The sequence below is a fragment of the Echeneis naucrates genome, chromosome 18 (assembly GCF_900963305.1).
Source record: "Echeneis naucrates chromosome 18, fEcheNa1.1, whole genome shotgun sequence".
NCBI classification, from domain to species: Eukaryota; Metazoa; Chordata; class Actinopteri; order Carangiformes; family Echeneidae; genus Echeneis; species Echeneis naucrates.
In genome coordinates, this window is record NC_042528.1 from 1,384,302 (window position 1) to 1,456,171 (window position 71,870).

Sequence of the window (71,870 nt, forward strand, 5' to 3'; positions counted from 1 at the left end):
GTGTCTTCTCTCAACTATGACCTCATTAGCCGGATCTTAAAGAGCCTTTTCATGGGAAAAGGCCAATTAGTGCCCTTTTATGCGGCCGCTGCGTTATGATTGGACGTCTGGTAACCGCCCCGTCTCCTCCTCGGGTTATGTCTTTCCTAACACTTAGACTTATGTAGAACCGAAGAGACGCAGTACAATAAAACCAAACAGAGCGAGCACACAGTGACCCTTCAGTGTCCTCTTAAGGCAGATGGACAAATCATTAGAGAGAGTTTTTCAGTGCTGTCTATCAGCCTGCCAAAACTTTCCCTTCAACTAAAGCCAACGGTTCAAACTTTCAAAGGTACCAAAATACTAATATCAGACGTTTATGTTTGTCAATAAGAAAACTAGGTGGCTAATCAAGCTAATATGTAGGTGTAAGTGTGCAGATTTGGGCGGCTGTGACAGACGTCACTCTAAACACAGCGCACCTTCGTATCTCGTGGACTTTACATCCATCTTCTCTCCTGCCAGCAGTTTCATCTAAACTGAAGCCAACGTCCTACAGTGTCTTCTGGATCGTCCCCAGCAGCCTGGTTTCCAACACGGAGCCAAACCAGTCCTAACCAGGGCTTAGCTACTTACCATTTATCCCAAGCTGCTCCCCTCAAAACAGCATTTTTGAGATTCTCTTTGCTCCTGTTTGCCAAGACGATACTCGTCTGCCAGTTTGGCCGGGGCTTTAAAGGACTGATAGTCGAGAATATGCAACATGGTTGGCGCTCTTGCGTTACAGCCTGTGTCTGAATTGTCTGGTAATGATTAGACTGGATTTTATTGGATCACCAAATGGCTCCTCTGATTTTCTAATAATATCAGGCCGATGTTGTTTTCTGCTTGTCGTTTCCCGTGGATGAAAACCAAGATAGACAAAACACGAAAAGGAGCTCATCTGACACAACAGCAACCTTATCTGCAGCGTTTCTGGGAAAACCTGGAACCTCCTTCTGCTCGACCAGAGCGTCTACTGTTCCTCTCTGGTTTGGAGCTGCGTAACTCTTGTAAATAACTGTTTCAAGTTAGTTCGTTGGTAGCGCTGCGTCGTCCGTGTGCAGGCCAGCTGTGATCGACTTGGCGGATGGAGGTCTATCGCCAGCCCGTCTCTATTCCAGAAAGACTCCAAGGCCTTCACACTTCACCAGTGAGTCATCGAAGAAATGTCCTTGTTTGTGCCGCCAAGTGGTTGCTCAATGTGGGAATTGTTGGGTCTCTGTAATCAATATCATTTGAAAAGTTCCTTTACGTAACATTGCTTGTGATTTGGTCCGATATGAAAAAGAATACAAAATTATGATCCCGACTTTGTGCCAACACATAAAGAGTGAACGCTCGCAGGTGTTGGGTATCAACCAATATTCCACCAATGTTCACCCAAAAGCCTCCAAAGCGGGTCCCCTGATGGATTTCCTGCTTGTGAGGCGTTCACAGATTGTCTGTAAATTGCAGTTTGTGCCCATAGAAAGACCCGGTGAAGCTGGCGGTGAGTACACGGTACTCACCAGTCACGTTGCCGTCTGCATCGCTGTCTTGTGTACTTTGTCCTTTCCTAATTGTAGACTCCGTCAGTGACCTCTCCTCTCTCTGTTTATCTTTCCTTTTTTGTAAAGAGACCAAAAAGAAAGTGAGTGAAAAGGAAAGTAACAGCTGAGGAGGCCTTTGGCTGACCTTCCTGTTTCCAGCAGACTCTCACAGCTTAAAGACACTTCTGTCACAGCAAAGAAGCCGTCTCCCTCCTTTTAAACATCCAGCGTCGCACACAAACACACACAATCTGTAAGCAGCGAGCACAGACTGCAGGTGACCTCCTCCGGTCTCCATCTCAGGATTTCCCTCCAGGCCAAACAGGCTTCTTCAGCCAGGCTCATGGAATTTGTGACATTCCCATCTGAAGTCTGCCTTAAGTGTTTTCTCGAAAGAGCTGCGGATGGCCAAGACGCAGACAGACACACAAAAAAAGAAAAATTGTTTTTCAAATTCATCCACGTAGCTCTCAGCACGTCCTCAGTCTGCTACCTTTGGCTCCCACAGCTGGAAAGATTGATAATGTTTTCCAATCGGCGTTTTGGGAGAAAATGATCCATCCATCCTTTTCAGTACGATCATTGTTCCGATTCAAATTAGTCACCGGAGCGTTCTGAAACGTGTTTTGGGCCGCGCTTTCGGCTCGAGAAGCTCTGTGGATGATTCCTTCTGCGACTTTTTATCTACCAGCAGACAGATCTTTACTTTACGCTTGCTCGGCAACAGCATCACGTCAGAAATGCATTTACAGCATCAAAACATTAACTTCACCCAAAATCCAAAGATTTCCATAATTTAAAGAGTGATTTGTGCGACGCTTATGTGCAGAATATGAAGGCTTCACACTGTTTTCTCTCCAGTATGTGAAAAAGCTCCATCATTTCTGTTTCTCAGAGTCCGGTGTAATCCGCTTAGTTTCCATTTAGCTTGGACTTTTTGGAGTCACAACAGGAATCCTTCCAGTCTCGAGCCGCCTCCTGCGACGAAAGTGGGATGAATGACATTATTACGCCGTAAAAATGACTCTGCGGAAGGGCAGCCAAAAGTCAGATGTCTTTGTTTACTTTGTGTTTATACAGGGACGAGTCGCCGCGCCTCGCAGCCAGCCCAGAGCAGACCTGTAATCTGCAGCGCGCCTCGCACACATGCAGAAAAACACGTAGGCGGTGCGCACACACACACAAACACGAGCAACACTGTTCAAGGATGGTCACTTCAGTTGCACAACTGACACACACATGCACGGGCAGAATGTGTGGTTTAACCCCAGATTCAACCTGTTCCCATCCCATAATAGAGATGACAGAGTAACAATTGTGCTGTCATAGTAACAAGGCAAACCTGAGGTCTGGTACCAGGATGTTTAGTTGTGGTTCGAATGACCACAGCATTGCTCACAAGAGTGTGTATATATATGTGTGTATCAGCGGACGTAGTGGACTCGGTGACTAAGCTGAAGTTTGCATGTTCGTGTTTGGAGTCATGGCTTGTTTGTTTCACCGGCAGATTACACATCAAGACGATGAAATAATAAACAAAACCGGATGTCACAACACGCATCTGTCCGAGACGGGCCAAGAAACGTCACAGGGTCAAGGTCGGCCTCGCTTACCCATCAGCTCTGAGTCTCCGCCACTCAGCTGGTCGTAACAGAAAACCGAGGCCAAATTTAATATCTGCACTCAAAAGAATCTTTTTAGAAAGACTCGGTGAAAACAGAAAGTGCAAAGTCGGTGTTTTTGTGCTTAAATGAAACCATAACAGCTCGTAAAACTGTCCAACCTTCGGGAGAGTTCAAGATTCTTCTCTGTGACAAATTTCCGGAGCTGCTCAGAGACTCAGATGTTGTCATTACAGGAGCGTGAGTCTCAGAGTGTGTGGGTCCCAGATCGGATCAGCGGTTACTCAGGAATTTGGGAAAACACGATGGAGTAACACTGATGATGGGACGGTGACAAATTAAAGGAGAAAAAAAAGTGTCGCCCTCTTCCCGACAGAGCAGCTTCCATTCATCCTGGCCGCTTTGCTCCAAATATCTGGACCGCATTGAAGGAATTAACAGAATTTTTCCAAGATATTCCGTCATTTTGTGTTTTAATGGCACCGGCTGGCCAACATTTCAGTCCAGAATCTCCTAAAGGTGACCGCAGCGACTCTCCAGTCACCCCTCATGCATCGCCCCTCCTCACCTTCCAGCACCATGTTTCAAGGTTTTGCTTTTCATTTTTTTGCCGGCCTGTGTATCTACATTTGTCAAATGCGGTCAGCGTTGTTGGAAGCTAAACTGGGAGCAGAAGGAAACATCGAGCCTAGCACCTCCAGCACTGTCCTCCAACAACAAATCAAAGGGACGGATTGTTTTCTATGCCATCAGTCCTCGGTTGCCAGGAAACTTTGGTAGCTAACAAAAACCCAGAGGAGATTAAATTAGTGTAGTAGTAGCCAGCTGGGTAAAGAAATACAACATGTAGATACTGTAAGGCACTTGTGGAGATTTTTGAACTCAGGGAGTTGGATATGTGTGGATTCATTTTATCCCCAAATGAATAACCGTCAGTGCAGAACACTAACTTTTTCTCTGTTGTTGTTTTTGTTGCCGAAAACAGCATTTTTTGCAGATGTTGGAAGTTTTGCTTCTAACAAGAGCGAAGCGGCTCTGCAGACCGTGCGGTGATGTTCATTACAGTTGTTGACATTTATTATTTGTTATTGACTGGCCCCTTTCTAAGCAGTGCACTGTCTTTTATTAGCCTGTATGGAATATTATTCATTTGTCAGGTTGTAAAAGCGCGTAATCGTATTGCCGGGCCGCTGCAGTGCACGAGTGCATGTGCTCGTTTAATAAGTGCAAGCTAGTTTGCTAGGTTTTATTGGTCTGTGTGGAGTTGAACCAATTGTCAGGTTGGTAAAAAGGCAGAAAAACACATCCCAATTTGCGGTTTCATATTATTAATAATGATAGAAGCAGTTGTCATGAATTATATAACAGCACTTCAGATGCCTTCGGGTTTTGGCCGAATTCATGTGTCTGCGGCTGCAGTTTGGACGTAGAGTTGGTGAACCCCACCTCCCTCCTGCTGTCTTTCTTTCCCTCCTTTCCCTCTTTGAGTCTTTCACTCCATCTTTTCTTCCTTTTTCCTTCATTCCGACGGCTCAAAGTTGGGCAAATTGCTCCCCTCTTTGCTTTCATTCCTCTTCCAGTTCCCCTCTCCTCCTCTCCAACACGATACGCCGCGGACGTTATTAGTGACAATCAGAAAATAAGTCGCATGTGACTCCTGCAAAGTCACAGACAATCCTCTGATTTGTGCTCTCTGGAATTCCCTCCGTCGACCCGCCTCACAGGGAATGTTAGGAAGTCGGCCGGCTTCGCGCCGACAGGTTGGAGTGGAGGCCGTCTGTGGTCGTGGCGTCAGAGGACGTGGGCATCGAGTGTCAGCGAGTCACGTAGTCAAAACAGGAGGGGAAATTGATGTGGTTGCTTGGTGGGTCATTGACTCACCGGGGAATGTTTAGGAGTGGCCAAAAACAAAAACATAAAGCTATTTTCTGCGAGTTCAGCTGGCAGCTCAGCGTGAATCCAGCCAGCATTCAGATGATTAGGCCTGTGGGGACAATCTCAGGCCTCTTATTCAGCTTTTAGTACGATTGAAGTTCAATTCTAAAGTCACATTTGGATTCATCTGTAAATTACGGCTCAAGCTTTAAGTTATGAAAAAGCCAAATATTAGGAAAAATAATAAGATCCAGTTAAAGTATAAATCCTGACCAGAAGTTTTTTCAGTTTTATTCTCATTATTGGAATGAAAAGCTAAGCACTTGACTTTTTACCGTCTGCTTTTGGGGGATCTGGTTGAAATGATGCAAAAAAGATTTTAAATCTTTTTGTTTATATTCGAAAACTTTGACAGAAAATTAAAAAACACATCTTCACCTTCCTTCTCCGCACGCTTATTTGGTCTTTGTAAAATCTGAGATCGGTCCCGCTGGTATGTGCTGGTAGCTGACAAACGCACACAAAGAATAATAAGTGGCCAACCCTCTGATTCATCACCCCTCCCTTCCTGCTGCCTTAGCCACCGTCACTCATCCTCAGCCCCGCAGAGCTGAAGCTCATCCAGAACAAGCAAAAGTCGGCCCAGTCCGTCTTCTGCCCGCCGGAGAAAATAGCTGTTTACTTCCTCTCTGGTTTCGTTGACCACCTGCTCTCGGAGAAGGAGCGGAGGTGAAGATCACGACAATGGTTTGTTTTCCTGTTTCCACCATCCTCAAAAAACAGCTCCTTCAGCCTTCAAATCTCTGATGTGTGTGTTTGGCAGCAGCTCTGTGAGAAATTCAGCTTTTAACAAACGAACGTCAGATTTCTTTTGGCGGACGATCAGGTAGATCTCATAATAAAATGTTATGGATGAAACACGTTATTCAGCCAAACTAACGAGTGAACATCCTGCTGGGAGTGGATCTGAATCCCATCCAGCTTCCTGTCATTACTCCCCACGTCGTCATGTGCTGACACATTATCACTGGTGATCATTGTGTATCGCATACACACACAAGCAGCGACTCACAAACACAAAGTATATACAGGATGGAAACATCATCTAAACCACCACATTCCTGATTCTGGGTCAGGGCTGCCTTTTGGTGAGAACACACAAGGACGTTGGTCCAAAGTCTTTCAGGACGTGTGTTTGTGTGTGCGGTGCGTCTGTCCCCAAACTGTATATTTGAAGTAGAAACCGCTGCATAGCCCGAGGACGACATCATCTGTATCTGAGAGAGGCAGACCCACGCTTTCAACTTAAGTCGAGTTCAAATGACCACCAGTCTGAGACGCATGAGCACAATAACACAGAACATAATACAGCTCCGAACGCACAGTGTGTGTGTGTGTGTGTGTGTGTGTGTGTGCGTGCGCGCACCAGATTTAAATGACAAAATTATACAGTGAACTCAATTCATTGCTGTGTTTGTTGGATTCGGCAGCTGGAGCCCAGAAAATCTGCACAATCTTTTTTTTTTTTTTTTTTTTTTTTTTAAATTCATTTTTACTTTTCCATCAAATTCAACTTTGGTGAACTTTGAGGGAACGGAAAGCCTCAAACTCACGAAATGGTAGAAGCTCATCAGAGCAGCATCCAGCTTTTTGTGTTTTTAACCCTCTTCCACCTGAAGAGGAGAAACTGAGCTCGTTCACTGATGAGCGTTGGTGCTCTGAATGTGAAACTTCCCGGTGAAGCTCTCGACTGCAGCTACGTGGTCTGTGCTGAACCTTTCTTTGGTTATTTCTAGTTTACTGTGTTTTGGTCTTTCCCTTTTTTTATTTTATTTTCTGAATTATAAAAAGAGACTGGATAGTTAGCTTGTGTTGATCCTGCGTATGTGGAGCGCTTCAGTTTAAGACTGCTGAATCAGCTGCAGTGACCAAAGATGACGAAGATAAATCCAGATTCAAAATTAAGCTTTTCACTGAAGGAAATGATGAATGTTACCTCTCCGTCCGTCTGGACGCTGTTTTAGAGAATTTCTCCGCCCGGTTTGAAGAAGCTGGAGGAGCCTCAGTGTTTGAAAGGTTCCATACGGATAGCTTTTTCCTCTCAGCGCTAAACAAACGTGTATTTAGCGTCGAGGCTGCAGATTCCGGCGTACGTTATCACGGCGCTCAGACGTTCTACAAAGACAGATTATACACCGAACACGTCCAAGAGGGAAAGTGCAGCGCAGTCGAGGCTGGGTGGGTGAATCAGTCATCTGGACGCACACACACACACACACACACACACACACAGCCTTCTGATTGATGAGCAAAGTTAAACGTTCGACTCGCCTGCCTCCCTCCGACTCCGCCATTGTAATATTAAGATCTTTAACAAAGAAATAGCTGTTCCTTAAGTTTTCTTTTCTCCCCCCCCATTTAATTTTGGATAGCAAGAGCAGTGTCAGCACCACACACAGACACACACACACATTTCACACAGCTGTATAAACGAGGTCGAGGTGTGTCGGAGTGTGTGTGTGTGTGTATCAGTGTGTCAGTGAGCAGAAAGGTTAAGAAAACCACCCAGATATGGAACTGAACTGAACAGAAACTGAATCAGCTGTTTGACAAATAGACAATTTTCCAAGGAGGTCAAATTGTATTGAACTCTATGGGAAAACGCCTGGGGAGGTCCTTAAATGCACCATAAAATCTGATTCACAATCTGTACTTCTAGTCATTTTTACTTTCTCTCTCCCACACACACACACACACATACACGCACAGACACACACACACGCACACACACACACACACACACACACACACACACACACACACACACACACACACACACACACACACACACAAAAACCACCCACGTCGATTTGTTGTGAAGTAAAAATCAACAAAAGGAGAAATTCTTCCAGTTAAAAATTTATGGACAACTCCCAGTCGCACATATCACTGTGTGTGTGTGTGTGTGTGTGTGTGTGTGTGTGTGTGTGTGTTCGTTTGGTGTTATATAGACAGAGAGGAAGTTGATATTGTGTGTGTGTGTGTGTGTTGGGGGTCATTGAAAAGAATGACCCTGAAAAGTGCTGAACTATAAATGTTACACGGTGTTTATCGCTCCTTTCCCTCCCCACCAACCACATTTTCATGTTTGTCGTCTGTGTTCGGCCTGTTGTGTACTTTTCTTTCTTTCCTCCTGTCCTCTGTTTCCCTCATTCAGCTGCTTCTGTCTTTCTTCTTTCATCGCTGTTTATTCTCCATGTAACCATGTTCAGAGCCCGGTTTCACGTGTGTGTGTGTGTGTGTCCAAACAAATAACATTTTACCTCTGTGACCTCTCACTCTTTCACACAGACACACACACGCTGACTGTAAACCCAGATAGAGGCACTTGGATCTTCAAACAGGCCTCACACGCTGTTTTGTTGTGCGCCCCCATCTTGTGTCGTGTTGCTCAGATCTTGTCTTGTTGTGTTACAGTTAACGTGCAGATACGATCTGTGCCTCACCGCTTCCTCTCTGCCCGCGTCGTCCCTCCTCTAAGCGTCTTCTGCTTCGGATTTGTCTGCACACGTGCTGCAGCTGTAGGTTGTGTTTGCGTTGTGTCAGTGCGACTTTAAAAAAACAAGAACAAACAAACAAGATGGCTGACGGACAAAAGTTTGTTTCGCTGTTTAAACAGGTCTTATTGTCCTCGTTACGATCAGTCGTGGTGAAAGCTGCTCAGGCAGAAAGAGACGATGACGGGAAACAGACTTTCAGGCCTTGTTAGACAGTTTCAGGCTTCACTCGGTGGTTTTACAGTCTAACAGCTTCTTATCTGAGTCCACGAAGATGAATCAGGACCTTCCTATACGATCAAAAGACGGCCGTTTAAAATAACGGATTACATTCCCTGAAAATAACACGGCCGCATCGGCTCTTTATTACATTTGCGGTTTCGGAGAAAGAATTGTAAGATGCCATGTCGGTGTTTTTATGTGTTTGGGCCTGCTTCTGTTCAGGGCCGTGGAAACAGAGAACAGAGATCTCAGCCTCCGATACACAGACGACCAGGACAACAGATAGAAAACACATGTTGGTGATACAGGTCGGACTCTGCTGCTGCACGAAGCAAAGTGGCTCTGATATCTTTATCTCTTCCTCATGGCGACCTTCTGCTCTCTCTGGTTGAATTTGTGGACCAACACTTCTTTGAGTTTCGCCACCCACAGCTGTGATTTTATATTTTCATTTCCTCGTATTTCTCTTCGCCGAAACGGTGCGTGGAGCTGATTATGGTTTACGACGAGGCATTGGCGAACACATTTTATTATCGTTAGATCATGTTTTTTTTTTTTCCATCGCCTAAAATGCCATTTCCGTTACCCTTTTTTTTTTTTCCTTGCCAAATACTTGAACATTTGCAGAAGATGTTGGCCCCCATAGCACAAATGTGGATGTTAAATATTGTGTTAAATATTGGCTGTTGGCGGCTCGAGGCTTATAACATCAGCATCGGCCTTCAAAATCCCACAAGAGATCTGCTGAGACAGAGAGAGTAACTGATACGCGTCCCTTTCCAGGTATTAGCCGTGCCTGGGGCCGTGGGGAATCCTCGGCCAGCTGCTGTGGTTTTGGATCGGGCTACATCCTGGAATAGAATACACAGATACTGGCTGTGACAAAGCCCAGACAGATTTACATTGAGGGCAGAAAACTATTCTTGTCTTCAAGCTGCCCGCATGCAGCCACCGTTTCAGCCGACAGTTCAACCAGCACTTTTCTTTTGTTTAGTTTCAGCATCACGTTTAGGTGGCTGCTGGTAATTTCCTGCCGCTTTCTGACTCCGACCTGCAATCAGACGTCTTTTGTGCACTTTGTCTTCTTTGGATCAAAATAAGGACGGACAAAAAAAAGTAAAGAAGAAAGAGAGAGAGAGAGAGAGAGAGAGAGAGAGACAAGCCAGAGGGAATCCTCCGCCAGCTGCTGTGGTTTTTGGATCAGGCTATATCCTGGAATACAGCGCAGTAATATTAGCCATTACAAAGCCCAGAGAGCTTTATGTTGAGGGCAGGAAAACAAACCTTTATGCCTTTGGGCCAAACTGGTGGCTGCTTCCCAAAACGTAACAGCAACTTTGATTTTTTTTTTTTTTTTTCTTTTGGAGAAAAAATGGAAATAATTATCAATTGAAATGAGAAATCAAGAATTTACAACTGTAATTTGAGCAACAGCTCCTTTCTTATTAAACAGCAGCCGCTGTTTTTAAACAATCTGCGTTTTCTATTCCAGGCAGGAGTTAGTCACCTCCAAACACCCAGTTCAGTGAATCAGTTTATTTCCTGGAGGACATGTTGTGTGCGTCCGAGCTTCCTTTCCATCCAATCAGTCAATAAATAGATAATGAAGAGGAGGGACTTCTTCTGCACTGTTGAGTAACTCATTAAAACTTCTGGGTTTGTGAAAACGTGTAGTCGGCTCTTTTTGTTTTTTCACCCGACGACATTTAGAGCTGCCTTAACAGGAGATGGATCCCTTTACAACCGGTTAACTAAGCACATAATAAACGGCTGCCATTCTTCTGCCAAATCTGCCATTAGAATCATGAATAGAAAATCTTTTCAAGAACCTCAGAGTATCTGAGCATTTAAATGTTGGAGGGCCGGCTCGGAAAATACATTTTTAAGTTACTTTTTGGCCATTTCATGTGTCTATTATTCGATAGGACGGCGTGGGGAGCGGGGCAGAGAGGAGGAATCATCCTGACCACCCAGATATCAGGTTGCCCTGGAAAATGCATTTTTATCCTTTATTCTCGTCGATCCCTTCATTTGCGGATTATATGAAATATGTTTGTCTTGTCTCGTCTTGTTTTGGGGCCACGCTGGAAATGAAATCGACAGAAATCCTGAATCATTGTAATAACAAGCAGAAGCAAAGAGATGATCACATAGCGAGTTAGCCTTTTTCTGTTTTGGGTTTAAGAGAAGCAGGAATAATGTGCGGCGCTTCTCTCCGCGCCCGTCAAACACCAAGACAGATTAGTGCGGCGGTTCCACATCTCCCTCCGGTCAGCGCGCCGCGTCCAGCTGAGTTACAGATGTGCGTTCGATTCCAGCTATTAGCCCGAGCAGACACCTGAGGGATTGCTCAGTCAGCCTCTGTGGTTTTGGATCGGGTTAAATCCTGCAACACAATACATCAATATTTGCCGCCACGAGGGCCTGAAAAAAAGCTGCACAGCTGAAATGTGAGATAATTCGATTTGAGCGCTGGCGCGGAGCTCAGATAGCTGAGCTTCTGTCTCCTGTTTCTGATCCGCAGGGTGATGAAAACGCTGCGAGGTAGAGCACAAACTGGAAGTCTCCAGAGTTAATATTTTATAGGTTAGAGGTTTTGTCTTTTCATATATCTACCTCCATAGTGTTTATCATTTATGTCTCCATCATCTCTTCTCGTCCTGTGTTGCTGTTTTTGGTGCGATGAGCAGCTTAAAGAGCCAGAAGAACCAAAATCACCCAAAAAGTCACCGAGTCCAGCGGCCTCATCCACTTGTTGTGCGTTCTGATTAATGAGTTGTGTTGTCACTGCGAGCTCCTGAATATCTACACACAACTGTTAATGAAATGTGTGTTTTTGTGGGCGTCAGCTGTTTGTGTGTTAACATGGAGAAGAAGTTCCTTTTTCTATAGAATGACATCAGTTTGTTTGGGCTGCTGTTGTGTCTCTGCACTCAGTGACCGTTGCTAAGTTCATCTGCGTTGTGTGTCTGTGTGTGTTAAAATAGAGCCACATCATGGGTTTGTTAGATTGTGCTTCTTTGTGGGCACAGCGATGCTGAACGGTGGCTTGATATTTATTTGTGGGGAAGGAAATCGCATTAGCAGCTGAGCTGTGAGGAATAAACACCCTAAACTTTACGTTTACGCCTCCGTCGGACACTTTTAACCAAAAACATTCACTTTTCTCTCCAGTTTCTGTTTCTGCTTGCCAAAAACACAACATATGTTCATTTTGCCAATTTACAGCGACTGTACACTGAGTTTGGGAAACACAGAAGAACTTTATCATCTTAAAAAACATCAGCTAAAGAAGGAGGTTCCTGCTCCTGGCCGGAGCTTTAGCCCTGATTTCCTCTGAAGGTCGGAGCGTGAACGTGTCACTCGTGGTGCGAACAACCCTTTTTTTATCCCCTAAAGTTGATTGTGTTCATTCTCTGGGTCACTTCCTGCTTGTTGATATTTGATTGTGGATTTTAGTCTGTGTGTGTGTGTGTGTAGAGTGTTGTGTAAGTTTTTCTTTCCCGTGTGCGTGTGTGCGTATGGGATATGGATTGTCTTCGCTAAATGTCGTGGTTGAGTGTAACTGTGATAAAACATCTCTTAGCACAGCAATGACACTTATAACACGTAGTCAACATCACTAATCCATCTGTATCGCACACACACAGACACACACACAGGCAATTTGTCATATTTTTCACACATACACACATTTTACACACAGAGCAGTTACACAATGACACAAATGTATTCACACATAGGCCCAAACTCTCTCTCTCTCACAGAGCGAACCCTTGTCACTTAAATGCAGATTGTATTTTGCAGAATGCGTACGCACATTTAAACACTCACATGTGGACACACACCCACTTGCAGACCACAGAATGATAATTTGAAAAATGCAAAACCAGAAAAATCTTCTCTGCAAGAGACAGATATTTTTTTTTTGATTTATTTTTTTCTTTAATCCTCTTTCTGTCATTTTGCTTTTTCGTTGCCGTTTTCTCAGCGGCTCTAATTAAAAGCACCTGGATCGTCTTCGCTCTCTATCGCTCTTCCTCCTCCTGTCCTCGTTCCCATGTCATCCCCTTCTCCAAAACCTTCTCGGCTGAAACATGACTGCGGTCCCTAAAAATCCTGCAGCCGCTCCAGACTCTGAACTCCATTAGGTTTTATATCCGAACCATAGACCGTCTATAAAAGTGGGTTTCGGCTCCAGGGCTGGAAACTAAAGCTGAAGAGCCTTAAATGTGACTATCAGTGGGGGGGGGCAGCTCCACTGGTTAGAAAAGAAGTCAGATTGTATTGAAGTCTATGGGAAGATGGCCCTGGGTTTAAGGTCTTTAGTTTCAACGTGATGATGACACAGCTGTGTGTTTAATTCCTCATCAACTGCGGATAAAATGATTTCCTGATATTCTCGAATACGTCTGCAGACCGGAGCTGAATCCGCCAACCAGCTCGCCGTGAGGACGTTTTTTATTGGTCATAAGCAGCGGTGATGATGACGCTCTAGTTGGCCTCTTGGCGTTTTGTCACAGACGTTGGTCACGGCTTGATGAAAGCGGTTCATCTCCCCGTAACGAATTCCAGTTCGTGTTCGGGCTCCCAGGAGGTTAACTCAGATCTGGTCAGGATGGCTCCTTCTAGACTACCTCAACATGTCAGCACCTAATGACTAACTGGATGACAGTTTGGTCTGCGTTGTTGGAGATTCTTGAAGCCCCAGCTTGAAATACTGTGTTTGTGCTGCAGCACAAGTAGCTCCACTGTAATTCAATCACAGTCACTTAAGGTCAGAGTTTCACTTTGGACTTCAGTTCGCAAGAAAATGACTCACTTTTGGGTTTCAAAACCTAAAACTGCATCACTCGGTGGAGATGGTGGATCGAACTAAACCCCCCAAAGAGTCTGTGACTTCTGCACAAAGCAGAATCTGATGCAAGATGTCAATAATGAGTTGCAGGGCGCTCTTTGTGCCATGAGTGCACGGATAAACTTTGCGGAGTTCGAATACAAATTTGCATGATGTTAATGTGCACTGACTCATATCTGGTAAACTGTTATATAACTTTGCATTGTGTTATTTAGCATCTGGTAACCTTTGGCTGTCCTTCTGAGTCAAGAAGAGAATCCAAGTCACCGGAGGCAGAGATGGAAAGTGTTTTATACATCACAAATACAACAGGAACAACCCTGTTTATTTCTGAGCTCGCATTAAAACGTGACCTTTTAGCTTCGTGACAAAAGGTTTTCTCAGGACACACAGAGAGTCCACGGCTTGTTTTTGCAATGTGTCAGAGAACAGGATGCTCCCATTCCTGCTGTGTGTTTTCTAGACAGTGATAAATGAGCTTTTGATTTAATTCATCAACAACATGGCATCTGGATGAAAGATGATGAGATGGACGGAGGGGGGTCGAAGCGAAGGAGGACGTTGAGTAAACAGAGATACAGAAGAAGGAGAACGTTGGTGAGTCAATTGTTCTCACCACTTGATCTCGTTAACTTTACGTCCAGATTTGAGTCCCCAATGTTTCATCCCCTTCATTCATCACCGACTGCTATCATCAAACAAGCGGATCGACATTAGTGCAGCTTTTTGTTTCCAAATGTTTGCAGGGTACGAAAAGCTCCAGTTTTCTCTGCAGCAACTTCGGAGTTGGGTTGAAGAGAATCTTTGTCTCGACCGTTCTGCGTCTTTCAACATGATTTAAAGGCAATTTGGAGTTTTGTTTGATTAAATTCTGATTAGCTTTTGAGTCCCTGGAGAAACTGGGTGAGAAGGCAGACAGTTCAAAGAGCGACAAGCGAGGGCCATAAATCGACTTATAATTAATAGCCCAGATGGAAATTCCAGCGAGAGACGTTCCAGAATCTGTTCGGCCTCCTGAGTCACAACATGCCGGAGATTCTCTTCTATGTTTCCCCGTTTTGTTTTAGCGTGTTAGCATGCTAACTGAGAAACGCCTTCTTACATCGAGTTTTACTTTGCGTGTGTACGCCGGCTGAGGGCGCAGCCGGCATGCGGAGTAAAAACAATCGTCGATCAAAACACAAACCTGATTAGTCGCTCGCCGCCGATTCACAGACGGGCCTTCGCCATGTGAAACATCCTCAGGCCAAATCTGGACCAAACCCATGGGGCGAGTCGCTCATGGGAAATGTAGTCATGTTCATGAACGTCATGACGCTGTCGTTTAACACAAACTCATTCTGGACTTTGTCTCACACACACACACGTAGGGCGTAACAGTTGAGTCTGCGCCTAACAGTTCGGCTTTTGTTGCTCTAAATGAATTTATCTTGAACTTCTATGTTTTTTCTCACGGTGACCTGCTCTGTGTCCAACCTTAGCCAGAGATAAACATGTCTGCCTTCCCTTTCCACATAATTCAGGCCGTTTCCATCACCTGCCCGACACAAATAAATAGCACGGAAACCCTCTTAAAGTTGGGAGCGTGCACGCTGGCCAGATTTCCCACTTTCATCTGAACATGAAAGTGAAGAAACTGGGGTTTTACACATCGGGGAGGTTGTATCTTCTCAGGCTGATCATGTGAAGACCACAAATGGATTTTATCTCTATTAAGGGTAGAATTTCTGCCCGACACGGCTCTGAATAAGATGTCCAGCATGTTTATCCCCGTCAGAGCGCTCCATCACCAGACGTACTGTTTGTTTGGGAAGACATTTTACTTATTTCAAGATGTTTGCGTTTCATTGATATAACTCTGTCCTCTAATTTAATCTCCTTCAAGAGACTTTCCATATAAATCAGACAGCAAAACTTTTATGTCAACTTTTTTTTTCTCTTTTAATTATAAAAATTACTTTTTCCTAATTGGATCCAATGACATTTCCATGGAAATGCCTGCATCAAAGCAGATCCTCTTTATTTTTAACTCATCTGAAGCACATTTCCATGTGTTTTGTTTGATTTTTCACTTTTAGAATCTGTCTCATCTTTCTCACAGGGAGTTTCTCTGCTTCATCACTTCACTTTTATCTTCTCTTAAAAGGTTCAATATTAAAATGAAAAAGTTAGCTTGTTCCAAACATTCAGTTCCTTTTAGTGTTTGACTTCTGATCTGTGCGCTGTATTCTTGTCGGCTCGGAGAAGAAGAGCTTCTCTGGTGGATGGCGACTCTTCAAATAACAGGAAGACCTCGGTGGCCCGTAGATTCATCCGCCAGTGCGAGCTGCTGACGTTGTCATGTTTCTCTGCAGACAGTTTTTATTTTTTCCCACGTCTTCTTTCCTTCCATCGCTCTCCCGCTCTGATTCATGAAAGGCTCCATTGTGAATATTTGTTGACGTTTTAATCGTATCACTTATGTTCATTTGCTGCTGGACACAAACCGAATGTCCACCCGAGCTCCAGCCCGGCCTGCGAGACGCTTCCAGCAGTGTGCGCTTACGTGTGTGTGTGTGTAGGTTTGTGTTCCTGGAGTTGTGTGTCTGTTTGCCTACATGTGTTTGCTTCCACTGTGTGTTTTGTGGCATAGTTAGGATAATTGGGAATGTAGGAAAATAGCCGGGAACGTCTCGGCCCTTGTGTGTGTGTGTGAGGGTCAGTTTTCCGGATGAGGAGCTGGAAGCCGTCAGGTGGAGGGGATCGGGTGTCTTAATGCTGATTGGAAGTCGGTGTGTGTGTGTAATTTGTGGAGACAGAGGATAATTAACTTAATGGTGAACTGGCGACGCTAAATCCCTTTAGTCTCCCTGCGAAAACACACAAAAAACGCACACTGTATCAGTGTGTGCGTTTTTTTTTTTTTTTTTTACTGCCACCGTTAGTCTCTTTGGTCCGATTGGATGATTTCCTGTGAAAATAGAGTCCCTCGTGATCCTCGGAGAATGAATCCCAGCCCTCGGACTCTGCTGGATGTTCTTTTCCCAGCGTGTATAATAATACTTGCAAGTTCAAGTCTGACTTTTCTGAATTGAGCCTGACGTGCTCAGTGTGAGATGTCCCTAAAATGGCCGCCACACCGAGGATGAACCTTTTTGATCGGGCCTTGGTTCTGGCGCCGCCACAATAAAAGTGAAAAAGGATGTGGGGATATTAAAAAATCTGCCAAAAGCCTCGATTTGATGATCTGCAAGTTTAAATAACTGGCTGAAAAGTGAAGCCTTTCTTAACAAACGAACAGAGCTGATCGTTCAAATCCCATTTCAGAAAAGTAAAACAATAACTTTTAACTTCGCACAGCTGAGTCAAGTCCCAGATCTCTTCGTGATACTCGAGATGTTTGTTGACTCAGTTTACGTTTCCTCTCGTTCAGTCTTTCTCTTCTCACTCTTTTATTTTGTTGTAGTTTATTAAATGGGCCTCTGTTCTGACAAATGTGTCATCAGCCCCCTTAAACATTTAACACACTTCCCCTCTGTCACACAAACACACACACACACGCACACAAACACACCTCCCAGCTCTGTGTTTTGAACGCCCACCTCTCTTCTCTCTCTCTCATCTTGTAATAATTAGCGTAAATTGGAAACTTGCGGCGTCAGGGTTTGTTCTAGCGAACGGCTTCCAACTTTCAGGTCGTAACCTCGTTGACACGTTCCCTTTTCTCCGTCTCTGTCATTTAATTCACTTTCATTTCCACTGTGTTTTATTGGCGTGAAATACAATAGCATCCAGAGCGAATTCTGCTGCGTCTACAAATTGTAAACAGATTCAGCTTGAAGCTGTGACAGAGTGATATTACCAACAACCAGTTGTGAGTCAGTAACATCACGTTGAGGAATCACTGAGACAACAGATAGCGCTTGTCGAGCTACTTATCAGTCACAAAGTTTTGGCCGATGAAAACAGAAACTGAGGCGTCGCCATATTTTAAACTTTTTTCTTTTTTTGTATCCATAAGAAGCTTCGCAAAGGTCGGATGGTGGGTCCAGGTGGGCGGGGCTTCGCTGTGACATCACAAGTCCTGACTGCTGGTTTTAAGGTCTAGGTTGTGTGAGCATTTCTTTAAAAAGAGCCCAGACCACATGGAGACCGGTCTTTAAACCGTAGAGGACATATTGCGTAGTAATCAATGCACAAAGCAGCATCTCAGGGACGAACATCCACACCTACTGCATCATTTTTCCCTCAGCAGGTCTCTCCACAGACATTTACTGCATAATTTCTGCTATCGGCAAGTGAGCATGAAAACCTTTAAGTGTGTGTCATGATGCTTGTGCTGAAATTTTCTGGAGATGCCCTGAGACGTGACCGGACTTGTCCCCGCACAGCTGCTGTTTGCTAAGCAGACATCCAAATCTCCATAGATACGAGGCGCAGTGGGACGATGTACTCCGACCGCGCCGCCGCTGTTGTAATGATCTGTGAGAGAAAGTGAGACTTGAGCTCCGACGAGTTGGGGTATAAATAAAATCTGAGACGGTTGAGGTTGTGTAGCACCAAAAAGAAAATACATATATCACATTTGTTTTGGAACTCCTTAAGACTGGAGACCCACAGCAGCTAGGTGCTGGACACCAAACGTGTCTCAGAGCATCACCGATTCGTTCACTGGTTCCACATTAAGTCACATCACTCACTGAGATGTATAGTGGTTGGAAAGGAAACTGGAAACCGGCCACTGGATCTGGTCGGCAGCAAGTTGGCGCCTGTTGAAAGCGTCTTGTCTGAAGGCACCTTAAGAGAGACGGATCACACTGGCAGTTGGTCCGCGGAGCTCTGCTGCTCATCTCTGGAGCAACATTTGGCCGGTCGGCAGCTGGAGCTGGAGCTGCGATCCCCACCCAGTATGACATGACGACGTTACCTTTTGACCCAGCCGTCGAGCTCGGCTGTATCATCTAAAGGCCAGCTGATCCTAAATCAGGTTCTTTATCAAAGGTCTCTCAGCCATCCGTCAGTGATGTGACAAAGCAGCCACTGCCCTCATCCAACCTCGCAGGATTTGGTTTGTCGTTTGTGTTTGCTTTTGACTTCTGAAACATCAACGCTCGCTGCGAAAAGCAGAATCATCTGACAGAAATGGAATTAAAGGAACAAAGTGTCCGTACATGGAAGATGAATTTGAATGATTGAAACTCAAATCTCTTCTCTCTGTCTTTGCCTCTCATTCCATCTTTGATTGCATCTTTGATTATTGTGGAAAACATTGAGATGTCTCTCACACTCACACACACAGACTCATTGGTCTCTGGGGACGGGACCACAGTCTTGTTTGTCTCTGAAGGGACGAGGGAACGAACTGGAACGTGCATTGTTTTCAAACCAGGCGTTCCCCGCAAATATCTCCCCCTCCGAGCTCGATGGGAGGGAGAGGATGGGCGGGGGGGGGGGGGGGGGGGGGGGGGGGGGGGTTGGGAGGAGGAGCACTTTTTGGTCAAGTCAGTATGTTTGCAACAGCAGAAAACCAAAAGAGACTTTTTCTCTCCTCTTTCATTGCTCGTTTTAGGAGGTCTGCGCTGTCACAACAGCCAGAAATAACACACACAGTGTAGGTTCCACCAAAGCAGTCCTGCTGACGTTACCTGGACTTGGTCTGAACCAGGCCTGATAGACCCCGCCCACTGACCGGTCCCCATGGTAACCGCACAGTCAGTGCTCGTAATGTTCTCTCTGTCCCTCTGTATGTGTGGTTTAAAGTATAAAGCCATCTTGTGACTTTCCCTGCATTTACATATAGATGTGGATGTGTGTGTGTGTCGTCATCCACCAGATCTCCAGCATCTTAACCCCCCCCCCCCCCCCCCCCCCAAGTCTCTCGTGGCATCAGTTGAACTTGAGCAGAGGTCTGGGACACAAACCAAGATCCCGTTAGCTTCACTCGGGAGTGTCGTGCCCGCTCTGCTTCCCGGCCAACAATATGACAGCAACAATATTTTACTCCATCGCTTTCCAATCCTACAACACGTAGAGCTCGTGGATTTTTATACTTTTGAGGGGAGAGGGGGCTTAGTGACAGTGGGAATGAGAATCCCTGAGATTTAGAAGCTTGGCAGAGATTTTGCTGAAGCCGACTTTTTGCGTGGCATTTTGAACAGAGCTCCTCTTCAGTTTTTCTGCTCCCCTTTCTAAACATTCGTGCTCATTTTGTTTGTCGTATTTATTTGTTTGCCAACGCGGCTGTCCAGAGCGGTTGACGAAGAGCAGAGTTTGGAGCTGATGTGAAAAACTTGGACAGCCGCAGCACAACGTGAGACCACAACAGTCGTGTTTGTGACAGAAGAGTGTTTATCTGAGTTTGTTTGAAGCTGGAAAAGCACATTTTTACACCACAGACACACAACGTTGGTCTGCAGCTCACCTGCAATAAGAGAGAGAGCACTCGGCTCATTTTTTTAGAGTTCACACCAGGTCTGTCCTGATAAATGCAGGACTTCCATGATGTCGTCACGGCCTCGCCGTTAAAGTCAAACACAAAAGCTCTCACCTTCTCCTGCTGACAGGACTTTTATACGCTGCCAAACAAGCTGACAGCGATTGAAATGGAAACATTACAACCTTATACAATACCACAAACTCACTCAAGTGTGGTATGACAAGGTTTAGCTTGTTTTAGGCAGCCTGAGTAATGATTGACTGCTCCACTCCAGGCTGGCCGTAGCTGTGCACCCGTGGACTTGCGCCAACGTGCTGTTTTCTGCTGGCTTCATAGTCAATGAAACTTCAGGCATTCGTTAAATTTTGTCCTTTCGACTGCAACATTCCTCGCACTTATCCTCCATCTGTAACGTTGTTTTAAGTTCTTCCACATTCTTCTATCTGGCTTTAAAAGTTCGTATTCTTCTCTGTGATCAAAGCCGAACTGATGAATTAACCTGCTTGAAATGGTCGCTGAGATGAATCTGAATCAGTCAACGCCCCGGGGAAACGCCCCGGACGACCTTCAGCGTTCAGGACCCTGGACAGCGACTGAATATCGGTTTTGGCCAATCACAACTCACCGTCCTTTAACCACGGTACCCAAAAGGTGGACGAACACCTTAAAGCCTCCTGAAACTTAGAGATTTGATCAACTCGTTGGTCCAACTAGCAAAACCCTTGATGGGATGTTGAAATCTGTCTGGGAAATGTGAATATTTCCAATTCTGTCACACCTCTTAACATCATCTTCACAGTAATATCGAGATAACAACAACAAGTTGCTTCATTGTTTGGAGATAGGACATCTGAGTTGAGTCCGTTTGTGTTTATTTCAGAGCACTTTCCAAAGCTTCCTCTGCAGAAAGTATCGGCCTTCTCATGAAAGCTGCTTTTCTTCGTCCCCTTTTCGGTCTTATCATGTGAAGAAACAGGGGAGTAAACATTTTCAGCCGGACTATAATGGTACTATTAGCCAATGGAAGTGCAACCACATGAGCTAACTACTTCCTTTTCATTACTGAGGCTGCGATTCAACGTGTGCCTCCGTTCAGTTTGTTTTGGCCCAGTCGCTCCGAGCAGCGCAGTAAATTATGAGCATGTCGCTCAATGACGAGCTTTCAGAACTTGGCAGCGTGAAGATGTCCGCTGTATGAAATCCACGTGGATGAGAATCACCTGGTTCGCGCTACAATGAGCCCGAAATGATTTTATTTTTTCTTTAAGATATATACTTGGCCTCGGTCGATTTACCTGGGCGGAGCGCCTGAATATTCACTCTTCAAATGTCAGCGCACAACAAACTCACACGTGTGCGGACGGGATTCGATTTGTTTCAAGATCAGATAAAGTTAATTCCTTTCTCCAAACCTCGGCCGCTGTATGAATACACAATACATATTTTTTTGTCCAATATTTCTTCTTTGTATAAAGGCAGAGGCCAACTATCAGACATCATACTCTGATCACTTGTTTAAATGTGCGCCTTGTTTAAAAAAAAAAAAAGAAAAAACTTCAAAACATTTATCCGTGGCAGATGTTGCTTTTTTAATCATTCAGTTATGTTCCTAAGAGGAAAATGGCAGCAGCAGTTCTTCAACAGCTTAAAACGCACATTTATTTTTAGTAACTGCCAAAGCAGCGAGAGTAAATGACGACAACAACAACAACAACAACAACAACGACAACCGAAACAATGAGAGCTTTGTTCGCAGGATTTCCAGTGCAAATTTAATATCATTTAAAAAGTGAATTGTGTGTCAGTTGTGCACCTCGTGTGTGTGTGTGTGACTGTAGCTGACCGTGTCGAGGCCGCGTCCTTTCGAGGGTTTGTCAAAAGCATACATAATCGTGCCTTTTTTTGAAATCCATCTGATGATGTGGAAGATTAGAGCAGAGGAGAAGGCCCTGAAGAAGAAGCAGCGTTTGTTCGTTGTTGCTTTTCCTTTCTTGGCTACAGGAGCCTTCTCGCTGGGTCAGATCAAGATTAGATCGCGTTCCCATCGCAAAAACACAGAAAAACACCCAGAATGTGTCTGCAACTGCACGAAAACCACATCCTTTAAAGGGTCTTGGTGTGGTGGTTTTCATCAACACCCGCTGTGTTCAGAAAAACCCCAAATCATCCCATAACTTTTACCGAGTCGTTTTGGTTTATTGCGGCGGCTCGGCGGTGAGGAGTAATTCCTGGTGTCCGTGCTTTTTCATTTCAAAAACAGGCCCGAGTCAGGTGGATCGCAGTCCAAGGTCTTTCCCTACCTTTCCCCTCGGCATGCTGGGATACGCCCGAGCCCTTGCAGGCCATGGGAACTTTGGGAAATGAACTCCTCGCTCCTTCTCTGTTTGTCTCTTTGTTTTTACTCTGCTAATGAACAACAGCGCTGCTCTTCTCTTTCTCTCCCTGCAGACTCTATCTCCTTTCCCTCCCTCCCCCTGCGTCTTGTTCTCTTTTCCATAATAATTAGCTCCCCTCCAGCCTGACTTCAAACCCTGTGGTCGGAAATCTGCATTCCGAGGATGAAGAGAGGCTGAGGAAGACGAAGGGGAAGAAGGAGAGAGAGAGAGTTGGACGAAGAGGGAGGGCAGACAGGCTGAAAGAAGCCATTGTTCCTTTATGAAAACAGATAAGAGCCCAAGAACTGGAGGGCAAGTGAAGTCAAAAAAGTTAGTGTGTGTGTGTGTGATGGCACTGATAAAAAAAAAAAAAAAAACAATTTAGATGTTAATGGGTTGATAGGAGGATTGTCTGGCAGGGCCAAGACACAAATCTGATACACACCTCCTCCTGCTTTTTCCTGTTTTCAAAATCTTTCCCTTTTCTTCTTCTCCTTGTGTTTTTTTTGTTTTTCATCTCTTCTTCATCGTTCTTTCTGTTCACCTTTCTGTTCACCTTTCTTCTCAGGTCTTGAGACTCATTCCTGTTTCCTGCTCCCGAGGTCATCTTTAATGGATTTATTTCCTTTATCTGTATCCCGTCTTCGTCCGCTGTCTCTCACCTTCTAACACAATCCAGATCTTCTCCTTCAGACTGGAGACCAAAAAAAATCTGATGGAATTACAGAAATTCTCAATCCTCGACAAATAATTTAGAAAATTTGCTGCGCGATCGTCGTTCGCCCGCCCTTCATCGTGGTCGTGATCTCTGTGGAGCGACCAAAAGGGTGAGATATCAGAGATATTAGAGGTGAAATGAAAAGCTCCAGTGGCCGACCAGGTGAGGTGGTTCAGTCGTCGAATAAGCCGTCTTTACTGAGCGTGTCCAACAAGGAGACTCCGGGGGAGACCCAGAACTGGCAGGAGCGATATTCCGTCTGAGGACCTGGAAAGACTTGCTGGAGAAATGGAAGTTTGGAATTCCCTTCTTAGCCCAAAGAAAATGGATGGATGGTTACACAGCAGCAGGACCCCACAATTTTTTTTTTTTTTTTTGGTTAAAGTCCAATCAAAAGAATTGAAGGTAATGTTTGGAACATGTATTATGCTGATGTTGAGGCAGAAGTCTGTACTGTTTATCCACACAGGACGGTTGGAGCTGATCCTGTTAAACTCCTGAAGGTTTCAGGAACACTCTGCTGCACATGATGCACAACTGTGTCACGGTGCAAGTGTGTTTGTGATTTGCAATCTGATCCTGATTAAAACCTGAAATGTGAACATTTGAACCCTGATGGCGAGCCAAATGGCCACCTTTCCCTCTCACAGTGGCAGGACTCCACGGAGATTACTGGCGTGCTCCGAAGCTCTGAATATTTAACCACGTTGAGATCGATCGCAGTCGTTACCAGAGAGAGGCCAGAAATCCTTCATACTCCAATCTTTTCCTTATTTCTGTTCTCCTCCTTCACTTCAGCTTGATCTCCTTTTCTCGTCCTCTTTGTCCTTCCATTTTCTTTTACTTCGCTCCGACCACAGTTTGCGTTCTCTGTGAAACTTTTAGCCTGATATGCAGAATGTAACTTTAAATCAAACCAAATATTCATGTTGTATCACTTTCACGGCATTAGGCTCATCTTTCCCTGATCGATGGGATTATTGATTTGACTCTCCTCTAATGGTTTGGGATTACCGTGGGATTATATGGATCATGTTTTCTTTCAGCAGCATCAGACCCTTTTTGGCTCCATTAGCTGACGTAACCGCTCTGGTGTCTCCTTTTCAGGGTGGGGGGGGTCGGAGCTGGATCTGGATGCAGACCAGGATAGTTATGCATCTTCCTATATATTGACTTCATAGAATTATGACACAACGTAGCATCTAGGAATTTGTTATTTCATGGGTTGTGTGTGCGTTTATAATTTATACAGGCGCTACAGTTTGTTGCTAATTATTTACAAATTCACGCTCTGTAGAGTTCAAGTCTCCTACTGAGGCGGCATGAAGAGGCAGCTGTTCCAAATTATGAACTCAATATTTCTCATCAGTATCAAAAACAAGTCACCTAAAAGTACGAATGTCATTTATTTTCACATTTCATGAAGATAGTTGGAAGCAGACTCTGAATCTGTGAATGCCGGATACACGACGACGTGAGATGGACATCCGAGCAGCGATCAATGGAGTGACGTCAGACTGACACTGATCTGGTTTCCAGTGTGGTCAATAATTCATAATCAGCATCTTTTAGGGATAAACACTGAAACAACACAACAACACTTAATACAGTCCAACAAAAACATACAAAACATTTGATTGAATGAGATCAAAATGCGAAAATGTTGCAGTTTGCAGTTTTTGTATTTAGGTGGCGCTCTTGTGTTCACTAACGGGTTCCTGTCTGGGTTCATGTCGGGTCATGTAGGATGAGCACGGCTTGGATTTACTTCACACAAACACACAATTAGTGTGCATTGTTTGCATTGTTTGCCTGTGTGTGTTCTTGTGCTCCCATCGCTGTGGGGACTGATGCGAATGAACTTTTACTTTTCCGGGAGGTGACGATGACGCCTGGTTTTAAAGTCTGAGGTCGCTGCAGCTTGTTCGTTGAACTCTGTCTGACTCTGTCACCTGTTCACCTGAAGTTCATGACACACAAACAGACACTCCTTCGGTAAATCCCTGCACTTTAGCTTCACTTACGTCTCTTTCAACATTATTTTGCTGGTTCATTTAAAGTTGCTTCCTTCTCAGACAGGTTTTGTTTTTCCTTATTATTCCAAAGAGTCGAGCAAAGCAACAGTTTCTTTCTGTTTTTTTTATTTTCTCAGGAGGTCACGCCCGAGACACTAACTAAACAAGACAGTCATGCTGGATCACAATTTCTGTTTGTTCTGTAGTGCCGCCTAAAAACAAAAGTAACTCTTCTTTCTCTTCACATATTGTTTCCATTAAAACCTGAAGAATCATCATTAATGTAAATAATTAAGACCTTCAGCCATCAGCCTTAGATAAGTTAAATATTGTTCTCGAGCTCCTTCCTTTGTGGGTTTTTGGATTCTTTCTTCTGAATCATGCACAAACTGTTATCACATCAAGTAAATCTCAACCTAACATTAAAAAAAAAAAAAAAAAAAAAAAAGCTGGAAAAAAATCTGGATTTTATGGAGCAGAATTTATTTTTAAATCCTGAACAAACACCAGAACAAGACTGGGCTTCATTCAGTGTATCTGGCCGTGCGTGGACTGCAGAGTGATGAATGCACAGATGGATGGATGGACGCAGGGTGCAACCTTTCTGGAGCAAAACACTGAATCAACTTCAAAGTCCTCCATGTAGAAAGAAAAAAACTAAAGTGGATCTGCTTGTGTTGTTTGATAGAAGTGAGAATGCAAACCTCCCAACCACCGTTTGTAGCTCATTTCCTGATATTGATTGCACAAAGTACCAACATTGGGAAGTCGTAAAAGGTTCCCTCTGAATGTTTTACATCTGCAAACTGCAGCAGATCGCCGTCGTCGCCAGCCAAAGCTGCTGGCTCGCAGCAGAGAGTCTTAAAAAGAAATGACACACAGGTCTGACGGGCCACTGTGCAGGAAAGCCCCACATAACTGCAACGAGGAAATTCACACCTTAGATGTCATAAAGCCGTGGCAGCTTACCAACAGATGTTTCTGCCCGCCTGGAATTACCAACAATTGTGCAACAACGCGCCCTTAAGCAAAGTCACATGCAGACAATGAAATGAACAAATATAGTCTCCGTGCACCTGGAAGACTTTAAGGAAACTTGAAACTTATAGTTTGGCGCTTCCTCGGAAATCTTTTTCTTGGTGGAAGACGGAGTTGTTGTCCTCTTCTTGTCTCCAAACGCTCATTCTTCGTCGTCTTTGGTGATCCTGACACTTCCTCCTGCTGTTGGCAGCTCACTTTCAGGGACTTCTGTTACTTCCGGCTGCAGCCTCACTTTCTTAATGATGGAAAAACAAACCAGACGCTCTTACGGGAAACTGTGTGTGCTCTGAGATGAAAAATGAAACTGGATGACATCCAAAACCAGATTTTCTCTGATCTTCATAGATTTTAAACAGAAGTTTTTCCCCAGGGCCAGACAATTAAAACTTCTGACACCCTCTTAAACCTCCATGTAGTGGTTCTTTCCTGCACTTTATGAAAAACAAATGCTGAACTCACACATTTGAAGGCTACAACCAAGTTCTGCAAGTCCACATTTTAGTCTGCTGAAATGGGTTGGAAAAGCTAAATGAAGTCTTATCTAGTTTAAAAATAATGATAATCTGAACTTGGATATAGAGAAAGTAAAACAGCACTTTTGTGATAGTGAAAACGTTTTGTTTTTCTCTCTGGTGACGGGCTGGATGAGGCATTTGTCCGACACATCCAGCCAACAATCATAAAATCAGCTCCATAAAATCCAGGAAGCTCCATCCGTGACCCTTAAAAGTCCCCAAACTCTTAATAGTCAACTGACACACGTGATGAAATCACTTTCACTTTCATTTATCTCTGGTTGCATTTGGAAGAAAACCTGCCAATGACCCATCAAGGGCGTTGGAAGAAAATTCATATAATCCCAAAATTTCACAAGAACAAGAACTTCCTTTGGTGGAAAATGGAGCTTTCCCATTCCAGGAGGGACACAATGAAAATAAGCCTGATTGTAAAACTAAAGGGATATTAAATGAAAGAACAGGCCTAAATGGATTGTTGCCACACATTTAACAATGGACTCTTTACTGATTTGGACTAAAGTCCGCAGAGCCAATCAGACGTTTGTGATAATTATTCACTTCCATTTATCTTCCCCTCATCATCCCATCCTCAGATGGACTGTCACACTCCGGCTCCTCGGCCTGTCGCCTCAGTTTCTGTTCTCAGGATGTGCTCCAGTCCTAAAACCTGCAGCCGAGGGTTGGACTGTGTGCCTCTGCATCCAGCCGGCTGGATAATAACTGAGCTCTAATCCTTCAGAAGAGAAGACAGTCACAGCTGGGAGGACTCAGACTGTCTGCTCGTCCCCCTCCCCCAGCCCGCTGCCTCTCCCTCGTGGCTTTCATGTGTTTTCCTTCTTCCACCGGCCCTTCTCAGTTATGTGAAATAATTGTCACAATGCAGAGACCAAGTAACGACACTGTTAAAGTAACACAACAAGTCGGAGGGAGGATGATTTGGCTTCGGACAGGACAGGATGTGCGTCCATCGTGACTCAAGGTGGCTTTTGCCTTTATCATAAAAATGATCTTTCCCTGAATAGAACCAAACCAGAACTGAGGACGTGATTTATCAGTCAGTCTCCAGTTTCAGTTTCTTCTTTTGTAGTCCCATTTAGAGGAAAACAAACCAGAAAGTGTTGTGCTGTTGTGTGTGTGTGTGTGTGTGTGTGTGTGTGCGCTCCTTTGTCAGGAATGTCCTTTTTCCTGCAGCAGGTAACAGTAATTTCACTGAATCGAATCTTCATGGATATAAATTTGCAACTTCTTTTCGTCCTCTTTAATTTCACGAAGGCCGTGTGGTTCAGTTGGGCTCCAGAACAAGAAGGATTTGCTCCTGATTCCCAATCTGGAAAACGTTGTCCAACGAGGTCTCCGCTTGTGTAACTCTGACGCTACATTTTATATGACATGAAAATACAGACTAATTGCGCTGAAATGGTTACAAATGTCAACAGAGGTCAGTCGCTTTATGATCACAGAGCTTCCCTCCATTCATGAAAACCATCAAACCATGTCTACACACACCACAACCAGCAGGGCAAGGGAGAAACCAACACACATGCACACACATGCTCCCTTGAAGTGATTCATCTTGGAGTGTTTAGTGCGGCAATAAGTCTCTCCTGGCGGCAAAACTACAAACAAACAGAACTGAACTCCTTGTTCTTCCCACAAGCTGTGTGATTTTTTTTTTTTTTTTTTTTTTTCCCCCCGTGTGTGTAATTGTGAGTATTGTGTGTTTCCAAACTGTTAATGCAGTGACTCTTCCAATCTTGTCTTATGTCAGCCCGACTCTTTGAAGTGTGTCATTGTGTCACTGCGCTCTGTCTTCCATCAAGCTGAAGAAAAACTCCCAGCAAACATCACAGCGACGGTTTTTGTCTTGATGTTCGCAAAAAACCGCTGTGATGTGTCGGCTGGGAAATAAAAACAAATATGTCGACATTGAGACATCAGTCAGTCGGAGCTCTGAGAGGCCAGACCAGTCGCATTGTTGCACACTTTGAAGACAGCATGAGCGTTTCTCAGGAATATTTAAGTGATTAAATCAAGTCTGTCTTTTTAATGTCAGGCTACATTTATTTAAATAAGCACAGTCTCATAAATTAGCCTTCTTGTTTGTTGACCCTTCGCTTCGATACGATACGAAACATTTTTCTCCATCGTATTTCAGTCCGATACGCTTCCATCGAAACGCTGACTGCAACATATAATTACACACTTGGATCTGAACGAGCAGACTCAGTAGTGTCAGGGTTGAATGGCGACGCTTTGCTCTTTGGATGAACGTGGTTGGACGTAACTCGTCGTTTTTAAAGCCTCCAGTTTGTACCGTTAAAAAAAAAACAAAAAACAACTAAACCTTTTCTTGCTTTAGTCGTTTAATATCAAACTTCCTGTAAGGTGAATGTTTTGATCTTCTAGCCTTGGCCGGAGACATTCTTACATTTTATGAGACCCTTCTTTCTTTCCCAAACTTGTATTTTTATGTCTTTACCCTCTTCCCTTATTTTTATGTGCAGTAATAGTAAAAATATGGTCGAGCATTCTGGAAATTGTGCCACAGTTATGCAGTACTTGATGTGATGCTGCATCTTACTGCTATTAACGTGTTGTTGTTGTTGTTGTTGTTGTATGTAACTGTCAGCAGGCTGTAGTTGTTCATCAAAACGCACAAATTCACATTCAACTCTACCAAACAAATCGCTGATGCAGGTAACTTTTCCACTTTATAGTTTATTACAGGAGTACATTTAACAATCACTGTAACAAAAAAAGGAAAGGAAGAAGGGCGAACAAGACATTCATATTCAAACTAAATGAACATATTTTCCTGTAAAAAGAAATACAAATATTATGTACAGAATGAAACCAACAGGTGACAGGAAGGGGAAGTGTAGTCGCTTGGCACTTAAAAAATAGACATACCTCGCAAGTGCTTTCTGTTTTCCATAATTAATATCAAATAAAATGCAGTGATAATAAGTCTGAATAACAAAAACAAATAATTATTACAGTAATCAAATCAACAATATTAACATTTTAAACATTGTTTACAATATAACTGAAATACATAACATTCGAAATACATCCAATATTTACCAAAGACCTTCTCATTTAGGCTAAAAACTCTAACTCTGTAATAGAATAAAAAATAGCATTTCAAATATCTTATAACAACAATATTAATCATACAATAACATTAATATTAGGTTATTAGTAGACGTAAATAGCTGATTTTCCCCATGGCTTGCTAAAGAAAAGAATCTTGTACAAATTAATATACACTATTATCTAGAAACGCTCTTTTTGTTTTCAAAAAAGGCAAATATTTCAACCAGCTAATTCATATATATGGATATATATACATAAATACATATCCATATATATGAATGTGAAGGGAAAGAAATAGCAAATCTCAATTGATACAAACTATTGCAATCTAGAACTCTCAATTAGAAAATATACACAAGAAAGCAGCAAAAAAAAAAAAAAAAAAATCTATTTTCAGATTTTTATATATATATATATATTCATATCATGAAGACATCAGTGGTGTGGTTGGTAGAAAGAGTGAACAACGTCTGGCACAGGCTCCAACAAGAAAAGCCCTGTGAGCACGACCCTGCGCTCCCCTGAAACCTCATTGGTCCTTCTCTCTGCAGCTTCCGGTCGAGGATTCAAGAATGTCCCAGAGTTCAGCTAACTCGTCCCAGAGAGAAGTTTTGTTTTTCTTCTTCTTCTTTTCTTTCCATAATTGGGAACACAAAGCTCTGAGAGACCTGATTGTGCAATCACCTCGAACGATAAATCTCTTTTAGCTAATAAAGTTGCTTAAACCATGGAAGTTGTTTTTGTTTTGCATTCTTAGCGTTGATTGGAGGAGCAGCAAGACGCAACGTCACCTTCTCCGCAGAACTCAAAACGACTGCCCCGAGCAGACAGGAAAACAAAAACAGTACACAAAAAAACAAACACACAATGACAAAGCAACACTCAAGCAGCATGTATGTAGGTCATCTCCTCTCCACCTCTGCCTCATCCCTCCCTTCTTTCCTCCTCCAGCTCAGGAAGTTGTGCCGATTCGTTTCTGTATCCTCGTGGTGGGATAAAGTCGCCGTCCGAGAGAGTGAAATCTCAATGCAACTTAGAATTGTACTTCCAAAATCAAAGCACAGGTTGAGAGAGGTTACAAAGCAGGTCTGGACCTTATTACAGTTTGACCTGGATTTCAGACACTTTTGTCTCATGTGATGCCAAATTGGGGATTCTCGATTTTGCACGCACGACCAAAACGATCTGAAACACGAACGGAAGCCCCTGATAATCCTTCGTTTCTGCAAACAGAAAGCAAAGGCACTGTTTTTCAAGATTTTCAAAAAGTAATTGGTCCAGCTCTGAAACGACATCAGTGATAGTCTTTTTTTATTTTTTATTTTTTTGTATGTGCAGTCAGTCAGAGTTAAATATCAAAAAGCTAAGTCTTACTCTTTATTCGCCTCTACGTCTACTCAGCACCTGAGTTCACACATGCTCTATAATTGGGCAACAGTTTGAGGCAATGCAGTTGGCCAACCTGCCAGCCACAGAGGAAGAAGGGTGATGTTGGAAAATTTAGGATTGCAGGAAAATAAACGTTGAAGCCGAAAAGAGCCTTTAAATGAATGTTTCTACGTGACGGTGGTCGTTTGACAAGCTGATTTCACGGTGCGGTTCTTCGATGGAAGCAACGCTGAGGCGGCTGTAGGAAACTGAAAGAATTGCCCATTTATATTAAATGTTCTGCCGCTTAAAATATACAGCCAGTTCATCTCCCACATCAGAATGACATCCCTCACATTTCTGAGCAGAGCTCTTCTCCTTCGCTGCCTGAATTGATACTTGACCCGAATTATCTCTACGCAACTGTGATCGTGTTACGGCGAGCAGAGCCGATCTGACGAGCTCGGTGCCCGCTGTGCTACGACCCCTTTCGCTGCATCTGTTAGCTGGCAAACTGTCTGAATTTTGATAGAAAACACCTGAAAGGGGGGGAAAAAAAAAAAAAAAAAAAGTCACCGCTGATTCTTTCATTCTTTTCGAAAACGAGTTGCATCTCAGCGGCGTCCTGTCTGATCACAAATTTACCAATTTTCCAGTCTACACATCGGACTCTTTTACCCTGAAACGGTTCACTGATTTCGATTCAGCACAAGCAAAATGCTAAAATCATCTTTCCTCCTTTACCCTGTTTCATCCATCTCTCCCTCCTTCCACAACCATCTCTATACTTTTCTTCATTTCACCAGAAGTACCACCATACCGCTCTTTCTCCCGTTGTGCACTACCCACATTCTTTCTAATTATATTACATAGCTTTTTTTTTTTCTTTTTTTTGTCTACATACATTTTGTTTGTATATTTCTTAAAAAAAAAAAAAAAAAATACACAGAAGAGAGCGTAATTAGGAACTTTTTTTTTTTTTTTTTGGCAGCTTCTTCCTATCAGGGAGGAAAGTCTCAATCATCATCGGTTGTAACAAGAGACAAAGAGCTCTGCTTTTCTTTTAGTCTGAAAAACAACCTCCAACTTGGCAGAACAAAGGTGGAGAAGAAAAGATAACTGATATTCCTTCTTTCCTTCCTTCAGTCTTCTCCCTAAAGACCTCTTCGATCGCTCACCCCTACCCCTACTCGTCAGCTCTGCCCTTTTCAAACCGTCGCTCCCAGCAGCTCTTCTGACTTGGCCATGATTTCGTTCTGGTTGGAGTCCAGGCCGTAGAACTTGACCTTTAGCCCGTCGACGGGGTGGACCACGGGTACCGTGACCACGCGGGGGAACTGCCGGGTTGCCAGCTCGAAGCGGCTGGTGCTGGCCAGCTCGATGGCGAGGATGCGGAGGAAGAGGGTGGCGAGTTGCTTGCCCAGACAGGACCGGACGCCGCCGCCAAAGGGCAGGTAGTGGAAGCGCCCCTCTTTGTCTTCTCCCCGCTCCTGACTGAAGCGGTCGGGGTCGAAGGCGTCCACGTCCTTGAAGACCGCAGAAGTGTCGTGGGTGTCCCGAATGCTGTACATCACACTCCAGCCTTTGGGAATCTGGACTCCCTGGAGACAAGGAGACAGAGAAAGGAAGTTGAGCGGGTTGGTGGCGTTTTTATACCTTCAGACTTTGACCTCTGCAGAAACTCTCAACGTCAAAGTGAAATAAAGATGCATAAGTTGTTACGACTGCTGGGCTACTCACGTCAAGTTCGAAGGTCTGCATGGCGGTTCGGTAGGCCCCTGAGACGGGCGTGAAGAGTCTCAGCACCTCCTTGATGACGCAGTCCAGGTACTTGAGGCTCACGATGGTGTCCAGCCTCAGTTCGGCTTCGGGGCAGAGGCAGCCATTGTGGAGGAGGCCCCTGGCTCTCAGCTCCTCCCTGAGTCGCTCCAGGACCGGAGGGTGACGCAGGAGCTGCATGATGAGGGAGGTGCTGGCGCTGGCGGTGGTGGCAAAGGCTGCGAAGATCAGCTCGATGGTCGACTCCTGAAGGCGGGAGATGGTGCGTCAGTTCGTTTTCCTTCGTTATCAACGATCTTTCAGCCGGTCGAATTCCAGATTCTAGCCCTCACTTTTACTGTTCAGATTCTCTCTCCTCGGACAAAGAGTCCGGACAGTGGAAACATAGACTTTATATTACCTTCTGAATGGTGACAATTGTCTAATTGTGATTTGCTCACCCTGAAATTTCAATTCTTTTCAAAATGTGACTTTTTTTTTTTTTTAATTCATCTATTATGAAGCCAAACTGTGAGCAAACCCGGGACCTCAACTTTTACTTTGGGCGCAAATCCAACACCCCACACCTCAGGCCTGCCATTTTGTTTGGTAACAACATCGAGCCAAAAAAAATGTCAAAAGCCAATACGTAATGAAAGTATGTTATTTTTAATTCCTGAAAAGTAAAGTGTTTGGAAATATGACGTTTGCATCCAGGAACAACATTTAGCAGCACGCCTCGCGGAGCCCTTTATTAAGGTGGTGGAATAAATAACATCGAGGCCGGGCAGCACGACTCTCATTATAAACCTCTCATCTGCCATCATCTGTGTCAAAACACGTCCCAGGCTCAGCCCACATGTGTCTGTTTGGGCGAGGGCCTTGGCGACAGGGCCTCCCCAGTACGTTGTGTGTGTATTTAGATATATATAAATGTGTGTGTGTGTACAGGAGGCCTCTTTCAGACCCCTAGCAGGGGGAGTGTTGACTTATTTTTGGCCCTGGACTGAACCCAGAAACCACAGCGAGCAGAGAGAGTTGAGTTTCCACAGAATTCCTCAGAATTGCTTTAATAGGTAAATAGAGGGTGTGCCTGCCTGCCTGCCTGTGTGTGTGTGTGTGTGTGTGTGTGTGTCTGTGTGTGTCTGTGTGTTTTGGTCTTAGTCTATCGGCATCTGTGCTGTCAAACTGTATTTTACTTAAAGATGCCACACGAGTTACTCCTGATCTGACTTGTTGGAAAAAAATATGACAACAGTGTGTGTCTGTCTGTCTGTCTGTGTGTGTGTGTGTGTGTGTGTGTGTGTGTGTGTGTGTGTTCACGAGGCCCAGACAGGTCCTCTCGGGCACCACTTTCCTAGGTAAACAGAGAGTGTGTTCTTCTGTATGTGTTACATACATGTGTGTGTGCTTTACAGCGTCTGCGCTGACACATTTGTTCTTCTGTATGTGCGACTGTGTGCGTGTTTGCACACACACAGACTGCTTGTGTTGTGTTGCTCCCACGCGCGATGGAGTGACCTCTTGTGCGTCTGGCTTCCCTCCAGCATGTGTTTGCCCAACACTTCCTCCCACTCAGGTTTTTTACCTTCAGCTCCTGCATGGTGAGCTCGGTGCCGTTCTCCTTGGCGCTCTCCATCAGGACGTCCAGCGCGTCGCTGTAATCCTTCCCCTGGGAACACAGTGGCTTCTCCCTGATGGCCTTCTCTATGCTTTTCTGGAGAGTGTCGCGTGCACGGATGCCCTGCAGACGCACACAAAGACACAACTGTTAAGACAAAGGACCGTGTGGAGATTTGAAGAAGAGCAGGTGAAGCTCTCGTACCTTCCGGTAGCCGCTGAACGGCAGGTCTATGGGCAGACTGAACAGGTTGTCAACAAAGTCCTGAAAGGTGTTGAACAGATGGCGCATCTCCTCCTCCGACACCCTGAAGCCCAGCAGCACCCTCACCGCCATGGTGAACGACAACCTCTGGCTCTCCCTGTGGAAACCCCAAACGGACTCAGAGTTATGTCCTCTGCTGTCTAAAACTTGTGTAATTAGCTTTGGTTACACAAATAATTGGGACAGTCTGTACCTGTAGACGTTGATGGGCTCGGGGTTGGAGCTCCACACCCGGAGGCTCTCCTGGATCACCTGCTGGATCTTGGGGAGGTAGGACTCCAAGGCCTCGTGGCTGAACACTTTGGCAAACACCTGGAGGAGACACGTGCCATTTAAAATACAGAATGACTGATAAGCATCGGCCGCCATTTTCATTAAAAGGTCGTAAATTCCGTGACTTGGCACAGACGGCAGCCGGGGACGGCTTCAAACCAGCGCAAGTCAAAACAGGACAAAACATTCAACACACACACGGCTGCAATTTTCTCCGTCCTCTCAGTCACCCCAGCAGAAGGAAACCTCAAATACAGTGAATCCTGACTCACTGGGCGTGCGAGCAGATGGCGGCTTATTCTACGTTCACGTTTACATTTGTGACCTCCCGTCAAATTTAGTGGAAGGACGCCAACTCGTAAAATGTGAAATCAGGTCCAACATGTCTTTATCCAAGAGATAAGTTGATCAACTGAAGGGAATGATGAAACTCCCATAGTTGTAGCTTCTCCAGTGTGATCCTTTGCTTGTTTTCCTTCTTTTAGTTTATTATAAGTTCAATATTTTTGGCTTTTGAAGTGTTGCTCAAGCAAAATAAGCAGCTTGATTACGCCCACTTGGGATCTATTTAATTGTGAGCGGGATCATTTTCTGCACTTTGGCACAATCCTCCCAAATCTGGAGGATTTTCATTTTGGTTTTCTGCCCTTTATCAAAACACACTGCTGTAATTTTTTTTTTTTTTCCTATCAAATCTGCGATGCTCAATCTCGCTCCTTGACATCTTCTATCAATTCGAGCGACACGTCATCCAAACTTTGCATCGCCTGTTCATTCTTTTTATTTTCTCTGATGCCCGTTTCCTTATTCTCACTCTGCTTCTCCTTCCTCTTTACAGAGACTTATACATTGTGGAGGTTTTCCCCTGTAGTCAGCGAAACTAGAATGACAAGCAGAAACAGAGAGAGAGAGAACGGAGGGGGGGAGTCTTTCCTGGCTGCTCGTAGTATTTCTTCGTATGAATCAGTCACCAGTCGTCAGTGATGTTTGGACAAATAACATTCCATCTGATTTAACTTCCAAAACTGTCCTTAAAACAGTCTTGGAAGTGATTTAGACACGGAGAACATTGGAGAGGAGAGAGAGGCCGAACAAAAATAGGCCTTTTATATTAATATGAATCAGTCACTGACACTTTGCTTTATTTGGATGAATAACATTCGTGGGCCTTTAACCTTTGGAGCTTTTCTGCAGAACAGTTGCAGATTATTTGACCACATAGATGCTTAAATGTCAACTTTTAAATTATTTTTTTGAGCAACGCGATGTGAAATCGGCTTCCCACGCACGTCCTTCAGTTCAAAATCACGATAATGACAGTAATGATAATAATAATAAGTCCTATGTTTTAGTTCATCTGAATGTTGTCTCCCCGCATTGTCGAGAAAGTTCAGCGACTGGTACACATGGTTTGTATTTTCTGCTCGATGAAACGAGACTGGAACATTTGAACAAGCAAATTTTATATTAGCAAGAAATACTGTCTAATGATAAGTCAGCCAGTCAATCACCCGTTCAATTCACTTTAAGAGCCGTTCGAGTCGTCTTGGAAACGCCGGTCAGGATGTGGGCTGAACATTTGCGTGTCAATTTGGTTTCGCTGTATTACTTTCTTTCCTTATTTGTTTATTCTGAATGAACTTTTATGCCTCTTTTTTTTAATGAACTTCTTCATTATCAAACCTACACAAACTCAGAACTGCATCTCCTCTGTGGTTTTCTCCCACTCGTTTTATCCCTGCGGGTTCTTTTTACGACTTTCCTTCTACTTTATCACCGTTGCAGATGAACCAAACTACATTTGAAGCAGCGTAGACGTTATTGTTAGTGAACATTTGACGAGGACGTTGCAAAATATCATCCTGAAAGTCCTTCTGTGATTGTGGCGTCCGACAGGATTGACGCTTTTGAAGCGCAGCTTGTGCAGAGAGGAATGGCTTTGTTGTGTATTTGGAATATATTTTCCATATGTTAACACACTCGGAAGAACATGGACACGAAGACAAAGTGTTCCTGCTTCTCTTCACCGAGACATAATAGAGGCTGAGAGGGAAGAAAGGAGCTTCTAGTGGGATTTGGGTCCAGGCCAGCGAGGGTCCATGTGGTTCTTGAGGTTGATGTTTCAGCCACCAAACCATCAGTCGGGCGCTCGTCCTCTTTTTTTGTCCTCTACCTCATTTTCCTCTCTTCTTTCTCCTCCGTTTCCCTCTTCACTCTCTCCTTCTCTCTCTCTGTGCTCTTTCCTCCAAACGCCCCCTCCCTCCCTCCGTTGCCCCCAGATGAATGAACAATAGCCCACTGAGCTGCTGCTGTGTGCACCGAAGTGTGTGAGTTACGTGTATGCGCTCTTATGAGTGTGTAGATATTTATATATATATATTATAAATGTGTGTGTGTGTGAGGGAGTTGCTAGCGCAGATCACAGGGCGCTCTAAGACGTTAGCAGCGCTACATTTCCTCTGCCGCCGCGCCCTGAGGCCGCTGGTCACAGATCAGCTTACATGACCCGCTCGCCAACCCTGACCACAGGGGATTACACACAGCATCTGACCTCAAGCACACGAGGCCGCCCCTTTTGTTACCCGCCGCTCGGTTAGTTAGTTCGCTTCGTTTCAGCAGAATTGAACCTCAGGACCAGGGCCAGGGTTTGGGTTTCTGAAAGCCACCGTCCAGATCCTCCAGTATTTAAAAAATCATACTGATTGTCAATCAATTATCTTTTTAATTTGACGTTTAGCTCTCGGTCAGTCAATCGGATGATAATTAGTCGGTTTAATTCGTTTCCACTCTGTCATCGAGAACAGAGCTGAAAAACTGGACAAAAAAATAAAACCGCTTATAAAAATGAATGAATGACATTCAGAGACTGAGAGCTGATTGGTTGAAAACATTCGTTAAGCTAACGGAGGTTGTGTAACGCTGTGAATTTAGCCATTTAACCCGTCTGTGCTGGATTATGAATAATTGGTCAATTTGGGGAGTGCTTTGCCTTTTCTAACACACACACACAGCAGCAGGGTTGAGCTACTGTAAGAATTGTGAGTCATTCAGTGCGTATGTGTGTGTGTGCAGGCGGACAGGAGGCCAAGACTGAAAGGTAACTATAGGTCAGATTAACACACACACACACACACACAAACACGCAGTATCTCCCTACACACTCTGGCTGCCAATCAAACTAACACTTTTTTATGCAATGTCACTCTGGGACCTTCCAAGTGTGTGTGTGTGTGTGTGTGTCTGTGTGTGTGGGGATTGTTCAGTAAAACAGTCATTTTTGCTGCACCACAAAAACGTGACTGTCTTCTGTAGCCTGCAGCGCAAAGACACAGGCTTAAAGACACACACACACTCAGTGTCGCACACACAGACACAACCGTCGTAATAACGTCCATATGTCTTAAATTATGTGAAAGTGCTGCGAGCTGCTGGTTCCACAGACATGTAAAGACTCCTTTATTCTTCTCTCTCTCTCTCTCTCTCTCTCTTTACTCCCACCTCTTCCCGTCTCTCCCTGCCCCTTCATCCTTCCTTAAAAAAAAAAAAAAAAAAAACGCACTCTTTATTCCTTTTCCTCTTTTGCTGCCTCGCTGCGGAGCACAAACCGCCAGGTGAAGGTGAAGTCACATCATTTCCACGTTACAGTTTTCACACCGTCGTCACTCCCTTTTTTTATCCACATCCATCTTCTCTCTGAGCTGGAAGAACATGGATTTTCTTCTTTTGTTTATTTAATAAATTTCCATTCTTTTTTATTTTTTTTTGCTGCTTTGGCACTTAGCCCTGAGCTTCTCCTCCTTTTTTTATTAGTCCGCTGGTTTTACTTGAAGGGGAAATAAAGCACTTTTTACTTCATTGAAGAAACCTGCAGTTGCTGGCGGTTCTGCAGAGTCAGCATTCAGACTACTGTAACATGCAAAAATCTAAAATATCATAAATCGCTGTGGTTCTCAAATGCAGACTTAATACACAACTGATGTTTAATAACTTTTAATGAACAAAGTTAAACTGTATGAAGTCAGCAGATAAGCATGTGTTTGGATTTTTACCTCGCCCTGAAAAACGACTAGATCCTGCTCTGTTAGTGAAAATTTCACCTTTGGCACGGATTAAAATAAATCAGAGTGGGCTTCTTCTGAGTCAGAATTGGCAGTGCCCTCTACTGGTGATGGGCAGAAGCACAGCAGACACCATCACACACACAAAGCTCCATCCGGAGCAGCATCCCCTCTCCAAAAACGCCTCCGCTGCGTGAAATGAACCGACAATTCCTCTGACCGACAAACAATGAAGTGGGGGCGTCGGTGGTCTCTTTAATTCCCTTTCTGTCTCTCTGTTTCTGCCTTTTCCTAAATTTGGGGGTCCAAAAGAAAGAAAAACAGGGAGGAAGGAAAATGTAGCGCTGGCGGCGAAGGGCGAACGGGGAAGGAAAGAGGGTGAGAAGGGGGGAGGAGGTATGTGAGAGGGGGTGAAAATAAAGACCGGGCTGCCACTGTCAACACAAAGTCTGGATTCTCCTGCTGTTATTTCTGCACGGAGGTGGGGGGGGGGGGGGCGTTTTTCCACTGCGGGTCAGGTGGAGCTTTCTTCGGCCTTCTCTGCATGTTTATTACGACACAAGACAAACACGCGGTTTATCTATTTATACCAAGTGCAGTTGTCCTGGAGCTGTTTTTGTTGCCCCAAACTGACCGAGCAAACGCACAAACACAACCCCTTTACCTGCAAACACTGACAGATAAATACGGCCGGTTCCACCTCTCCCAGGAGTCACTGTGTTTGCAGGAGAAAAGGGTATGTTTGATATTGTTTTCAGTGGAAGGTGGTGTGTAAATCCTGGCTGGCTCCCGTTGGCCCCGGTTGGCCTGTAGTGGAAAACCAGGCCGCTGCGGCTCCGAGAAAGAGTTAGTTTCCCCGCTTAACACGAGGTTATATGGAAACTGGCTGGCTCTGTTGATCCACCAAAGGCTAATGTGCTGTGTGAAGATTGTTTTTCCGTACGAAAACCACAAGGAGGGTTGACACACACACAGACACACACAGGAGCAGTTCTGGTCCAGTGGGTCAGACAGTCAGCCTGTCTCAGTTGATGCTGTTTCGCTTCTGTCTGTTGATTTAGTTTTATTACCCAGAAAACAGGAGGGAGTGCACTGCCAACCCACACACACACACAGACACACACAGACACACACACGCCTACATAATCCTTGAAAGCCGCCCCGTTGACCTCTCTGCCCTTTCTCGGTTTCAATCTCCGTCTATTTACCCTCGTGTCATCACGATGACGTCGCACCTAAGTTCGCACACACAGAGCTACACAAATGACCGTCAGGTGATTTATTGTGTGCACCTGTCAATCAGCATGTGTTGTCGTCTTCTGTTTTCCGAGATGAGATGTTTTCTCATTTCCTGTTCTCCCAACAACAGGAAATGAGAAAACTTAAAATATTTGTTGCTTCCTCGTCAAGAAAACGTCCCACTTCGGCCTGATAAACAACTCTTGATAAACAATCGGTATTTGACTTATTTGTAGTGTTACTTGGCTCCGCTTCTGTGTTTATGACGTGTCTTTTAAAGTTACGCAGCCCTAAAAGTGTTTCATTAACTATTAACTATTTTGGTGGCGCGGAGGAAATGATTTCATGATGCGAGCCCAGAGCTGCAGGAATAGACGTTGGCCTTCATAATTCTTAGAATCATGATTTTTATTCTGTTTCACTTCTGGTGGGAAAACCAAAGTCACAATGGTTTCGATCTATTGTTGACGGCTTCGTTGCTTCATCTCCTGCAGAGACTGTAGAAGTTTGCTTGTTTTGCTCAGTATATTCCTATAGGCAGCGTCCCCGACTGTCCGTTTGTCTCTGTATTTGGTTTAAAGTGGGGAATGTTCAGGTGTGCACACATGTGCTTTAGTATACTGCTGTGTGTGTGTGTGTGTGTGTGTGTGTGTGTGTGTGTGTGTGTGTCGGGCCCCCACAGAAAGCCCCTCTTTGTGCCGTGTCGGAGGCAGCCTTCCTAATCAGGGGTCATTACATGAGGTTAGTGCGGGGGGTCTCCAGGGAGAGGAGAGGGGATCAGAGCCCAGATTAGACCCAGCCAACCCCTCACCATCCCCAGGCACCGGGGCAACGAAACCTGACCCCCCCCCCGCCTCCCCCATCCTTCTTCCATGGTGGATCCAGAGAGAGAGATTTACCAGAAAATACCCCCGGCTCTGCTTCTAGTCCTTTCTCTGTGTGTCTGTGTGTGTTTATCAGTGTGTTGTTGATGTTTTTGTGTGTGTGAGAGAGGGAAGGAGGAAGGTATGTGTCCGGGGGAGAAGGGGATAATAGGAGGGGGAGGTAAGTGGCTGATTACCTGAAATGGTCCTGGCACAGAAAGAGAGAGAGGATGGAGGAAGAATCAGAGAAATGAAGAAGATATGAGAAAAAAAAGGTAAAAAGGTATTGACTGGGAATGTCTCTCTCTCTCTCTCTCTCTGTTTGTGTGTCCGTGTGGACTGGGGGGTGGGGGGTGATGTTGGGGGGAGGACAGCGAGGTCGTTCTCACGCTTCAGTAGCCAGAACGCTGCTGATAAGCCTCAGAGAGCAGGATAGTTTTACACTGATGCTCTCTCTCTATCGCTGTTGTGTTGTGTTTCCTTGAGAGTGTGCGTTTGCCCACTCCTCTCTGGTACATGTGTAGAGAAAAGTTCTAAACGTGGCGTCTCTTTTCCTGGAAACAGATTCTCGGTTCTGTCTTTCAGTCGAAGCGTGTAAACTGTATTTAAAGTATTTAAAGTTAAAACCTCCATCTGAAGGAACATTCCACCCAAACTGTGAAGTGAACGCGGGTCGAGTCGTGTGTTGTGTTAGCGTCCTGACCTTCCTCCGCTTGCGGTGGATGTCTCCGATGCTGTTGGCCAGCGAGTTGGGCCCGAGCAGCGTGGAGGTGCTCTGAGGCCAGTCCACCGTCACCAGCGTGTGCTCGCCCATCAGCACCTTACGCACGTTCTCGGCGCCCGTCACCCGGATCAGCGGGCGGCCCAGGAGGTGAGTCTTGAACACGTTGCCGTATTTCTGCCTCCGTGATGCGTGGAAGCCCGAACCCTGGACAAAGAGACAGAGAGGAGTCAGTCTGAGAGCTCTGCAGGGTGTGGTCGGGCTATTATTGATTACAGCCTGTGATGGAAAAGCCCATATTGACATTAATCATCCTGTTTTTTTTGTGTATATATAGAGATTGATGTTTTCTAAAGACCTGGACTGCTTTTGAAGTTCGCTGGACAACAATGATGAGCGTTTGGCTGCACTGTGGAATTTCCCTTTTAGTGGCAGAGACATACAGAAGAAGGTGTGAGGAGACATTATGTCGAGGAAATCCCCGAACACTCCACCCTTCAGAGAACCGCTTTTCCTGCCTTTTTTTTCTGTTGTTGGATGGAGATCCCCCCGCTCACTCATTCTTTTTTGTTCAGATTGATGTTGCCCGTGAGGAAACCAAAATGAACCTGGCAGAAATTTGACAACAAACACTTGAAGTAGGATGGTACGTTTCTAAAACTGGCTCTATTCTCTGTGCACATCATCATCGTCGTCCCCCTCCTCTTCCTCACCATCACCCGCCCGTTAGCAAATCTGATATTTCCACAAGGAACCACATGATGGTGTTTTTTCCAGCGCGGCAGAAAGCGCTCCTTCTCTCCCGATAGCGAATCTTACGACTGATTTTTATGCCTCCCGTTAATTTGAGCCTCTGGGATCTGACCTTCAGTCCAGCTTTGATCTTCAAACCTAAAAGAGAGTCAGCTCAAAGTCTTTTTTTTTCCTCCTCTCTGTGGTCTGGGGCCCAAACAGACCATTTCTGCCCCCCTTACATGCATAAAGTTACTGATGTTTCAATCATCTGGGCTCTCTGGGATAAAGTAAACTTCTCTGCTGAAGGCAGCAGAGTGCAGATGTTTAAGGAGCCCACATACATCAGGTTAATTCAATGAAAGCTGATTTAAGTTGCCTTCAGGACGCGATGCCTTTAGGGAGTTCAGCATCCATGTCTACCTCCGAATAGTGGAGGTTAAAGGTTGTCCAAACATTTACAGCTCAGGCTCCGAGTACAGCAAATGAAATTTCTCATCCGTGGGGACCAGAACGGAGGATTTAGTCATTTTCTGCCTGCCACCACTCCCTGTAATCTGCTTCCAGTTCTCTAAACCTCGTACATCTGAAATAGCAGCTGATGTATTGTACTCAATTATACATATAAGATGCGTATTTGATTGTTAAGAGACATTTATATCCTTCCTCTGCCTCAGAAGTTCCCTTGGTCTTGGACTTGTGACCCTTACAAATTAAAACATGACCACTTTGGGGGCCCCAGGCCTCAAGTTGGTAACAATTAGACTCCTTCAAGACTTCACAGCTTTAAAATGAGCTGCGAATATCGCAGCAATGGTCTGTATTTATTGAGCTATTGAAATATTCATCGAGTGTGTCGGTTTCAAGTCTGTAGTAAACATAAGAAAGAGGAAAAAGTCGTGAGCAGTGATATCCAAAGAGAAAAAGCTGTCAGATTTGACAGATGATCTGGAGGAACCGGAGCCCAGAAGCACCGCAGGAATTCGCATCGACAGACAAAGATGCTAAAGATCGATTGTGCTGCTTCGAAATTTGCTCCAAACCTTTTTGCCGCTGAGGATTCAGATTAAATCTTTGCTACTTTCTCTTTTTTTGTTGTTGTTGTTTCTTTACACTGCTACCCAGCAGAGCAGGCTGGGCCCCCCTCCCCTCAGTTTGAATAGCGTGGCTGTCAGTAAACCCCCAGAGGACCAGAGCTGGAGTCAGTTAGCGAGCTGACCTGAGTTCAGCTTTGACGCTGACCTCTTAACGGTCCGGGTCACGGCAGAGCGAGAGGGAGCCGACCCCAGAACTGTAAATGGGCTGTTTGAGTGAAAAGAATATATATCAGCCGGAGGGCAGCTTACTGTGTTACACACACACACAGCGACACACCAGGTCCTGCACACAAACGCAGCATTCACACACACACACACACATACAGTAAAAGCACACAAGCATGTACATGTAAAGGCACTTCGATGCAGTCATGCATGTTCTCACAAACACACACACCAAATTTCGCCCAAAGAAATGTGCAAAGCAAACAAACACAAAGAGGCCTAAACTGAAAATTGCCGTGACAACACTAACTGGTTTGACCCCGGTTTACTCCTGGGGAAAGAGATATGTACAACTGTGAGGCGCAGACACACACACACACACACATGTGCACACTTTCTTAGCTAACTGTGTGTGTACAGACTAAAGAAGTAGTTTGTGAGTCTGTCTTCTTTTACTTTGGCGATCATCTTTTGCGTTTGCATGTTTAGTTACATACAGTGTGTGTGTGTCTGTTTGCATAATGCAGAGCTTTTAGCAGGCAGCTAATTTTAGCAGGTAGTTTGTTTCCTGTTTGAGACACACCTCTCTCGCTGCAGTGGTGCTTACTGTTTGTGTGTCTGTGTGTGAGCTTCACCTCTTGCTGCTCCACTAATTTATCTTCACAGTGCTTCTGGTTTACGGTGTAATTTGTGGCGCAGAGTCCTGCAGCGAAGCCTTGATACGTTTAATACAATCAAATCAAAAAGTTGCTTCGGTCGCCAAGAACCGTTAAAATGAGGGAAGTGTTTAAACTGAGTATTAAACTCTCAACCTGCTCGATTCACCGCGAGGATCAACTTCGGAGAAAACGCCGGCTCATCTAATCACCTTTTATTACCAACAGCTCCTAAATACACAGGAACGGAAACCAAACCCGCCGGCGACATAAACGGAGCTCACAGAGTTTAACGCACACTCCGCTGTGGTCACAATCCAAAAACAAAGGATTTACACTTCCCATCATGCACCTCTTCTGTTCTGCCCCAGTGAGAAGACGTGATATTTGGGAGGAACCTTGAATATTAAAAAAGATTCCTTGGTTATGAAGTTGTATGGTGTTAAAACAGCGAACGTTTTAGTTTCTGAGCCGCAGCTTGACCTTAACCAGGACCTCAGAACGGACCGTCCTTGTTGTTATAGCAACGATCAACCAACGCCAACAGTCTGAATCACTTATTAGACTAATTCTTCGTCTTGGCAAACAGAAGAGCTGTGAGAGCACCTGATCGATCGCCGCCGCTGCGCTCATCTCTCCCTTCTCCTGCTCGCGATGAACCTCACATGTCAACGTGTCTTAGCGTGAACTCAACCTAAATTGAGCACAGATGCCTCGGCCTCCTCGGCCTCCTCGTCGCTCTGTTAGCTGTTTCACGTTGCTTTGAAAACTGCGATTGCCAGACGGCTTTTATAGATGAAAAACGCGGCTAATTAGCATTCGGGCCCGACACTTCCCGGCTTTGTAGCCGTGCCTTTAAGCTGCTTAAGACCTTTTCACGAGGTGTTGACGTTATTTCGTCTGCACCATTTATTTCTATAAAACGCTCCCCGTTATTGCTGCATTGCATTCTGGTCCGTCACCTCTTCTGTCAGCCGCATGTTTCGGATTTTCTACCTTCATATTTGAGCCGAGCTAGCGGACAGGGGCCGATTTCACTTTCTTTCTCACTCTGCTGCTCTGTCTGGGTACAAACTGTTGACCCGAACTGTTTTCACAGCTCCTGTACACTTCCTCTTTTTACTGTGGCATGCACGCACACACACAGACGCACACATTAACACACACGCCAGGTCGCCGGCTGGCCTCTGGAGCCCTCAGGGTGTGTGTGTGTGTGTGTGTGTGTGTTTGAGTGGGGTTGTTTTCCAAGCTACATTTTGCTGCCACATGGATGTAGAGTGGTTTAGTATGTCTGCCTGGCAGGCCTGCACACACACACGCACACAGACACACACATTAGCAGGGAGTTCCTCAGTCAGCCAGACAAGGCTCCCTTTCACACTCCAAGATACAGCATCAGATTGGGTCGATTGTGTAATTTCTTTGGTGTGTGCATGATGTGTGTATCTCCTCTTTCCATTTCTCTGTTTTCTTTTCACACACACACTTTGGCAGAAAATGCACAACTTTCATTTGTCATGTTCCCTGCAAGAAAAAAAATTGTGCGTGCAACAAAATGTTATATACTGTGTGTGTGTGTGTGTGTGTGCCAGGGGTGTGGTCTGGATGACATTTAGCTTAAAAGGTGAGAAGTGTACGCTCCCCTCCCCATCAAACCTGGCAAAACACACACACACAGTAAGCAAGCATGGAAAAGTTGTGATGTAATGACGCCACACTTCTCTTGCAGGAGAACACGTACATGACCGCACACACATACGAAGAGTCGTAGATGTCGCAGGCGTCACTCCTTAACACTGATTGCACAGGCAGAAACACACACAAACAAACACACACAGAGAGAGAGAGAGACAAGAAAACCCGCAAAAACCAAAATTGCTGCCACAACATTACGTCTGATTTGAGCTGAAAACCATAAAGAGTCTGTGTGCGTGTGTGTGTGCGTGTGTGAAAGGGGAACACCAGTCCTGTCCAGCCAGCCAATCAGAGCTCAGACTCACACTCGTTCTGCATTTGATTTTTATGCAGGTGGTGTAGTTCACATACAGTCTGTAAATCTGACTTTCCTGACTCCAAATGAAGTTTAAAAATCTTTTTTTTTTTTTTTGTGTGTCAAACACACAAATCTGACTTTGCAGTGTGTTTTTAAGGTGCAGATGAAACACTAGGTGTCAGATTTACTGTAGGATCCGAGCCACGGGTCAAATGTAAGGTCAGAATAAGGTAATGTCGGGGTCAAAGGTTATGTAGACACAGCTGAGGGTCAGCAGCAGAGTTTAATAACACTCTTCTCCCTCTGAACTCTGTGTGTCTCTTTTATGGATAATTTTTTTTGGGCAGACATTTATCAGATATTTTACAAGAAACTCAATAAAGGGGCAAGAGCGGGAGAGAGAGGTGGGTGAGGGGGGCAGTTCTGGGAGAATTTTCCAAACACCAAGTGTTTCCCTTACACATTCCCACGCCGAACATTTCTGACACGAGAAGAAAATCTGACACAATGATCGCCGTCTCTCTTGTTCTGCAAACTCACACACACACACACACTGTCCGAGCAGGGGCACCGGCCGTGCTAAAAATACCCCCGTCTGTTCTGTTGGGGTTGGCCTGGGGGCGAACCTGGGCCCGGGCTTATAAATGTCCTCTTTGTAACGCAGTGGAAATGTCCAACAAATGACTCTTTTATTAGGGCAAGACAAAAAAACACAGCTAATTATGTTTACTCAGATCAATGCCGCGGCTCGACAAGCACACACACACACACACACACCAGCTAGCTGGGGGGGGGGGGCAGCAAGAGTGTGTGTGTGTGTGTGTGTGTGTGTGTGTGTGTGTCTGTAGGGAGAGAAAATCTACATTCAGAATAAAGACTGATGGGAAATCCATTTTTCGATTCACGCGGGCGCATGAAAACTGATTTCTGGATTTAAAGTGTAAAAAGTGTTAAATTCTCGCTCTGCGTTAATTTGACGGACACTGAAGCGACTACTGATGATATCACGTCGACACCTGTTCGAACAGGAAACACAAGCTTAACACAAATTTGTCTTAAAATTCTAGTTGCGTTGCGGCTCGTCTTTCCTTTTCTGTTTCTTACTTTCTATCGCTCAACAAAATCTTTTTACTGATTCAGATTTAACAAATGAAAAATGAGAGACATAAATTGGTGACTGGTTGTTTCTTGTCTTTGCAGCTTTTGGTTGGTGTGTTGGTGGGAAGATGACGGCGGCAGATAAGGTAAGTCTTTGCTTTTGTTATTCTGGAGAAAGAGCAGGTGAATCAGAAAGCAGACAGGAGCGTCAACTTGGAGTTATTTTTTAAAAAATAGAATAATTCGTGAGCAAGTTTTCTGTCCAAAAAAGTAAATAAAGTAAAATAAAAGTGAAAAAGCAGCGAGGGAAGAAGCAGAGAGAGGAAACGAGGTCAAAGGCTGTGAGGGAATTCCTTCTTTCCTTTCAGCTGTCAATCATTCAGCCGGTGCCAGAGATACCGAGGGACCAGTGTGTGAGTCTTTATGTCTTGTGTGTGTGTGCGTTTGCGTTTGAATGCTGCGATAGGTCCTCGACTCCACAATGGGCCCCGTCCCTTTGCGGTCACGCCACCACATCAGCGAGACAGCGAGGGAACAAGAGTAAGGCGAGGAGGAAAGGAAGGAAAGGGAGAGAAGGGGAAGAAGAGTGGAAACGCACACAAAAAAAGGAAAAGACGGAGAGCGTGGCGGAGAGGTGGGAAGGGTGCTGGTTTTCAGAAAGGACGGATTAACGAAGAAGGGCTGCGGATAGTTCAGCCAAAAAACCAGGAGAATGGAGGGAGAGAGAGGGCTGGCCCCTGACCCGGGGACATTATAGAAAGGGAGATTATGGTTGTTGAAAACTCTCTAAGCACTCACCCCGGGACCCCAGCTAATACACCGACACACACACACACACACACACACTTCAGCCTCAGACACATGTAGATCTGACTGTTAAAAACTAGCAGCCACGCCTCTTTAAGGATGAACTGTGGCTTCATAGCTTCACCTAAATATTAATAATCTGCAGCTGAAAACAGCCCCCCCCCCCTCCCCCCACAGTTTTAAGTCCTGGATTTGGATGCAACAATTTTTTTTATTTTTATTTTTTTCCTCGGGCGAAGAAGACAAATTGGTGAAAGTCTAATTGTAGACCTTCAGTGAAGCGTTTATAAAAGAAGAAGAAGAAGAAGAAGAAGGGGGGAAAAAAAAAAACTCGACTTGTCTGTGACACACAAATTCACACTCATTGAGAAGGAGCTTAACGCTGGACTCCACTCGGCCCGGGACAAGAGTGCTGGACCGGGAGCAGCCTGTTCTCGGGGTGAAAGAAGGGGCAAGGAGGCCGCTGCCAGCACCTCCTGCTAATCTGAACAAGAGGAGGAGGATGGATGGATGGATGGATGTGAAGAGAGGGAATTAAGAAAAGGCGGCCAAGGAGAGATGCTGTTATCGAAAAGATTCATTTAAGAAAAGCAATATTTGCGGTTTCGACTTTGACTTCGGATCCTTTTTTCTTTTTTTGCATTGCAGCTCCAGTCGAGGCAGCTAAACTTTGATTTTGCGCGTAGTGCGTAAAAGATAAAGAAGATGGCTTTCCTTTTTTAAAAGGAAGAGAAACTGTCAGGCGAAAGTCATTTAAGAGCAGGAAACAGAAAGGCTTTTGATTCTGAATCAAAAACAAACTAATAAGATGGAGGGGCAAAAAAAAAACAAAAAACAAACAAACAAAAAAAGGTTCGCGGGATGTGAGAAGAAGAGTCCTCGGAGGTTCAAGGGTCCTGCCTTGAATGTTAACGCTGTTACACCACACACATATAAAGGGCTGCCCCTTTTCCCCTCCAATCAACTATGTATCAAAGAAAAAACACACACACACTTTCCAGCTCCCTTTAATTTGGGAACGAAAGAAAAACGAGGACAGGCAGAAGAAAGAGTTAATCAATCGGTACTGAAATGTGATCCGTGCGAGCGTGTCACGCGTGGTGCAGTTTGTTTTGTTGCTCTATATGTGCGTCTGCTGCGTGTTACACGTCTTTATGTGCATGCACTCAAAGTCTTTCCATTTACTGTGTGTGTGTGTGTGTGTGTGTGAGGGCTGTGTAACCGCAGCTATGCAGCACACAGCGAGCTGGACCACAGTAATGGAACCTACTATAGATGAAGCCACCAGGCTTCACAATCCCTGCTCTGTCTGAGTCGGTTAAAGGAGCAATCCACCTTAAAAAACAACAAAGCTCCCACGTGGGCCGTAAACCGGACCCCCCCCCCCACAAATCCAGATGTTCAGCCCGTCTTCGATCCAGGACGGACGGACTCGAACCACAACGCTGTCAGGATGAGAGGGGGTTTATTAGAACCAGAGCTGGTCACTGGAAACAACAAATTTACATCGAATCAAGCGTTTGTTTTGTCCTGCAGTTGAAAAAAAAAAACAAAAAAACTTTTTAAACCAAAAAGTCTGCCACAAACAACAAAGAGGGCCGTTCAGATGGATGCCGCTCAGAAATACGACTGCACTTGAAGGCACCATGAGACAGGGGGGCGGTTAAAGGACGATTTCACCTCAGAATAGAAATAATTACCCGAGGTCAGTCGGCGGCTGTCTGAGTATTTGAGTCTGTTCATGTGCGTCTACAAAGAGCAGGAGGACAGGAGGACAGGTGAGGGGGAGAGAGAGACAGCGAGACATAGAGAGACAGAGAGAGAGACAGAGAGAGAGAGAGAGAGAGAGAGAGAGAGAGAGAGAGAGAGAGAGAGAGCTGTCATCACTGTGTGTGATGAGAGAGGGTTTGGTCTGCAGGACTGTTATTACTCTGCCCACCATCATTTGCACTTCATCACTTCAAAACAGACAGAGAGAAGACGACAGGCTGGCAGACAGAAGGACATCGCATTAGTGTGTGTGTGTGTGTGTGTGTGTTTGTCTGTCTGTGTGTGTTGATGCTAAAGCTTGTCCAACAGCTAAAAGCTAAATGAGATTAATTATAAAAGCAACTAACTGTCACTGATAACACTCTGCATAGACATCCTCTGTGTGTGTGTGTGTGTGTGTGTGTGTGTTGTTCAAACACACTGTGCCTTCTACAGTCTCTGTGCCGTCTTCTTTTCCTCTGGTCTGACCCAGATTCAGTTCAGCCTGTCTGCACTGCATGTGTGTATATTTGTGTGTCTTACATGACTCTGTCTCTCTGTGTGTGTGTGTGTGTGTGTGTGTGTGTGTGTGTGTATCTGTGTGTGTGTCCCCTCGATGATCAAGCGTAGCATCACTGGATGACAGCGTGAATTTCCTCCAAATCGAAAGAGTAACTTCAACACCCAGAATTCTCAGCGCACAGCTTCGTGTTTGTCGTCTCAAAACTTTAACGATTTTTTAAAAATATTTATAGAAACTTCAGGTAGATAAACGCTGCGCTTTGGTGACCCCCGGTGGTCGTCGGAGGCTTAACGTTGGAAAGGTGATCGAGTTCATTACCCAGAATTCCTGTGGCATTACCTCTGTGTCCTTTTTTTTTGCAAACTTCGGCTCATCCGACAAATTTTAAGCTTGCGTTAACTTTCAGGATAAACATGTTGCAGGAAACGTAGAAATTTGGTGCCGTTTTTTAACCGTGTCCGAAAAAACGCAAATACTACGAAGCAGCGCAGTTTAAAATGTTGTGAACTTTCAGTTGTAATGTGAATTAGCAGAAAGGTAATATAAAAAAAAACTAGCACGTTTCAATTTTAGAGGAACTCCAGGAAGTATCTTGTAGTTTTTACTTAAAAATCAAATCTGTCTGAAGCGTACGGAGCCAATAAAAACTGCGTTCATTCATCTCTTTGTGGATGAATCACGTTTTTTATATAATAAAGGCGTCGACACAAAAGTCGCACTGATACTGATGAGGCACGTGTGCGTCCATATTGCGTTGACACAAGTGTGCACCTGTGTGCTAAAGCATGTTGGTGTATCTGCAGGTGTAGCTGGATAACTGGTAGAAGAAAATCTGCAGCATGTAGTTACTGACTCAGTGCACGTGTGTGTGCGTGTGTGTGCGCTCGGTAGCGCTCCTGCTTGGCACCGTCCCTCCTGAAGGTTTCGGTTCCTAATGGGAGCAGACAGCTCTTTGGCAGAGTGACCGTAAAACTATTCCGAACTGCAGATCGTTTTTAAAATGGATCCGTCAGAAAAAAATGAAAATGTGCTTCAGCTGCTGTGTGTGTGTGTGTGTGTTGAGGTAAAAATACACTGCATGTGTATTTATGCACACCTCAAGGCCCGAAGTGTGCGTCTGTGTGTGTTTGTGGGGAAATCTTTTGGCAGATATTGGCTGCAGCTACAGTTTTGTCAGATTTACAACAACGCACCGAAAAAGCTGCTTGTCGTGATTAACCCGAATGTGACATCACTTCCTGAAACCAGCGGGCGAACAAAGCGGAGCGTTTAGCAGCTAGAGAGCTAGGCGTGTTCCCCGGTGGATGGTTGAGACCAAAAATAGAGCAAAAACACCGAATCAGGACTCCAGCTGATGATGATGATGATGATGAGGGCGGCTCCCTATGTAGTCCTGAAACTTGATTATAAAAGGAAGAAACTACCAAATATTTTTCCCCTCAGTGTAAATATCTGCTGCGTCGTCACCGATGAATGAGGACTGTGGAGGAAAGTCATCGTTTTCCTGACCCACACTGAAGGGAGCAGCAGGCTGCTTTGTTTGTGCTGAGTGCAGCTACGTTCCTTTGTTCTGACTCTTAATCAGGACCAGTCCGGTTTAAAAAGCCCACATCTGTAGCTTAATTTCTTAATTTCTTGAATTTAATCAGATGCTGTGTGCACTCCCCCCCTTCTCTGGCTGACTTTCTCACGGAGACGACTCGTCCCCGGACCCGTCTGACATCAAACAGCGGACGGTGCAGCCGAGACAGAAAGCAGCATCTGGACAGGAAGGTCCAACCGCAACCGCTGCAGCCCAGCTTCTCTGTCTCACTCCATTTCTCTGCCGTGCTGCTTCCTGACCTGAACTCCAGGACCGGGTCAAGGACCGGGTCCAGGTCCAGGCTGCAGGATGGGGGGGGGACACTTTGGTCCTCATTCCTCTGTCTGCCTGACATGAAGTTGGCTTTGATCCCTGGTTTCATTCTGGGAACGCGTCTCACTCGGTGTCAGATGTAAGGGAGAGGAGCATCGCAAGTTCAAGTCCCGCACGCGGCCAACGTGCCTCTGCTGTCTGAGCCCCCCCCCCCCCCCTCCCTCTCTCTCTCTCTCTCTCTCCCTCCTCTCTTTTTCCTTCCTCTCTCTCTCCTCCTTCCCTTTCTCTTGGGAGCCATCATAGCTGGCGCTGACAGCCGCTGCTCAGTAGCGGGACTTGCGTGCAGCCTGGTGGGGTCAAGCCAGGAGTCTGAAGCCCCCAACCCCCCCCCCCCCCCCCTAACCCCCCACCCCACCCCACCCACAAAACTGAAGCACTGGCTCAAACACATGCACAAACTTGTCCCAACAAGGTTCGATTCCTCCTGTTTGCTCACGTTCTCTGGACAAAAGCTCCTGTGGAGGTTTCCCTTTACCCATCAGCCACTGCACGCCTCAAGACATTCCCGTTTTCTGCCATCTGTCCAATCACCTGGGGGGGGGGGCACCCTCCTTATGGGACAGTCGTGATACATGCAGCATAAGAGAACAGAGAAAGAGATGAAGAGGAGGAGGAGGAGTGCTCTTCATCTTTAACCCTTCACTTCTCTATGCTTACTTTTGCGCATCAAAGATGGACTTTTACTTTGAAACTTCTGGAGGAAGTGGTGCCGAATCTAAATTTAACTCAGGCACAGCATCAGATATGACCGACAGTTAACCAGCCAATCAGAGTGACTCCGGCTCGACCCCCTCCGGCGCGCGCCGCGGTTGGCTGACCCCACGCGCTCCCGTCTGAGATGATAAAAAAAAAAAAAGAGTCCTGATCTCATCGCCACAGAGGATCACGGGAGATTACAGGACTGTAAACTAATCAGGAGACAAGTGAAAGTCTTTGATCTGTGTGTGTGTGTATTTTCTCTCGGTGCATCATGGGATGTTGAGTCAAAGCGAGTTTGGATGGAAAAAGTCTGAAACCTGCTCAGCTAATTTACTATTCACGCGCACCGAGGAGTGTGTAAGTGTGATGAATGGACTCAAACACAACGACACACACAGCAGTCGATAAGACTGATGAGATCAGACACAGAGTCGCCCCCCCCCGCTCCTCCCTCCCCCGGACCCGGACCCTCTTACCTGCAGGAGCCAGTGGCAGGTCTCGCCGATGAAGGGGAAGCCCATGGATCCCTTCGGCATGGGCAGCTTGCAGTTTTTATCCCGGGTGGCCGTCCAGCGGAGCTGCCACAGCTGCTGGGAGACGGCGAGCAGCAGCGCCATGGACACCAGGCAGGCGGCCAGAGTGGCCAGAGCCGACACCAGGTCGAAACTGTCGAACAGCATGGTGATGGAGAGCCCGGCGGTCCCTCTCAGTGACAGTTTAAAAAAAAAAAACAAAAACGTGTAGCTGCGGATCCGCTGGATGATTTTAAAGTTTTTTTTCTTTTGCGTAAAAGCGCAGCGCTCCTTTACGCGCTCTGGAAGTGACAAGAGGCGGCTTGTGTTTTCAGAATGAATGAACTGTGTGGAGAGAGAGATCTTTCCCCCTCTCTCTCTCGCTCTCTCTCTCTCTCTGGCTGACTGGATCTCCAGATATTTCTTTAAAAAAAAAAAAAAGAGGAGAAAAAAGTCACCAAGTTGCGTTTCTGTGCGTAAAAAAAGTGCAAATCAAAGCGCAGGAGATGCTACAGGTGAGCTGAGCTGCCTCTCTCCGCGCCCCCCGTCTTCAGTATCACACCTCAGCGTGTAAAGTGTGAAAAAAATAAAAACAAAACCATTAAAACTCACTTAGTTTTAATGGTTTAAGCATTTAGCACAAGAAACACACAGCGCTGAAGTTGGAAAACTCATTTTTGGTCTTTTTTTTTTTAGTTTGTTTGTGACTTAGAGTGAAGGAAAAAAAAAGTCTAAAACTTTTGAAGCCAAAATCTGGTGGTGACACGTTTATGTCACAATCGGGGACAATTGGGCAAAAAGAAGAGTAAAAGCCCCAAACTTAAAAAAAAAAAAAAAAACTTCTGGAGGGATGGAAAGATTCTGTTCGGCTTTTGGGGAGAAAAAAAAATGAACGAAAAACTCTTCCAGGAATCACGTCTCGGTCAGATAACAGATGAAAAATTCAAATAGTAAAATAATAATAATAAAAAAAAAAGATTTTTCTTTTTTTAAAATATATAAAAAGTTTTCATCTGTGAGGAGAAAACGGAGAAGTGAAGCCGTTTAAGATCCGTGCAGGAGTGAAAAGGTGCGCAGGAGATGCTGAGGAGCCGCCGTCCTCCTTCTCCTTCTCTCACTTTCTGTCGTCCACTCTTTTCTGTGTACCTTTCTGTTTCTGAGCCTCTCTCTCTCTCTCTCTCTCTCTCTCTATACAAGTCACCCTCAGTATGAGTGTGTGTGTGTATATGTGTGTGTGTGTGCGCGCGTCCAGCCAGGAGGCACCAATGAGTGTTTATATAGTGCGGAGGCAAACTGGAAGGCGAATAGGCGGCCAAGGGCTCCCGTCGGCCCCCTCCAACCCATCCAGAGAGAGAGAGACTCCCCTCCCCTTCCTCCCTCCATCCCTCCCCTCTGCTCCACCTCTTTCAGCTCCTGGAGGTTCCCCCCCTCCCTCTCTCCTCCTCCTCCTCCTTTCCCCTCCCTCCGTCCTCTCAGAAGAAGAAGGGGAGGTGGAAAGTGAGCGGTGAGGAGGCTCGGAGCGTGCTGGAGCTGGCTGCGGGCCAGTTTGGGGGGGGGGGGGGTTTCTTAGAGGGGGGGGGGGGGGGGGGGTAACAGGACTCGCAGTTACTTTTTATGACTTCTGTCTCCGTGCAGGACGTGCGCACTCCTGAACTAATCACCTGCAGGCTGGAAACAGCGCGCGTACGTACACACACACACACACACACACACACACACACACCAGATCGATCACACATCGATCAGCAGTTTCTTTAAAGTTCTTCACTCAGACTCTCTTTTTCTTTTTTTTCTCTCATCATGTTCCCTTGAATTGATTCGGGATTCTCCGTGAAATGTTGGTGACGTCACTTTCCCGTCATCATCATCATCATCATCTGAGGCTGCAGTGGCTTCATGCTCAAGGGCACTTCGGCAGAGAGTGACGGGGGAGGCTGCTGTTCACCTTGGATGTCCCCATGACAACATCTTCATCATCTTCATCATCCACCTCTCTCTCTCTCTCTCTCTCTCTCTCTGAAGTTTCTCCTGACTTTTGATGACCGACTCCTTCAAGGAACCAGGGAGGTGAGAAAGAGGGGGGGGGGAGGAGGAGGTGAGGAAGGGGGGGGGGGGGGGAGAAGAGGAGGAGGTGAGGAAGAAGAGAAGGAGGAGGAAGAGGTGCTGCTACATCTATTCCAAAGTAAATGACTGGCTTCAATTAGGTCCTCTGACTGTGTTACGTAACAGGGAGGACACAGGCTGGTGGACACACATCACAAAGTCTGTCCTTGTTCTGTCCTTCCTTCCTTCCTTCCTTCCTCCCTCAGCATCTTCCCTCCGTCGCCTCCTCTCTTGTCCCTTCGTTTCCCTCCAAGAAGAAGAATCGGTGAGTTTCTGTCCGTCGTCTGAGGAACATCAGCTCCTTCTCTTTTTCCTTCCCTCCTTTTCCAAAAGTCTCCCAGTCGTTCTCTGGTGGCGGCTCAATGCTGCCGCCTAGCGGAGGAGAGTCACATGGCAGCAGGCCAGAAGAGGAGAGAGAAGGAAAACTGATTTAGAGTTTGTGTTTAGACATTCAGATCACAAAGCGTCTTCAGATGTCTCACAAATAATCAGCTGATCCGAAGACGTGACTCAGTCAGTTCATGTTGCAACTGTCTCACTTCGGCAGTCTGAGTCAAAGTTTGTGGTTTGTCAAATTTTAGTCCCGATTATGAAAAATTTCCTCGTATTAAAAAAAGCCAGCAAAAAACATTTATTTCCCTGGAAACCTCAGTGACCTCATCGCGTGTACTGTGAATGGTCAGCGTGAACAACTTCAGCCAGTAAACACTAATTTTAAGAACTTCTTATTCACTTTGGTTTAAAAGTTTTGTTTAAAAAAAAGTCTTGCATTAAAAAATATATAAAAATACAGAAAATTCTAATTGTTTAAATAAAAGTAACAACTTTTGGTGAAAGAAACAACGAACTCTCCATCACAAAGTCCCCCAATAGCAGCACAAAATGTTTGTGTGTTCTATTCTCATCGTCAACACAAAGTGACCTTTGGATTTCATTACAGTCCAGACTCGACCTTTAGGTACAGCCTGATTTTCAAAACAAGAGTCCCAGATTACACAAAAGGCGATTTAAACCGGGCAGCCGACACTCAGCCTCGCTCTTATTCAGGTTTTTATAAAGTTCACATGCAGGTTAAAGTCAGCTGCTATCTTCAGATCTGTCTTTCATGTTTTACTAATGTAAAACACTCCGAAGACTTCGAGTGGCTTTCTTTGTAACAAAAAAAAAACAAAACTCGTCCTCGTATTCATCAGCTGACGACAGCTGGAGGTTCGGGTCGGCGTGTTTTTCCAACCGGTTGAATCTGAGCTACACAAAAATTCACTTTAGCCAAAGACGCCGGGAGCGTCAGCACCACGGAGAGCGTCACGACTCGGACGAGCTATTTGTGTTTCCTTTTAACGACGACAAATAAATAAATAAAACGCACAAAAATGTGGCTTCTCTCATCAGTTCAACCTGGTTTCATCCCTCTGTGTCCCTAAAACCTGAGCAGGAATTCTTTACTGTGATATAATCATCCTCCACAGACATCAAAAATTTGAATAGACACACTACTTTAAAGTAACACACAACTCACTTTGATGCTGAAAACTCAGATGAGGACACACAAAGCCGTAGAAAAGCAGAAGGTGCCCAGATAAAGGGGCACCGCCTTCACAATTATTCATGTTCAGTATAAATTTAGCTTAATTATTAATTTCTGGAGACTGAACGTCGAGCCATGAGCAACTTAAATCTAAAATTGGACAAAAGGAAATTGAAGTTTTCCAGGTTGAGGGCTGTGATGAAGACAGAAAAGGAGGAAGAGTGACGTCATTATTGAGCCACGAGAAATCCACAAACCTTTAAAAAAGGGCTTTTAAGGAGTTTAACCCAAACTGGAGTCGAGCAATGAACCAACACGGTGAGACCAAACAGATTGATGTGTCAGCTGTGATTCGTCGTGATGACATCAGAGCTGAAATTCTCTCAATCTGTGACTTTTCTCCATCGAGTCACAGGACGTTACAGAAATCCTCACAATGGAACTAAAAATCCCTTAATCCTTAAAACGTTCAGCCTGAGAGCAACAACTGATTCTAACAGAAGTTCAAATCACCAAAACATTGTTGTGTCACATCCTGGACGGATTTTTCTACGAAGAGTGGTTGACAAACTAATTTCATTTCCTGTGAGTTCTTCACAATAAAAGCCAGCCGTTATCTACAAGCGCCTCAGTCCAAGTCCACCTCAAAGATGGACGCCAGATTATCAGCAATCAGCCGTCCAATCAGAGCAGAGGAAAACTACAGTTTGTGAATTTACCGCCTCCATCAGCCTCGTCTTCTTCCCATAATGCATCCTGGCGCTACATCTTTCTGCAGACCAGACGTCTGTGGTCCGGTTCTGAACACGTCTGAACCTCGACCGAAGGTCAGCGAAACAAATCTGAAAGAAAAGAAACACTGAGTTCAGCCTGATGAGTCGTGTGATCAGCTGAGAAGCTTTTAGTGGAAATTTTTGCAAAGAAACTTGAGGAAGAAGAACTGATGATGAATCTGATTTAAAGCTGATTCACTGAGTGCAGCTCTGATTGAGCTGATTGTGGTGAAGTAATGAGTTCAGCAGAGGTTCACACACACACACACACACACACACACACTGACAATCCTCCTGCACTCCATTTCAGGTCACATCGTCTTGTATAATGTGTCAGATTCCCAGAGTCTCCGTTCCAGCACGGGGACGAAATGAGCCCGTTAACGCCGTTATGTGTGTAGGTTAGATAATTACTGCCTTCATGTGACCGCAGCCCGAGTGTGTGTGTTTGTATAAGCAAAGATGCCTTATCTTTACATTCCTCAGCTATGTCCGCTAAGCTTTTAACACAACCTAAACACACACACACACACACTTTCCTAGCAGACATATTTTCAATTTCCTCTGACCCTGGAATGACCTTTCACAGCCGAGGTGTTTAGCTTAGGCTTTAAAAGCTTAGTGTGACACAGGAAGTGCGCGCACACACACGCACCCACACACACGCTGAGAGGAGCGGGCTAAAGAGAGATGAAGGAAAATGAAAAAAGTTCGGTTAGAATTTGACACGAAACAACACAACAAAAAACAACAAAAACAAGTTTTATGTAGATGACAACGTTGCACAACAAAGCTGTGATCTTTTCTAACACACAAAAAGACAAAATGACAAAAACGCCTCGTGCAAATGAACACACCCATCGCGCACTCAGGTGGCCGCCAAAAAATCACACCAGAGGTCAAACATCCAGTGATGCTACACAACACAACTGTGAGCGCAGATTGTTTTACATTAATGTGCGACGGTCTCCTGCACACAAAGTGACGACGTTCTCCAGGTAGGACAACAAAATAAAGACGACGAGGTCAAAACCAAAAACACTGAGATCAGACTAACGCAGACAAAAGTGTGTTTACAGAACGAACGCACAAACAGCTGAAAACAAAGAGCCAAACGAGCATTGAAAGAAAATAACACAACAAGATGCTCATCGGTGACCTCGTCGGTGACCTCAGTTATATTAGAGCAGTGACATCATCTGACTCACAGACAGCTCGACGACCTCGCAGAGTGAACTCACACCTAGATGTGAACCTGAAGCCTGAACACGTTTGCCTCATCTGCTGCTGGTCCAAAACAACACGGGGGGGGGGGGGGGGGGGGGGGGGGGGGTCACGGCCAGCTGTTATCTACGAGGAACGTTTGTGGGACAACTTTTTAACCTCAGGGCGGGGGGGTAGAATCCAGCTGCTCAGGTGAAAACAAATCTGGGAGTTTGGAATCAGAACGAAGTCTCTGCTCGACTTTACGTTACTATAACAAACCCAAAGCTCCGTCCGGCTGTGTCAGGCAGCGCTGCATTGTGGGTAATCTAGACCTGCTCATGCAGGATGCTCCGATGTTGCATGTTGAACATCCAAAATGGGGAGGAAAAAACACAATAAGTTAATTTCCAAGGTGTACATTTAAATTTAAGCTATTTGAGTCGGAGTTTCTTTATCAGATGGTGCTTTTGGACGCTCACTTTGGAAAAATGTATTTGAAATGGACATGTCAGCAATCACAAAATTAGCTTCGAACATTTTAGCATCGTTTGTACTTTAGGTGGCGAGGAGAAGAAACAGGAAGGAACGAGGAAGAGGAAACAACAGGAACGCTACCATGAAGAGGGAAAACACACACACAGAGTCACACACTCAGTAGTTACAGATGTGGCTAATGGTTCATTTTACTGCGGAGACGGAGGTTTAACGCGCGGCACGTTGTTTTGGAGCGCCGACTCAAACAATCGAACCGTGCTGCTAACGAAGCGCGTCCTCGGCTGCTGCGCGGCGTCTTAATAAACACTCCAGGATCCGATAAATGAAGCCTGGAGCTGCTTTTGTTTTCTGCCTTTGGTGGCCGATCCAAAACCGAAGAGCTCGAAAGACGTCAACACTCTGGGTTTAATTAGAGACAATAACATTCCCCCAGCTTTTCCAAAACACACTTAGAAGCAGTTTTTCTTCGCAGGAGACGTGTTCGATCCCCGTATCGTCCGTCGTCTGCTAGAGATTTAAGACGCGTCTGAGGAGGAAGAAGAAGAAGAAGAAGACGACTATCTGTCCCGAGGATACGAGGCTGTTACTAAGTGAAGTCAAACGGTTCAGTTTAATGCAGATTCTTTGAACTAATTAAGAACAAAGTGCCCCCCCACACTCATATTCCTCGCCAAATTTTCTGGATGGAGGTTTGTGGGGAGACTTCTGGTTAGAACTAGGATGTGGTTTTTTTTTATGCTGCTCCTCAAGGTTTGTGTGCGACAACTTAATTAGAGCTTCATTTGATCAGAGTAGTGTGTTTCCAGTCGTGTCTGGGGGGGGGGGGGGGGGGGGCTGCTTTTGTGGGTTTGAACTCTCAGTTTTTGCCTGAAGGGAAGTTAAGTGAGTGATGCTCCTTCCCCCCCAAACACATGGATGGAACAACAAACGGGGCTGAGCTGGAGCCTGTGAACATCACAGAGCTGAGGAGAAACACAAAACCAAGAAAAAGACACACAAAATATCAAAAGACAGACAGGAAGTGACAACACAGAGACACAAAATGACCGAAACAACAACAGAGACAAAACAAAGATGAAGAGACAGACTCTCACCTGATTTTTCCTCTCGACTCGATCCCACAAACTTTTATCCGATCAAAACTCCCAAATCAGTCCTGAGGGGGGACAAAAGGAGGAAACTTTAGTTTTGTCTCCTGAAGACCTGGACTGCTCTACCTGATAATGAGAGATATTCTCATAAACTCAGGGGAAAGGTTTGGGTTCCATATTTGAATGTCAGAAAAAATGGCCGACGTTCCCACATCATGCAAATACCAACATGTGTTTTCCTGCAAATCCCCCCGAATTCGCCATAAAAGCACTTTTGTGTCTTTTGTTCTGGCCTCGGCCGCTGATGGATGGCGTGGATTAGACTCTGACAGAGCGCCTGACCGCAGACTGGCACTTCACCGGGCGGCAGCTCGTAACGCCGCCGACACCTCCGTCCAAACGTCTGCGTGTCCTCGGGGGCTCCCGCTGACAGTCACGCCGCTCGGTGCCAACCAGGCGAAACGCACATCCCTAAACTATTAGTCTGCACCACACAGGGGGGGCACAACAGGCCATTTCCCACTAACGTTGTGAGTTACACACTTCTTCAGCACACATACACACACAGTGACACACACGCTGCTGTTAATCAGAGTTTATAGACAACACATGTTGAACCATTTTCCCACGATGACACACCGATGACGGCTAGAAAACGCAGTTCACTGGGTCACAGCAGTGTGTGTGTCAAAACGTGTGCGTATTGTCAGGTGAGTTCATGATAACACAAGCCTGTGTGTGTGTGTGTTTGTGTGCTGAGTGGCTCATTAGTGTGTGCTATGAGTGAGTCTTTGGGTTAAATGGAGCTTTATGAGTGTTCTGGCCTCAGCAGTAATTCTGTTGTGCGGAGGTGAAGAGGCAAATAAAGACATCTGGGCTCAATGACTCAATATGTGTGAGTCTGTGTGTGTGTGTGTGTGTGTGTGTGTGTGTGTGCGCGCTCTCTTTCTACTCACCTCTTATGTCCCGTGCGCTTGTTTTCTCATCACCGGGGGGAAAGTTCAGCTTTACCTGATTACTGTGAAAAGTAAAGTTACTGACAACAGGAAGTGGCTGAAAAATTAAAGGTCTAAAGGCCCTTACCTGAAATCTACTTCATTTTTATTGGCCGCTCAGAAAACAGTCGGCCAATCAGAACGGGACAAAAATAAAATAAAATAAATTAAAGTAAAAAATTCTTTGAATGTTGATCTGCAGCAGGAAAACCATGGAGCTGAACCCTGAGAGCCAGTTCATCATTCTGATGGTTATCGTCATGAAAAGACATCATGCTAAAAAATGGCAATAATAATAACAACAGGAGAAAATTGGAAATCGCACACTGATAACACAAAGACACACAACGTCCTTCACTCGTAACATAAATACAATAAAATACAGCAACTTGGCCATAAACACAGTTCGTCTGAACTCTAATGCTGCTTATTTCCCAGAAATCATAATGATCAATCAGCTAGTCTGTCTCCAAGCTGGATAAATCTGCTCTCTCTCTCTCTCTCTGTCTCTATCTCGCTCGCCCTTACTCTCACAAAAAACCCCCAAAAAAACAGACACACACACACAAACACAAATTTCCGACATTTTCCCCAGAGAGGTCTGTATCGAATCAGATCTAAAACGGCAATTACAGTAATGCCGCCCGACAAGTTTAATGTTTTTGTATTCACTGTGAAGAGACCGGGGGGGAGGCAGCAAACACACACAGACACACACAGACACACACAGACACACACAAGAGCTATCAGGTCTCTGCTAAGCCTTAATAATGGCTCCATTATAATTCAGTTTTCTTTACATGTGGTCAGGAAGAAAAAAAGGAACGAGAAACTGGCTTCAAGCTTCAAACACTTAAACACACTCACACACACACACACACACACACACACACACACACACAGACACACACACACACAGTAGTCATCTGTCAGTAAAAGCAAGAATTTGCTGGTCAGGCCGCAGCTATTTTTGGGAAATATTAGTAAAACTCACTGTGGATGAGGAACGAGATGAAGGAAAGAAGAGATGAAGAGTTTCAGATCGGACCAGGACTGGACCAGACCAGGGCTAGACCAGGACCGGACGAGGATCAGGAGTGGACCAGGACCAGGACCAGACCAGGACTACACCAGGACCAGGACCAGACCAGGACCAGACCAGGACTAGACCAGGACTAGACTAGGACTAGACCAGGACCAGGGTCAGGACCAGACCAGGGCTAGACCAGGACCGGACGAGGATCAGGAGTGGACCAGGACCAGACCAGGACTAGACCAGGACGAGACCAGGACGAGACCAGGGCCAGGTTCAGGACTAGACCAGGACTAGACCAGGACCAGACCAGGACCAGGATCAGGACCAGACCAGGACTAGACCAGGACCAGGACCAGACCAGGACTAGACCAGACCAGGACTAGACCAGAACCAGACCAGGACCAGGACCGGACCAGGACCAGACCAGGGTCAGGACCAGACCAGGACTAGACTAGGTCAGGACCAGACCAGGACCAGGACCGGACGGGTCCATCCAGAGAGAGACAGGGGATGTGGTCGTGGTGGTCGTCCTGAAGCTCAGAGGACATTTCCACGTCCAAATCAAGTTACTTTAACAAATCCTTTCTGCTGTGTCGTGTGTTGGTCTGGATCTGGATCTGGATCTGGATCTGGGTCTGGATATGAGACCACATACGACAAAAAAAAAAAACAAACAGACAAACAAACAAACAAAAACACAAAGAGAGAAAAAAATTAGACAACACAGTTTAAAAAAAAAGAAACTTATTCGTCTTTTTCTGAACAAACCTGCAGCAGTGAAAGTGAAAGCTACACACACAGCCACACACAATTGTTGTTTCTGTAACCTTTGACCCCTCGGGCTCATCAATAACCAGGAGGTGAGGAGAAGTGTGTGCGCTGTCTCATCCGTCTTAATTAGGCCTCTGTGTGTGCGTTTGGTGGACACACAGTCAGAAAACCATTCATCTCCAGAAACTCACTTCAGCCTGGTTTCTGGTTTTCGGCTTTTCTAAGAAATCAAAAGTGAAATCAGTCTTTTGTGTAACAAAAACACAAACGACACAAAGGTCCGACACATTTTTATCGTCTGTCCATCTCTCTCTCTGTCAGGAAGTGATTATTTAACGCGTTATCTGGCACACGGGAGCCAGACGGTATGCAAACCGAGGCCAAAGCAGGAAGTGATGTCATTATTCAAAGCGCTTTCACCACGTGAAGGTACAACAACAACACTTCACTCTCTCCTCGTTGTGTTTTAAAATCAGCACAAACATGCTTCGATCCTTTCTGGTTTTTGTGCTGCCGTGAATCAACGCAACACAAAGACACCGCTGCTGCCGCCAATCTGTGTTTGCAGGATTGTTTGAGGATGTAACACAACAACTTCCTGTTTCTATATTTAGCTGTTTTTCTTTTCCTTATCCAACCAGAACACATTATCAAACCTGAGCATCACACACAGACACACACAGACAGCGTGATCTGATTTACAAAAAAAGGGAGACAGATGAACAGATAGTTTGTGTAGAGTGTGTGTGAGACGCTGATGACCTCTCATGACCTTTCACCCCTGAAGGTCACGGTGAGATCGGAAAGCAGCAGAGTGAAACAAACGCACAAAAGTTCCGCTGACGACATTTAAAGATGAACATGTCGAGAAAGAAAGTTCAAGGCTTCGTCTCACTTTTCCACCTCACTCAGAGTGTGTGTGTCATCAGGATTAAAAAGCCTGCTGCGCACACGCACACGCACACACACACACACACACACACAGACCCTTCAGGATCAGGTTGCAATAAGAAGTCAGGTCTTATTGAAGTCTATTGGAAAATGTCCCTACTTCTCCCTTGATTTATTACCTCAGTAAAGTAATTTTGTCTCTAGTTTCAAGTCTTCAGTACTTTAATATTTTATTTTAGAGGAAAACAGAACATAGATTAATTAAGGGGTGTGGCCACGTTGTGATTGACAGACGATACCACCCAATCAGGAGTGCAGAGTGCACAGCAGCATCTGTTATTGCTCTTCAGAAAAGGCCGGCCTTTTTTAAAGGTGAATTAGAGAGAGAGGGAACGATTATTGACGGCTCACACACTAAATTTCCATCTCAGAGTCGAGAGTGGCCAAAGCTGCGGCCTCTAAATCAAACAGCTCGTGTGACGGCGGCCTGCTGAGCGGCGTCCAGCGGTGGACGTTGGATCATTCATGCTCAGTGAACCCGACAGTGACCCGTCATGGCGGCCAAAGGAGGAACCAGAATCTGTGGAGTCAGCCCATCCTTGGAGGAAATCTGCAGCTTTCATTGATGAAGCAGCTTTTTTTTTTTTTTTTTTTAATTCATGCATTAAACAGTTGGGGGCAGTTGGCGGGGCAGTTGGCGGGGCAGATTCAGCTTCATCAGTGCATATAAATGTTTCAGGAAAATGAGAGTTCAGAAAGTTCAGAGAGAGAAAACGGAAAGAGAGGGAGTTTTTTTTTTTTTTTGAGGCATCCTGAAGCTCTGAGCGCTTCACCGCTCTTCAATAGACTGCTGGGAAAACACACACACACACACACACACACACAGACACACACACAGTCGGCTGAGGGAACCAGGAGCATGCAGAGAGTTTGTGTTGCTTTGGATTCGTGTCGTTGCCCTCCACTGAACACACACACAGACACACACCCACCTCCCACCTGCAGTGCCAACAAACACAAAGTCCTCATTACTCACCCCTGCTGTGTGTGAGGTCAAAGGTCACCGCGGCGAGAGTCAGTCGGCGACAAACGTGTCATGATGTCGTGCCTCCGTAGGTTGTGGCAGCAGGAACTGATGTCATTGTTGATGCGGCTGCTGAAAACTTAACTGAAAAGGTAATTTAAGCTTCTTTGGTTCTTTTCAATTCAGATTAAATATATTTTGATACTTAAAGCTTCATGTGATTTTTCAGAGAGAAAACATTTTTATATTTCTGAGTGTTGATTTCAAAAATATCAGCTGTCGTAAAATTTAAAACTCCCATTTTTATCTTTCTGACTTTACATGATGTGACTTCATTCAGTAACCTGAAAGAAAAGAAACAAGACAAAACATTCAACTCTTGTCCATTTATTTCTTATTTGTCTGTTGGCAACTTCATTAGTATTTTATTTTTTTACTTTACTTTTATTTATTAGTGGTTTAATACAACAGCATTTACAGTGCTTCTGTCTCCATAAAGACTTCTGCTTTCAAAATACAAAGAAGGCGGCAGCAACATCTGCAGTGAGACGACTCCAGACGTCTCAGAAGATCTTTAACCAAATGAAGCCGTCGAGTCTTCAAACAGCCGAATCAAAAGAAAAATCTCAAACCACAATTATCTGAAACGAAGATTTAAATCCGCACAAATAAACATATTTTAGGTTGAATATGAAAAGTATCGCTGATAATTTATTTCCAGCCCAAATAATTTCTTTGACTCCAGCAGAAGGAGAAATATTAATAAATGTCAATAAAATAAAAAATAAACGAGAAAAAGGACTTTGAGTGACGGTTGATTGTGTCCAGAGTTCGAACGTCACCGCGGAGTCGCTGCAGGAAATAAAACTAAACACAGCAAAGGCACATCCAACACCGGCGGCACGTCCCCTCACCCAAAAAACAACACACCAAAAAACCCGCACAAAAATTTAAAAACACACACATCAGCACAGTGATTTCACTGTGAGCACAAACATCATGATCAGAAAGCGATTGATCGAATGTGGAACAAATTAAATTCCCTTCTGACACACACCAAGTTTGAATCCCTTTATAAAACACAACAATTAACACACACACACACACACACACAAATGTTGTATTAACCAATATTATTATTGCACCCAAGTTCAAGAAAAAGCAACACAAAGGGCAAAAAAAAAAAAAAAAAAGACCCATTACCTCCTAAATTAATGTTAATGTAATTATGTGAAGTTTGTGCAGCGCCACAGACACACAAGTACACACACAACAAACACACAGACACACACAGAGCTTGGCATATGCTTATGGAAGACATGAAAGTGTGTGTGCTTGACATTAGTTCAATGGTTTCTATACAAATTAGTCTCTCTCTCCTCAGTCGCGCAAATTCAACTTTACACTTTCGAAAAGTTGCCAGCTCTGAGGTTCTATCCCCCTTTTTAAGACCGAGATGTGTGTACATGTATAAAATGCTCAGGCAGCGGGCCCCACTTCCAATCTGATGGAAATGTGGTGGAATGGGTTGCCATGTTTGGACAGCACCCCCTCCCCCTCCATCCCAATCCTCTCACTGTGCTTTCTGGTGTTAATATTCTGGGAATGAGGTTGCCAGATGTGAGCAGCCATTCAAGTGTTCGCAGGTTGTATATTAAGAAAAAGAAGGGTTAGCATTTTTTGTGTCGACATCCCCCTTTCTTAGAAGACAAGGGACAATGGAGCGGCGTTCTCCAGACCCCATCTTGAGTTCAGTGCTCGTCAGGCCGCGATACGACATCACAACCCGACGTGACATTCTGCTGCTGAAGATGACCTTTGACCTTGTACATTCAAAACGTGCTGCTGTTGTGATGATGTGGAAGACACAGACGGCTGTGAGGCCACACGGCTCAGTCAGCCCGCAGAACATCACAAAAAGATAACCAAAAACTGCTGAAATCTGACGGAGACCTTTCATAAATACGTCCCATTTTATGGAAAGTGAGATTTCTGTGTCTGTAATTAATCATAATGATGTTTATTTTATTTTTTATTTTTTTAATCCAGCAGGTCAGTCGCTCAGAAAACAGTCAGCCAATCAGAAGACAGGATCAGGTCCTCTCTTCTGATTGGCCAGAGAGGAAACGGTGTGTCTTTTTATGAATTGACCTTTCAAAATAAAACCTTTGAGAAGTTCAAATATGGGACCGCTCATCAGAAATCTGAGTTTACATTTTTAAGTTTCTAAGACTCATTACTCCGCTGAACAGAATCAACGACTGCTTTGTGTTTTTACGTTTGAGTTGTGTTTCAGCCACGATTTTTTTCACGCAAATCGCTCCAGGTTACGCTCCTTATTCTTCCCTGTCAAATGAACCAGTCACATTGCAGGCTGTGGGTTTGCATGGATTCAGCCTATGTGAGACGGATGGCGTCGGGGCGGCCCGTTTAGGTGTGGTGCTGTGCGATGAGGTTGCGTAGCTGTTTGATGACGGTGTCGATGAGTTTCTGTCTGTCTCGGTCCGTCTTCCTGAACTGGGCGAAGACGTTGTTCTTCCTGCTCATCTCCTTCATCCTGCAGAGGCGAAAAGATAAAGAAATGAAAACGGAGGCTCTGTTTTATCGTCTGGATGCTGAAATCACACCAACGTGCTCTGAAGAGTATTTAGTTTAGTGACACACATCTCTGCTGGAGAAAAAAGGATGTTTTGGCTTTGGAGGTCTGTATGTGTGTGTCCAGAGTCACATGAGAAAGTGTGTGTGTGTGGTGTCGCAGAACGCTGGGCTGCTGTGAAGCTCCAGGAAGTTCAGGGGACCGAAAGACCAGACAAGCCCCAGCAGGGTGCTTCCTCCTGGGCACAGAGGGACCACCAGGCCTGGGCCCGACCGGCGCTCCGGTTAAGGGAGGTCAGCTGGACCGCACACACACTCTCAGTGTGAGTTTTTGTGTGAGATGTCAGCTTTGTGTTTTTGTGCGTTTGTGTCGCGGTTATCATCACTAGCTGATAATCTGATGGCACACAGATACACCATGAGAGTGTTGTGACAGCGATAACATCTCAGTGATAATCATCACAAAGGTGAGTTTATTTTCTATTTGGGATCAGGATGTGCGTGCGTTTAGCCACATATCATGAAATATTAGACTTGTCACACTTATTCAAACATGCCGGATTAAAAACACACACACAGCAGAAACAATACTCACGGTTTAAATAATCTGTGGACAGAAAAGAGCAGCTGAGGTGAATTAAATTTGAGCAACTAAGGTGTGCTTTTTTTTTTATTAAACAAACATGGAGAGAAAACTGATTATTGGGGAAGTCTGATTGGTTTTAATTACTTTAATCACTTCTTTTGAGCTGAGATTCAAACCTCAAAGATTCTCAACCTGCAGTCACAATAAAAAGAGTAAATCACATTTTTCTTGCTTTGATGATTTCATGAACGAGGAAAGAACTCACTTCTCCAGCAGGGCCAGGGCGGTGTGGGGGTTCACTCTCAGGTACTTGCAGGTGGGTTTTCCATAATCAGCCAAGTAGGTTGACCAATCCCACTGAACAAACAGTTCCAGCAACTAGACAGAGATGGAGAGAGATTAGAAAACACGCTGCTTCCTGTTTACCCCGAGAAACAGATGAAGCGATCCACCAACACCAACATCCTCCAACGAAATATGGTGAGGAATCCTCACAGCTGGCAACAGCTGGTGGAAATCTTGGAATTCCCACCTGAATGTGACCGATTCCATCTTTTGGAACATTAGATGAAACAAAACAGATGCATGTCAGGGGAGGTTAGCAGCTGCTGCTGGCAATTATGCTAAATCACTCTACGAATGTAGATATCAGCTGCCAACTTTAGGGACGTAACTGGACTCTGGAATTTCCAAGGAAGAGTGTTGTTGACGTAACACTCATTTCATGTGCTCTTTATTCAATATTAAACAGAAAAACTGTTTTGTTTTTTTTTAATGCCGTAATTCAGCTTTGGGCCGGACCACAGCTCAGTGACTCAAAGCTGAATATAAGGGGCTCTGGTTTCGAATCCCGGATGCGCTGACTCTGCCGGTTTCGTTGGAGGGAAAAAAAAAAAAGGGGCGTAAAATTACATTTCTCAGGAAAACACGATACCTCTGGTTACGGGAGACGACAAGCGACAGCTCTTACTTTGGAATGATGGGGCATTTTCCCGGATTTCTAAAAGCTCACACACACACATTCTTCAAAGTTTACATGCACACCAAAGATTACTGACTGCTTTTAATTAAACAATGTGATGGATGATTAATCAACCTTCTTCCCAGGAATATACCGTTGATCAATCTTTTTGGTTTTCTAGGGGACGGGTTCATTCATTTAGGGACAAAAATACAACAGAGGAGACAAGATGAGGGGACGGAGGTTGAAAAGGCGTCTGAGTGAGGTTTTCCTCTAAATGGTTCACATTTGAAGCTGTTGCATAACCTGCTGCTGCCCTGCTGAACTCGACCTCTCACACAAAAACACACACAGGCCCAGGCAGGCAAAAGCCCATAAGCCTGCAGACGTACACACTCACTGTCTCTCTATCTCTGTCTGTACGACACACACGCACACACACACACACACACACACACACACACACAAGTGAGGAGCCCCAGTGAACTCTGGGTAACACCAAACACACACACACACAGAGCTGCAGAGAGAGAAACCATATGTGAATAAGGGATGAGAGAAGAGGAGGAGGGGGAGAGGGAGTACAGAGGGATGGAGAGCAAAACCACATGTGGGAGATGGAGAGAAAATGGATAACAGGGGTGGGGCAAAGGAAGGGCAGATGAAGATGGGCAGATAAGAGATGGAGGTGCGACGGGAATGGACGTCGAAGGTTCGGACTCTTCATTGAGCTGATTTTAGTTTGGCAGATGTTCACCTGAAGGGCAAATCTGTAGTCAGCTCAAAACCAGGAATACTTTCCCATCTCACATCTGCCCAGAGTTTTGTTTTAGCTTTGTTTTTTTCCCAGGGCAGGTATGATCATCACATATTTATACTGACTGACTTTTATGAGATCATTACCGCTCCAAAGAAAGAGCAGACAGTTCAGATCAGCTCTACAACAACCCAAACACAGGAGAGGAAGACAGAACGACAGAAAGAATCAGCTGAACGTAGCAGAAAACGGCTGTAAATAGTTTACAGCCTCAATATTTATTACGATAAATCATCATCAAGGCTGCTCTCTGAACTTTCTTCATTTCAACCTATTTAATTATAACAGTAATATCATTTGTGCTTCTTCCCTTTCTGTCTGATTGTTGTAACTGTAAACAGGAGGACATCCACCTCAGAGGTATAAAAAGCGATTAGACGGACGGTTCAGTGGGACTTCCTGATCTTTCCCTCCCTCCCTTCCTCCCTCTGGTCCTTTCACTTCTGTATTCACTGCTCGCTCTCTCTCCTTTGTCCCCCAGCTCACCCTTGCACGGCCGAAGTTTGACCTGCTAATCCTCCCATATAAACAAGTACAAACACACACAGACACACACAGGCGCACACACTGCACGGAAACAGGCTGTGAAACAGGTAAACACATAAATAGAGCACAAGATCATAAGTCTGTGAGTTTATGTGAACAAATGTCAGTTCATTACGTACAGATACACACAAGTGTGTGTATGTGTGGCTGTATGCAAACACACAAAAGCTGCTTCTTTGCATGGTGTTCGTCAGAGCGTGTGTGTGCGTTTGTGCAGTAAAAAACAAGATGAAAGTGTACAACTTAAAGCTATTTCAAGAGAAGCTGCATTAACAAACACTCATACAAGACGACAACACACACACACACACACAAGCTGGCAGCTGAAGTCTATAAAACTTTCATGTCTTGGACCAGATCAGCTCTTTACTCTGGAATCAGGCTTCATGTCTCCATCTAATAAATAATAATAAAAAATAAAGAATATGAGACGGCTTAAAGAAGAAGAGGAGGAAAAAAAGACGATATAAATTAGG

General features: G+C 45.0%; 2 protein-coding genes across 4 annotated transcripts in view; both read right to left on the bottom strand.

The window, feature by feature from the left end:
• Window positions 1–29,467: 29,467 nt before the first annotated feature.
• On the bottom strand, window positions 29,468–55,330 carry cyp26b1 (cytochrome P450, family 26, subfamily b, polypeptide 1). 2 transcript variants are annotated; one of them, XM_029526613.1, is made up of 7 exons: window positions 53,941–55,329; window positions 42,013–42,237; window positions 35,070–35,188; window positions 34,817–34,973; window positions 34,580–34,735; window positions 32,974–33,258; window positions 29,468–32,834 (listed from the first exon to the last, which is right to left on the bottom strand). In XM_029526613.1, the coding sequence occupies exons 1-7, from the start codon at window positions 54,142–54,144 to the stop codon at window positions 32,442–32,444; spliced, it is 1,539 nt and encodes a 512-aa protein (XP_029382473.1). In that variant the 5' UTR covers window positions 54,145–55,329; the 3' UTR covers window positions 29,468–32,441. The 2 variants fall into 2 exon arrangements, with proteins under 2 accessions (XP_029382473.1, XP_029382474.1); XM_029526614.1 differs by lacking the exon at window positions 42,013–42,237 and having other exon boundaries at window positions 53,941–55,330.
• A 10,930-nt stretch (window positions 55,331–66,260) lies between these two features.
• exoc6b (exocyst complex component 6B) overlaps window positions 66,261–71,870 on the bottom strand; it is a 62,069-nt gene continuing 56,459 nt past the window's right edge. For both annotated transcript variants that reach the window (XM_029526534.1, XM_029526533.1), the window contains 2 exons: window positions 69,336–69,448; window positions 66,261–68,446 (listed from right to left, as the gene is read on the bottom strand). In XM_029526534.1, the coding sequence (XP_029382394.1) occupies window positions 68,320–68,446; window positions 69,336–69,448 (240 nt within the window). In that variant the 3' untranslated portion in view covers window positions 66,261–68,319. The remainder of the gene's footprint in view (window positions 68,447–69,335; window positions 69,449–71,870) is intronic.

Excerpts from the sequence above, each read along its gene's own strand:
- cyp26b1 (XM_029526613.1), bottom strand. The coding sequence starts at position 54,144 with ATGCTGTTCGACAGTTTCGACCTGGTGTCGGCTCTGGCCACTCTGGCC. Across the intron at positions 42,238-53,940 it reads CCTGCCACTGGCTCCTGCAG|GGTTCGGGCTTCCACGCATC; the intron begins GTAAGAGGGTCC and ends CTCTTTGTCCAG. Across the intron at positions 32,835-32,973 it reads TGCAGACCTTCGAACTTGAC|GGAGTCCAGATTCCCAAAGG; the intron begins GTGAGTAGCCCA and ends CCTTGTCTCCAG.